A 72,089-nucleotide genomic window follows, 5' to 3' on the forward strand; every position below is an offset into this window, starting at 1 on the left:
AAAATTTAAGAATTAAATAATTTTTTTGTCTATAATACCGTAAATCTTATATTTAAGGAAATAAGATCATTTTTAATTTAGATTCTAACTTCTTAGCCTACTTTTGATGTAGTTCATGTATTAATATGTAGACAAGAATGTTGATATTAAGCGTTGTATATTGTTGTTACCAATAAAAAAATAAGTTGTAGTTTAAATTAAAAGTTCTTTTTTCATGGTAAGTATGTTGCTATAATTTGTAAAAAAATAACATAGCCATTGCAATTGATAGAGGTTGTTGAGGATCGAGTACAAGTTATTAGGTTAAGCATTTAATATGAAAAGTTATACATTGTTGTTTTGATTGATTTAATAATGTAATATGTTAAGTCAAAAAAACCTTATGTGATGTTTTATGAGATTTCAAAGTAGAAACATAATTTTCTTAGTCATAGAAAACAATGTTTGAAATGTTGTACTTACTCTATAGAGACATACAAATCAGAATAATTATAATTTAATCTTTTCTTGATTAAATTGTTTATAAAATCCATCACCTTAATAGTGAATAGAAAATAAATTAAAAGACATTTACAACACGAAAAAATACAACATGTTATTGTTAAAAATGTTATAACAATGTACTTTACACGTACATTCCTAAAAATGGTTTAATATGAAGTTATTATATTCGACAATAAAGTTAGAAACAGTAACTAAGTTGAGATAGTCAAACAAACAGAAATAGTAACAACAACCAATTTGATCCATTTTTAAATTAAATTACCGAGTTACCCTTCTGATGAACATAGTCCATGCTAAATTAATGATTTAGCCTTCGGATAAAAAATGGAAGTATCATGCTAAAAAATCATTTTAATATACGTGTCATATCAATATCTATTGTTGAATTTCTTTTCCGGCCCATTGTTTTTCTAGTTTCCTAAGTCGAATTACTCTTTTGCCCTTATGTTTCCTTACTTAAAGGTTTCTTGCATTTAACTTGTAATCAAATTAAAATGAATCACATAAATTTAGGAGTTTATTGACACATTCAAAAGGTAAATTCGAATCTTCCTTCTTTATTCTATCACAAATAAAATTACATTTTTGCCCTAAACCTTAAAATCATACTTAACATTTTAAAAACATCATCTAACAATGTACTTACTCTATATTATGTTTTAACTGGTTTCCATCAAAGTACACTATTTTTTTTCTGGATTAAAGGTACGTAATAACTTTTCCTATTTATTTGAAAAGTTTCATAAAAAATGTTAATCAATTTCATGTAAGTTGTGACAAAGCAAATCGAAATATATGAATACATATATTTGATACAGGAACAAAAAAATATAAAAAAGCAAAAGAAGGTACCGACATTTGAAAATAAGTGTAAGCCGCGGATTCAAGGATGAATCGTATATGTATGTGATAATTTGAATTTGATTTTTTTGTATTAATGGTTTCTAATAAAAATGGATTTTATATTAATAATTTGCTAATATAAATGTATTTATATTAATGATTGATATTTAATGCCTTAACTGAAATGATTTTTAGTAATATGTTTTTAAAGTTGACAATTTTTAAAATCTTTATAACTGGAAATTCAAAATTTAAAATACGGAAAGTTTTTATTAGAATTAAATATATTCTATTTCAATGGATCTAAGTTAATTTTGTTTAAAAATTGGAAAGTTTTTATTGGAATTAAATACATTCCATTTCGGAAGATGATGTCAACAATTTGATCTAAGTGTGGAAAACATATGATTTAAATACAGTCAATGAACCAAATTGTTTAAAATGATGTCATATGATTTTTGTTTTAATATATATATATTAAAAAATAACATAATTATTGATATGCTTATTTAAGGAGCCTTTTAAAAAGAAAAAAAAAACTAAACATGTTTGAATTTTGAAGCCAAAAACTATAATTAAGGGAGTTCAATTATTAACAATATTAATTAGGGTTAATGATGACATATATTCTTAAAAGATGTATTGAAGGAGATGCTTACTTCGTTTTCCAGATATTTGTGTGAAGCCAAAACAGAGTTGTGATAATTGGAGATGAAAGGAAAAAGCAACACGCAAATTCTAAGAATGCATGAGCAAAAAGGAACCACCTTATGGTGCTACATTCTGTTGTGAACACACAAAACATCAATTGAATCACAATCATTGACATGACAACGAAGAGGATTAGGGAATTATGGTTTAAGATAAAAAAATAGAGGAGAAAAATGGGCGGTTATTCATGTTTATGGTCAGATTTATGGCGCAACTGATACTTCATATTTAAATAGAATGATATGCTTCAATTGATAACATAATTGTTGATTTTAAAAATTCTATAATTAAATGTAATTATGCACGAATTGTGAAATATATTTTAGAAAGTATGAATAGATTCTATAATTAAAGATTCTATCATTAAATGTAATTGTGTTTGAAATGTAATTGTTAAATTTAAAGATTCTATAATTAAATGTTTGAATTCTATTTTGAAAAGATGATGTCATCAATTTGATCAAAGGGTGGAAATCATTAGATTGAGATACAATCAAAGACCCTGATTGCTTCATTGGTGAATTAAGGGTTCTCTTTTAATAATATTTAGAGATTAAAGATTTGATATTATATTATTTTTTAAGGTTGGGATAGATTCGAGAATAAAATGATGTAGAAAATGAATTTTGATGTTGGATACTTGGGTTAAAGACGCCCAACCAACTATCAACTCATATTATATTCCTTTAATTTTACTTAAAAGTCAAAATAGCCCAAGTAACAATGACGATTTATGACAGTTGGCAAGTCAAGATTTAAATGCTAGGAAAAATAGTTTTGAATTTCTATATTTAGTAAAATCTATAATAAAAAGTAGAAAACGTCATCGTTTATATTACACCCAGCAATCTAAACCAACTACAAATTTATTTTATTATCAATAAACTGTCATCAAATTAATTCGTCCTGCCAACAACTTTTGGCAATATAAACATTTTGGGGGATATGATATCTCTTATCTAAGTTCAAATTTGGTTATTGCCCTTTGTTGTAGCCATAAAGTTTTGTTTGTGGTGACTTTGGATTTGTTTGTGGTTATTTAGGACATGATACATAATGCATAATTTTATATTCTTATGTGAGATTAATTATGACCCTTATTAGAAGAGACTGTTCTTAAAAAAAAAAAAAAAACATTTGCAAACATCGTAATAGTATTATAGAAAACCTTTTATGGCTTCCTTGACAACCTCGTAAAACATTAAAACCTTCGATCCACATAACAAGAAGCTAAAAAAAGTTTCTAGAAACAAAAAGAATTCTAGTATATCTAATGGGGACCTCGATGCAGTATATTTAAACTAGAGGAGCCAAAGTTTAAATTAACAAAAGTACAAGGGGCATCAAAGTAAAAGACACATAATGACCCACAAGAAGAGTCTCACTGTTCAAGTATTATAAAACCATCCCTTTCTCCACACCCTAAACTCACAATCACAGACCACGCACGAATCATATACTTGTACATCATTCATAAAAAGTTGTACATATTTACGAACTAGAAAATTCCATTTCCACAATGCAGGCTGTTCTATTATAAGTAGTCCCTCCCTTCATCTCGTGAAGTGAACACGCAGTGGCTCCCATCAAATAAAAATGAAAACGCTTTCTTCTTCATTGGTTCTTAATCTTCTTATTCATGTGGGGTTACCTGTAATTACCATTATAGCCTTCTACTTCTTGAATATTATATGGATGAAACCGCAAAGACTAAGAAGAAAGCTCGAAAAGCAAGGAATCAGAGGGCCAAAACCGTCTTTTCCATATGGGAATGTGGGTGAGATGCAGAAGATTCAAGCGGCTGCAATCGCCATGAAAGCTTCAAGGTCAAGCGATGGAGATTTTGTAGGTGATGATTATACGTCTACTCTCTTCCCATACTTTGAACAATGGAGGAAACAATACGGTATGTTATGCCTTATCACCACTTATTTTAATTCTTTATAAACTTGAATATTTGCAAAATTTGGGATACAATTGTTCTCGTTTTTTGGATTATGATGTTTTCTTTGGATGTATGCAATTATAATGGTTTTTTAATCTAAAAAATAAAAACGAGATGAAGGTTACAATTGTTGATCATCCTGATTCTCATTGGCAATTTGGGAAAAGTTGGAACCGAATCTTTGTGGGTCTTTTATCTTGTTTATAGTTATTTTAATGTTGTCAATGGTATATTTAAATAATTATAATTTTACTTTTAAATAAATACATTTGTACGGATTGTTTTTTTTTAAATACGATTTCCATAAATATTAAATTTATTAAATAAAAGAGATTTTTTATATCCTAAGAATATATATTAGAAACCTTAATCGAAGATAACAACCCATACATACTTTTCACGATATAATTATTATGAACAAGATTTTAAATGAAGCTTGTTGGAAAAAAGATAAATAGAACATAAATTGGAAAAAAGATAAATAGAACATAAATGTCAAGACTCTACTTAATAAGCTTGAAATTGTTAATGCCAAACAAATTTTTTTTAAATGAATATCATATGATATAATAAAAGCTTGACAATAAGTTAATAACTTGTACGTCATTCTTTTGGAGAAATTAAAAGATTTGATAAAAAGGTATAATAATTAAACTAAAGTTTTAAATCTGTACCGACTTTTAAGAAACACAAAACAACAATTTTTAAAACATAAAAAAATCATAATATTCAAAAAAGTAAATTACAAACATTATAAAGACGAATGCATGATAAACTTGAAAACTATCTTGTCTATGAAGATTGTTCGTGTGGGACATATGACGCGTGTAGGGCAATATGCATGTCACTATATACATATAAATTATGTAATATATTTATTATTTAAATAAAGAAATACCAATATATTCTCTATTCTGGTCTGATTGGTTATATCTTCGCAAATCTTTGCAATTTCCTATTCTTTAAGATACAATGATTAATTATTTATTATTTAAAAATCACACTTTAACATAGGATAAGATTGAGACGTTAAGTCAACACACCGTCTTTAATTTTGTTCAAAAAGTTTGGTAAATAAATAAATAAATAAGCAATTGATCAAATTTCGCACAACTTTTGATAATATAATTTCTTTGAAAGAACTAAGACAACATTTTTTTTATTTGAATCTCAAATAACCATTCATAGGTATAGTAACACAACGTTATCTTTTATAATTCATCTTAATATCATATATGAACAAATATTTAATAGAACATATATTTCATCACCAACTTCGTTTTTTTTTTTTTTCTAAGAAAAGAAAATACTAGATTGGTACCCTTTGTATTTATCTTTTTCATGAAACCGATGTGTCAATGTTCCCCCAACGTCCTTTCTGATTCTTATATTCAAATCTAAATTAAAAATCAAGTGGGTCTAGAAACATCTTGTGTAAGTAATAATTAAGTGTTATAAATATTAATAGCTGTCGCATTGTATATTTACATTTATTGATACCAAAACACGTTTGTAGATTAAACAATTATATACATAAGAGCCCACTGCATTGTCGCTATCTTGTTTTAAGAAGGATGAATTAAATAGATTTAATATTACTATTGTAGTTTCCAAGGTACAAGTGAGCATAGCTAGGGTTAGGACTTAGGTACAAGTCCACTAAGCTGCGCATGCTATAATGCTTGAGAACGAGAGGTTCTTTGAATTCAAATACGTACCCATTAATTTTGATATTATGAGCTGGATGGAATCATTAGTAGTGTTATTGATATGTGATGTCGTTGTTTTCATTTTCTTTGTCCTTTTAAGACAAATATTGCACATTCTATGATTTCTATCCACGGAATGGGATGCAAATATTTATATGTATAAAGTGAAAGAATTCGTTAGTAAATTAACAGAGGTTTTGGAGTTAATATATATATATATATATATATATATATATATATATATATATATATATATATATACACACACACATACATACAGTAGCGGTGACAAGATCAAAATAAAGGGGTATCACACACTGATGGGTTTGGGTTTTCGGTTTTCCAATTCGGTTTCTGGTTTAAACCCAAATCCATTCGAAAATTTAATTTGTTGAAAATTGAGAAGCTTTTGTAACTTATATAACATATGATGTATAAGACCTATGTTTTTATGGCCGATGTTAAGGGCCAAGATTCCACATAGTGACCTCAAAGTTAAAACTTCAACCCTTTGCCACTTGGACAACTCAATATTCGTGTTTAATTTTCACATAAAACTTCAACCCTTTGCCACTTGGACAACTCAATATTCGTGTTTAATTTTCACATCATAATATAATAGGTATAATCCGTATAAAGCCATATAAACGGAGTTGTAGAAAAAAAAACAAATGTTTGAAAGAATATTTGAACTTGCAACCTTTGAAAACACCAATTAAAGCCTTAACCATCTTAACCAAGCTAAACATACTAATATTATGTATATATACACATATAAACTAAAAAAATTACATTACTAATTTTTTTTTTGAGGAGTATTGCAGGGTACCCCAGGCTCTATAGTGGATCCGCCCATGTATAATGACTATTTCATTATAAAAGAACTAAATTTATAACCTAATTTTTAAATAATTTTTGAAATGAAAATCAAATCTAAAATTGAGCATTGACATGAGAAATTAAATATTTTCATTTTTTTCTTCTTACTTATAGTCATACCCATGTAAAATGGTGATAAATATCATATTTTAATAAAAGTAATTATATTTTAAGACATTTATCATATAGGTTGGAAGATAAGGAGAAAAAAATTAATATATATATATATATATATATATATATATATATATATATATATATATATATTTATTGAAATCAGAAATATTTATAATGACCGGTTTGTGAACTAAATATTACATATTACTCCATTAATCAATAAAAAGATTTATATATAATATATGTGTATGCTGACTGGATCACATCACAAAAATCCATTCAACTCGTTACAAGAGGTGCATTGTTCCAATTTGGAAGTGAATTTCATTTTATTTTGAGTAAATTACATGAATGGTTCCTATGGTTTGGGGTAATTTTCATGTTTAGTCTCTAACTTATTTTTTTAATTTGGAACAGGGAGATCCCTGCTGTTTGTTTTTGTTACGCGTTTGGTCCCTACTATTTGTTTTTGTTACACGTTTGGTCCCTATCTTACCTAAAAAGATTATTATTTAAATAAGAAAAAATGGTGGGCAGGTAAAATAAGGTGAAGGAGGTGAGATTGGGGGTGTGTTAATTTAAATAAATCGAAAAATCAATGGCAAAATAGTATTTTTTAGATAAATCAGGGACCAAGCGAGTAACAAAAACAAACAGTAGGGACTTTTCGAATTAAAAAAATAAGTTAGGGACCAAACGTGCAAATTATCCTAAACCATAGGGACTATTCGTGTAATTTACTCTTTTATTTTTTACCCAAAAGAAAATAAAACCAAAACCCTCTTTTTTTCATCTTTTCCTGAATAACCCCACTGTGGGACCATCTTTTGGTGAAAATGCCCTCATGGCAAAACCCCTCTTTAAAAAATCTAAAAGAGCCCAAAAATCTCGGAATTTTATTTTTTATATATGATGGAACTGTTAATTTTTGTATCCACCAAACCATCATCTATAAGGTAACTAGTTATCCAAGTGTTATCAATTCCAAAGAATTCTAATTAGTTATAGTGACATTATTTATTTAACATAAAAGTTAATTACCAAAATAGCATAAATGAAAGGATGAATTGGCATATTTGTGATATCAAGTGTAAGTGTTTGAATGCAGGTTCAATATATACATACTCGACAGGGAATAAACAACACCTGTATATAAATGATCCAGAGCTTGTTAAAGAAATGAACCAGTCCATCACTCTTGGACTTGGTAAACCTTCTTACGTTACCAAAAGACTCTCTCCTCTCCTTGGCAATGGAATCCTCAGATCAAATGGCCATTTTTGGGTCCACCAAAGGAAAATTATTGCCCCTGAATTCTTCATGGATAAAGTCAAGGTACCTCCCTAGCTACTTTTCCCTACTCAATCTGTATCTGTATCTGTATCTGTTACCTGTTAACATATCTAGATGTGTGTTGATTGGTTAGGGTATGGTGGGGCTAATGTCGGAATCGGCTGAACCGCTTTTGAGGAAATGGGAAGCTTGCATCGAAGGTGAAGGTAGTGGAATAGCCGATATAAGAGTAGATGATGATCTGAGGGCTGTTTCTGCAGATGTGATTTCAAGGGCTTGTTTTGGAAGCTCTTATACAAAAGGCAAAGAGATTTTCTCCAAGCTTAGAACCCTTCAGAAAACTATCTCATCTAAAGGCATGCTCTTTGGCCTTCCTACTTATGGGTAAGCTAGCTAGCTAGCTGCAAAAACAGTAAAACTTTTTTTACATCAAACTGATGGATGAATATCGAATAACAAGTTATTATATGATACAGACTGAGGAAAGATGTAAAGAGCTTAGAAAAAGAGATAGATTCATTGATATGGGAAGCTGTATGCGAAAGAAAATGTCAACAAACACCATTGTTGAAGAAAGATCTTCTGCAAATGATCCTGGAAGAAGCCATGGATCATTTCGCCAGCAAAGACGAAAGCAAACATTTCATCGTCGATAACTGTAAGAATATTTACTTCGCCGGGCACGAATCGACGAGTGTCGCTGCATCATGGTGCTTGATGCTGCTCGCATTACACCCAGAATGGCAAACTCACATCTCCGACGAAATGTCCGAAGCTTGCCCTAATGGTGTTCTCGATGTTGATTCACTCCCTAAATTGAAATCGGTACAATTCATACTCCATAATTCTCAACAGGGTACCACTATTCATGCAGTGAGTACAAGTCATAATCTGATTGAATGCGCAGGTGACGATGGTGATTCAAGAAGCGATGCGGTTGTTCCCGCCGGCAGCGTTTGTGTCACGTGAGGCACTAGAAAGGACGCAGATAGGGCACGTGGACGTGCCTAAAGGAGTATGCATATGGAGTTTGATCCCGACCCTTCATCGTGACCCGGAAATATGGGGCCCGGATTCCCATGTATTTCGACCCGACAGGTTCATTAATGGTGTAACAAAAGCATGCAAAAGCCCACAAGCATATGTTCCTTTTGGGGTTGGGGCCCGGTCTTGTTTGGGCCGAAATTTTGCTATGGCCCAACTGAAAGTTGTCATTTCACTCATCACTTCCAAGTTCAAATTTTCGTTATCTCCAAACTATCAACATTCTCCTGCTTATAGAATGGTTGTACAACCTGGCCATGGTGTCAACATCATCGTTCACAAGTCGTAGCGGATTATATAACTCATTTTTAGCGGTTGTTTTATTTTTCTCTATCAAGTCTTGTTCCTGAATAGATAATGATATATGTGTTCATGAAGTGTTAGTATACATTAAGGTGTTAATAACTTAATATATATAATAATATATGTTTCTTTTACAAGACTTTATAAACCATATGAATAAGACAAACGACCGTTTTATCTTTACATTATAATCACGTATTATCTTCTTAACAGTTTTAACATAAGATAAGTTGGGAGGAATGAAGAAGTGCAAATAGGTAGTTGGTTGGCGTTTAAATACATTAAGTCGTGCTCTTCGTCTTAACACAGTAAATCATTATGTGTAGATTTAGTTGATATAAACAACCATGTATAGTTATTTGAATTAAGTGTTTAACACATGAATCCCTACTTGTATTCATTCAAACATATAATACATTTTGATTTAATTAATAATTAAGTCCATACATTATGTTACATAGCAATAGCATATCATATATCAAATCTTTCTAGCAATGGATTTCTTCAATGCAACTTGGATGAAGGTCATAGCCACAAACATTACAAGAAAACGCCCAAAACGACCCTTGTTTCTTGCAAAAATCACAAATGTAACGTTTTGCCATATCAAGTTTAAGAATGTGTTCGTGTTTACGGTCCATTACTTGTCGAGCCAATTCATCTCCTTCTTTCATTAAAGACGATTCTACCCCCAAGATCTTTGATTCGGTAAACGGAAAACCCTTAGCACCATATAACGAAACCAATTTTCGCCCATTTGTGGTAATTGTTTTCCCATTTGGTCCTAAAATTATCAAAGTTGGAATCCATTTGACTTCAAAGATTCTACAAAGATCTTGCCTTGTTTTATCGTTAAAAGGAATTGCTACCCATGGCATTTTGGTCAATCCGAGTTCAAACTCTTTAACATCTCTATCGGTTGAAATATATACAACTTCAAATTCTTGATCCTTATTTTTGACAATATCATTATACGCTTCAATGAGTTGTGTAGTGAAGTCACGACATGGTGGACACCAATTTGCACCAAAGTAAAGACCAATCGTCTTGCCCACAAGTTCCGATGAACATATCTACAAATAAGAACACAAAAAGCTTTAAACTTATCCAATCTTGGTAGCTAATTTTCTATAATAAAAAAACCAATAAATCCTAAACTCCTAACCTTTTCACCTTTACTATCAATCCCATTTGTAAAAAGATGTTCCAACTTCCCTTCTTGACGTTTTGCTTCATCTAAAGCTTTCAACTCTTCTTGTTTTTTCTTGGTGAACGGAAATGCATCGGGGCCATAGTCTTTTATGAGTCCAACGGAATCTTTTGCAAGCAATTTTGTGTCGATATTCAATGGGATAAACGATGGGATTTGATTAATTTTGTATAAATTACCAAGTTTCTTCTGTAAATTGACATCAAAAGGAACCACAAGCCATGGCATGGACTTCATGTGTTCTTTAAATCCATTTTCATCTCGGTCAAAGGATATGAAGATAATTTCGAGTTCATAGTCAACATCTTTTAGGGCGTTGTATGTTTGCAGAAGTTGTGGTATAAAAGCCTTACAAGGTCTACTCCAGTTTGCAGAGAACAATAAGCAAACTGATTTCTGTTTACATGATGATAAAGGTACCTAGAAAAGTAGAAGTCAATCAAAAGAGAGTATATTTTGGATCAAATTCAGCATAAAGATTACTTTTTGTTTTGTTGGAATTGATTCATAATCATACCTTGAGTTCACCTGATAAAAGATGGTAAATTCCTTCTTGTTCCAGGATAGTTTTGAAGTTATCAACGGATTCACAACCAGGTCCTCCCATGGCCAGCTTCAAGTGAAGAAACTTGACCCAAGTTTCTTGATGTAGGAGGAGATGGTCAAATTAGTCAACGTGGGAGATATTTTGCACCCTTCCTTTTCTTCCTGGCTTATGGTTCACGCTATTCAGCTTATTGGAATTTATACCCTATCATGCTTTTCATATTATCAGCATGGATTTTGAGCATATTCTGTTATGCTTCTTTAATACATCATTGTTATACAAACTTGAAGAAGTAAAATGATCAAATGACAAATTTGCCCTTGCAACACAAGATTTAAATAAATTGCATAGTTGAATCAGGCTATAGAAACTTTTATCGAAGAACATGCCAAAGATCCCTGCTTGGCAATTCATCGAGCACATAGAGCGCATATATAAACAGGAATTGTATAATAGGTGTTTCGATCATAAACGAGTACTTGAACGATCGTTCGTTCCTAATTATTAGATGCGATCAAAGTTGAGCAACAATAGTTATTAGGGTTAAGGAATTAATAGTAGAAGTTGGGTTATGGGCTACTGATAAGGTCCCCCTAGAGGCCCTACTTGCTTCTTCTTATCTTGTTGTTGCAGTGGACGTTAATTAATTGTTTGATCAGGAAAAGTGGCTATCTACGTACACTTTCCGATTGATTGTGACCGTTTTGATTAAAAGAAAATGAATATACGAAAGAAAAAATCTTTTTAACTCGCAGTTTTTTACTGAACTGACGGAGAGAGGGAGACATGGCGGTCGTTGGTTCAGTTCACGGTGGTTCTCTCCACCCCAAATTCCAAACCCTACCGCCGGCCAAAATATTCAACAGCCAAAAAAGGTCAACACTCCATCGCCGGCCACCAAGTCCCCCAATTTTCATATCCACAAATCTCTCAGACGTAAACCCAATTCACTTGCAAAACCTTTATAGCTCCTGCAACCACTCCTGCCACCGTTTCCCTAACATCTCCCCCGACGGACGTGTAGAGCCCGTCGACGTCGACAAACTCCGCATCGCTCTCTCTCATAGCTCTGTCGTTGTTTCCGTCTTCGCTAGACCAGAAACTGTCGCTTCGTTACCGGAAAATTTGAATACTGGGGGTGATTGGTACCGAAGAATGATTCCATTGACGCCATTTAGCGGGAAATTGGTGGGATTCGGCCGAGCTGTTTCTGATAATGGATTGACTGCTTCAATTTACGATGTCATGGTACAAACCCTAAATAAAGTGGTCGCTTATTCATCCAATTTTTAGCATAAAGTAGGTTCGATTACTTGTTGGCATTTGTTTTTTCCAATCGTTGGAGTTTATGTAATAGATCATGCTTGTATTCATGTAATCTTGAGATCGATCAAGATTCCATAAGAAAGTTTCTTGAATCCCGATATCTTGGATCCTTAATGGCTGTATGTTCATGTAATCTCTTGTCAGTTACTGTGTAGGTAATCCCTTCATTACAAGGTCGAGGAATCGGGCGTATGATTCTCCAAAGGATTATAAGGTCTGTGAAAATCCCAAATTCCATCAGCTACCCAATCTTTTAACAGCATTTTTCATTGGTTTTTGGTAATTTAAATCTATCATCCTAGAAAAATTGAAGTGCAGAACTACAGATTGGATGCTTATATAATAAAAGTGACAAATGGGAAATGTGCTATTTGAATCATGCTAATGCAAGGTCCATTTGGTTGCAGATTGCTTACAAATAAAGGCATATATGACATAGCAGCTCTATGTTCGGATCAAGAAATGTAAGTAAATCGAAACAAATTTTGATGGGCAGATAGGTAATAATGGATTGAAACCACTAACAAGAACGTGAATTGACTAAATTACCCTCAGGGGTTTCTTCAAGGCATGTGGATTTGGAGATGATATACTCGGATCAACAACAATGATGTACACCAGGAGTGGCAATCATATCATGGTTAAAACTGCTGGTAGGAAAGTACTAATGGTTCCACCACTTAGAAAACCCTAGCCATTTTTAATATTTCATACTTTTATATATTAAGAGAATCAACATGCTATTCGAGGGTAATTTTGTAAACCCCTGCTCAGATTGAAGCCGGGTAGATTTAATGTATACTATAAGCTCAAAAGCCACAAATGCTTTTCCGTTTGTTATGTAATACAAACCTACGATTTTTGCTCCATGGGTTTTAAGTTACATCTTAATTGTCTAAATGTTGAAAACTTGTAATTGGGTTGTAAACTTGCAATTGGGTTGTAATTGGGTTGTAAAGAGAGAGACTTTTCTAAAAGAAGAAATGACATATTAATCATACGAGATTTTGTATATTTATCTATTCAGTCCTTTAAGTAATCACCGTGTTTTATAGAGACATAAAGTAGATATCCACCTACTTTTTTGGTCGGTGCAACCTGATATAACATTTTTTATAAGCCACATCAACTTTATTTTATGTTTTTTATTCTAAACAGTTAAGCTCACTACAATGTTAACCAAATAATCAAAATTAAGATTTCCTATAACACAACTCACTTTGAAGATTCCGACTTCACAAACCTCGTCTCGTCACAGGGAAGAAACCAAACGGCGTCTTTCTTTACCTCGATGACGATCAGACCATTCAATGTATCTTTCTCGGTGCTAGGGTTTCCTGGACAAACAAATTCGAAAAAATTGAAGAACAAAACCTTCACAAAAAAAAAAAACTTTATGCTCATAGTTGAAAGTAAAAGATAAGCGAAGGAAATTGCAATCTTATATTTAGCATATTTACATATTTACAGAGCTTCGAAAGATATTGAGTCGAGATGTAAGGAACTGAAGCTTTACATGAACTCGGAGATGCTACCACGTTGGAGGTCTGTTCGGTTATCGCATTAGGTTGCCTTCGACACAATGGCGATAGATTCATATCTGAAAAAGAAGGTAAAATCCGATTTCGGGGCTTTTCTCAATTGAAACAGTATTATAACCGATTACGACGTGTTTGGAAGCATGGCTATAACCTCTACGGACCATCCAGTACTGGAAAGTCCATTTTGTCTTATGATGTTTGCGATGTCAACCTTTGAAAAGTAGCAGAGGATTCAGATCGGAAAATTCTTTTATTGCAAACTACAAACAAGTTAATTGTCATGGTTGAAGATCTGGATCGGTTTATGACTTCGATGGAGATTAGATCAATCCCAAAATCTTGAAGATGATCCTCATAAACTTACAAAAATCGAGGTAGTGTGACAGTTGTAGTATCTGAGCTTCAATTGAAGAAGAAGATGTGTGTGGGTTTTTTTCTCTGTTGGAGAGAGAGAGAGAGAGAGAGAGAGAGAGAGAGAGAGAGAGAGAGAGAGAGAGAGAGTGAATGGTTTTAACTGAAATGCAAAAATAAGCGAACAAGAAGGATGTTTTTCAATTGTTTGCTGATGTGGCTTATAAAATCCGTTATATATCATGTTGCAGTGACCAAAAAAGTAGGTTAACATCTACTTTATGCCCTTATAAAACACGGAAATTACTTTAGGGACTTAATGGTAAAATGTGAAAAATATTGTAGGACTAATGTGTCATTTCCTCTTTTTAAGAAAGATTAACAAGTTGGTAGAGTTTCCTTTGCGGGACTTGACTTTCATACTGTTGACCGATGCTAATAGTTAAATTATAGGGATTTTTTCGTAATTTTGTTTAATTCGTACGAAAATTAAGTCCCGAGTCTGTATACCCTCTTTGCGGACGGGACACCCTCTTTGCGGACGGGACAGACTGATGGTATGCCGACTTAGATAACGAAAATAATTTATTGAAATTTATACTACTTAGTTTGTAGAAAATACCACCAGCCGCCAAGAGGTATCGAGGACAGGTGACGTGCTGCAGAGGGAAGTTTTTTTTTAAATTTTTTTTTCTTAAAGGTAATAAGTTAGTAGCTCGCAAAAGTTGTGTGCTAAACACACCTTTAAGTAAAAGTTTTGTAAACATTTTATACAAAACCTTAAGAACACAACATTTACCATTTGATTTTTTTTCAAATACAAAAGGTTAGTGAAAATATGAGATACGAAAAGTAAAAAATTTTGGAAAAATAAAGATCAATACCATTAAGTTTTCATCGATCTAATATGCCAACACTAAAAAGTTATTAAATGGTTTAACCATTGTGGAAACCACCGCCTTCGGAATCACATAAACACTCTATCGTCTCCTCCTCCTTTTCTAGTTCTCACCATCTTTCATTTTATCTTTATTGCTCCAAAAGATTTTTGAGGGACTCTTTCTCTTCTCTGCCGATTTCACGTTTCTTTTGAAGGCCTTCTAATCGTTCGTTTTTTTCTCCCAAATTAATTTCACGTCTCTTTCTACAAAAAAATTTCTGCACCTTCTATTGGTCTTCGTTGATGAGGTGTTGATATCGTCGGTTGCCACCAGCATCATTCGAGGTTAAATAGATCATTTGTATTAAGACAAAGTAAAAGTATATATGCCTAGATAATGCTTAATACTTCATAAGGTCATTGAAATATAGGACTTGAGATGTAACGTCCCAGAAATTTGAGAATCGATTTACTCTATGCAAGGGTAATGCTGCGAAAGCTGTAGTTCACTCGCAGATGATTTCGGGGATATACAGTTTGTCAAAAATGGATCCGTATGATTTACAGACAAAGCTCGAGAGGTCATTTGTCGAGATTACGACTGTCGTAGGGCTAAGGTATCCTCTTGATTGTTAATATGTAATTTTATTTACATAAGTATTGAGTCGTGACGGGTTGATAAACCCAATATAGTATTCGGATTGATAAACCCAATATAATGTGTGAACTCGTAACATGATGTTCTTATGAGAGGATTGAGAAGAGATAGATAAAACGGTTTTCATAGTGAAACTCTCGATTAAATAAAGAGGGTTGTTAACCCAAGTTTACAGGATTGTCCCACTGTAATATTAGACTATTGGCTTACAAAGTTAAGTCATTTGGTAATGTTTTTAATGAGCTCATTGTTTTGCTAACAAATGGATACCAAATTCTTTTAGTGATAAGGCAAAGGTCACTATAGTAAATATGAATAAATAAGATCTTAAGTGTATAAGACAAGTTTTGAGGAACTTGGTATTTGTCCACGTTGGACCAATATTTGAGCTAAGGAATAACGCGAGGTTAGAAGCCAGATCGAAAGTTAGTCTTCAGTAACTGTCAAGTAAGTACATGTGGATTTTTCCTATTTTGGGATACATGACATATTAGTAATGTTTTATGTGAAAATGATTTGTGAAAGATTCTAGTTTGAAAAGAAATGTGTTTTAGCTAGCAAATATATGTTTTTGAATAAATGAACTCTTTTATGAATATTGGTTAGCTAGCTACAGATTGGTATATTGATTATCTAAAAGGTGTTTTCATTTTATATGAGTAGAGTATTGTATCTGAATGTTAATTCTTACGTAAAGGTCAACGTATATGAACGATAGTTCTCGGATAAACCCAAATGTTAGTTCTTGGGTAAACCTGAATGATAGTGCATGGGTAAACCCAAATGATAGTTCTTGGGTAAACCCGCATGATAGTTCTCGGGTAAACTCATATTATAGTTCTTAGGGAAAGGTCATCGTATGAGTCGTTTTATGCGACTAAGCTCAATTTGGAGCCTTTATAGTCACTACGTGTGACCAACCCAAAGAAGAGTCTAGTGATCTGTCACTTCATGCGATCAACCCAATGAAGGTTTTATAGTTCATTACTTCATATGATTAACCCAATGAAGGATATGCATATTTTTGTCACTTTGCGTGACTACCCTAATTATGGGGCGGTCCTTATGTACATCAGATTCAACATATAACTAAAACTTGGGAAGGCTTGAGAAGAATTGTATTGAATATAGACATGCAAAATATGATTTACTTCTATTTATATCATGTCAAGTTGTAACACCCAGTTTTTCTAACAGGTGTTATTTCACGAAATATAGATATTATAAGTTGAGCAAATCAGATAAAGCCTTGAGTTGCTTTATTTTTAGAAATTATATTTAGTAAAAGATAATTAAATAATGTTATAGAGCTCGTTGAGAGGATTTTGTGGATATAAAGATCATCAAAAACCAAGTCCATATGAGGAAGTTATGATCGTTTGAAGATTTGATAAAAGTACGTTGCTATATTGAGAAAGTCAACAGTCAAACCTTTGACCCTCACGATGTGAGGGATGTTTCCTCACGACGTGAGCAGCATGAATCGAGGAAAACATGTGGCAAAAGAGCAAGACACGTGGCAGAAACCGGTCTAAACACTTCTCACGACGTGAAAGGTATATGTTCTCGATGTGAGCATCCCCAAAGTATAAATATGAGTGTTTTGAGTCATTTTGGAGTATTTTGGCGTACGTGATGAGAGATGCTGCTCGGGAGCCATTCTCAGGAGTCTATACTGGAGATGTTATGCTGGCGTACGGGTGATATAAAGTTGATTTGCGAGATATAATGAGGTATCTTTTACCCGATAAATTGTATTTATGATATTTGATTATTATTAGATATACTAGACCCATATAAGGGTTATGGGTATTCGTGATATTGAGTTGTTATGATCCTATTGGTGAGATTATTGAGAAAATTTTATGATTAATTTAATGTTTGGTTGACAAGGGTTATAAACCCTATTGCTTGAGAAATACCCGATATGAGAGATTTAGCCATGGGCTTACGGGTTTAGCCTATTATGATAATATTATGATATTTGGTTATTGTTGTTATAAGAGGTCACGGGGTATAATTATTAGTGAGTCTGGGCAGGTTCTGAGGAACCTGTTATTTGATTAATAGGTGTTACTATGTGACAAGCTGATAGATAGTGGAAGAGCAAAGTTGAGACTGGAATAAGTCTATCGACTAACCAGGTGAGTATAACTGCTCTAACATCAATTGTTGTGATAATTATGATAATTATTATAGGGTTGATTATTATTGATAATACTTAATTGTTGATTGAGATATTGAGAAATAGATAATTATTGAGATATTAAATTATGTTAATAGATTGATATTCGATTGATGAATATACTATAATTGAAAGAAAGAACTTATTTGATAGATTGGTAATGGATCGAGAATTAAATATGAGGGAGATATTAATTATTGATAAGATAGGTATTTGAGAGATAGATCATTACTAAGAGATAGATTCCTTGATGAAATGATTATATTGGATATGCGACAATTATGTGAAATTTATATAATTTAAATGAATTGTATGATTTTATGCTTTAGCCAATTTATTTGATTATGTTATAGTAGTTGTTATTCACTAAACCGTGAGGCTTAAGTTTTTATGATAATCTATTTTGCAGTTAGATTTATTGTGACGTCAGGCTCGATCCTATGCTTGCTGCTAACACGATCCTTGTGATAACTTCGTGTATACTAGAGTGCCAATGTACACCAATATTATTTGTAAAACTTTTAAATGATTTATTTTTTGATAAATGTGGGTGTACCTTGGTAGAATTTTTTTTGGGTGTTACACAAGTTATGATTTTATCAAATTATTTGGATAATGATTTGTGTCTAAACCCATGCAGCTCACGAGACAATGATCGTCTTACATATTTGTTTAAATACCATGTATTCTAGGTTATGAGATACGACTTGAGAGTTGAGTTTGGACTAATAGCAGAGAGGTTGTGGATATATGTTAGGTGTAGCTTCCCTGTCGTAAGCAACCTTGCCGCTTTACTGTGGTTTATTGTATCGATTGTATTACCCGAAGAAATATTTTTACAAATGTATTTGTAAATGAAATGAGAAAAATTTGGGACCATATTTTATAAATGAGACTCATTGACATAAAATGCTTTATAAACCATAGTATTTTAATAAGTAAAAGATTGGGTATTACATGAGACATGCTATGGAATCATATACCTCATGATGCACAATCACGCATTTGCCTTCCCGCGATCATCTGAGGTACCTGAAACATAACCCAAAGCTTAGTGAGTTCCCCCAAAACTACCAACATACATACAAATAACACATAAACCAAAACAACATACCATGGGCCCAATCAACCATCGGGTTAGAATACCCCAGGCCCCTTAACCATCGGGTTGGAATGCCAATATACTTTAGGTCCAGTCTACCACCGGGTTGGAATACCCCAGACCCCTCAACCATCGGGTTGCATTGCCAACATACTATGGGTCCAATCATCCTCGGGATGGAATACCCTCAGGCCCTTTTAACCATTGCGTTGGAATGCCCTGTCCTGTTGGCTTACGCACAAAGCAGTGAATCCTCAGCCACCGACCAAACATGTGTACATATAACAGATAATCATATAACAGTCTATAGCCATTCAAACAGATCTTAAAAGCACTAAGCATATCATTAACCTATATATCAGGATACCGATCTAACCGATCACTACATCACAAATGCATACATAACAGGATATCAAATCCAAAGGGTCGGCCTTGGTGCATTCGACCTGTAAGTACAATGAGGAAAACTCACCTCACATAGTTGAATCCCACTGAAAGTCTCTGACTGCTGGTTCACTAAAATCCTCGCACCATCACAACATACTAATCATCCAATTAATACTTGGATTACAATCCAAGCTAATAATCCATTATTAGGGTAAATGGTCACTTTACCCTTTCCTTACTTGGGCCAATACCCAGGCCCAAATCTTGATCCAAAAGGACCAATCACTAAATAACAATCCAAGGCCCATAATTGGCCCAATTTTCCAAATTGGGCCCAATTCTTACTTGAGCCTTACCCTAGAGTCTAATCCTTCACTTGTACCAAAATATCAACACTCAGATGAGCCATAGAGGACCTAAGCATCCAAGCCCAAAAAGGTGGCCCAAACTTAAAGCCTAAAATCGCAAAGGCCACATACTGAGTACACAAGGCGTACCCAGCTATATGTTAAGCGTACTCGCATTGAGGCTTGTACACTGCATGTATAGGCTTGTACGCTCAACGTACTCCCTTGATAAGCCATTATTCCCATTAGGCTCATAATACTTTAAGATAAATCCCCAAAACATAGATTTGGTTTCCTTGAGTTGGAATAACACGTAAAGTTGTTAACTTTAGGTTCGTGCATGTCTATATGAAGCTATTAAGCTTAGAAATGACTTCATAAATGGCTTAATGCATGCATGATGACTAATATCCCATAAAGTTGGCACCTTTATGCAAAGGAAGTTTCTAACAAGTTTAGATCTAAAGAAATGATCCCTTCAAATCATCCTAAACAATCAATCCATACAAAAGGGACCAAAAGTGTGCCAAATCAACCCATAAAGAAAACTAGACATTGAAAACTCAAGATTTGAACTTGATACCTTAGGAAGCTTGCAATGTGATGAAGGGTTCTGGATCTCATATCTCCCACCAAGCTATGGACTTCACTCTCTTCTAGGTTCTTCAAAGATGGACGAAATCAACACAAATTTCTCTTCAAGAGCTCAAAGATGAAAAAATGGAGGTTAAGGGGACGCTTAGGGTTTTCTGGAGGTTTAGGGACAAAAAATGAGGCAAACTCTAAAGGTTAAGGATGAATATATAGGGTGAAACACCCCATTTTAGGGTTTCTAGAAGTCATACGTACACCCAATGTAGGTAAACGTACACACAACATATGCATACGGTGTCCGGAACCTTCTCAAGCTAGTATGCTAAGCGTACCAAGTGGTACGCCCCTCGTATTGGCTTCAAGGGATAAACTGAAACTTTGCATTAATGAAGGGAAAAAAAGAAACATACCAAGATCAGGGTGTTACAATTCTCCCCCACTTGAATCATACTTCGTCCTCGAAGTCCGTTGTGGTGAACAACTCGGGGTAATGCTCACGCATCTTAGCCTCCGGCTCCCAGGTCCTCTCAGAACCCCTTCAGTGCTGCCATCGTACCTTTACCAAGGGTATTTCCTTGTTATGTTATACCTTCATCTTCCTTTCCAAGATAGCCACCGGTCTCTCAACATAGTTCAGGCGCTCATCAACCTGAATATCATCCAAGGAAATCACCACATCCTCATCCAATACGCACCTTCGCAACTGCTAAATGTGGAAAATACTGTAAATCTGTCTGAGCTCCTCGGGAAGGTCTAATCTGTAAGAAACCTTGCCAAACCCTGGCAACCACTCGAAATGGCCCAATATATCGAGGACCCAATTTTCCTCTCTTCCTAAAGTGTATCACACATTTTCAAGGTAAGACCTTCAGTAATACCATGTCGCCCACTTGAAACTCCAACTATGATCGGTGCTGGTCTTCATAGATCTTCTACCGACTCTGAGCAGTCTGCAATCTATGTCTGATCTACCGAATCATCTTCGTGGTAAGGACTACTTTGATCTATCCCATAACCCTATGACTAACTTTTCCCCAACAAACCGGGGAACGACATCTCCGCCCATACAAGAGCTCAAAAGGCAGAGCACCAATGTTGGAGTGATAACTGTTGTTGTAAGAAAACTACACAAGGGGTAGGTAGTAGTCCCAGATCCCACCAAAATCGATGACATAGGCCCGTAACATATCCTCGAGGGTCTATATCGCCTGCTCACTTTGGTCATCGGCCTGCAGGTGAATAGCAGTGCTGAAGTGCAACCTCGTACCCATTTCCTCACGGAACTTCTGCCAGAAATGGGAGATGAACCGAACATCACGGTCTGAAACAATGGAGATCGGAACTCCGTGGCAAGCAATGATCTCGCGAATATACACCTCAGCTAACTTCTCAGCCGAAGAACTCTCCCAAATTGCCAAAAAGTGGGAAATCTTAGTCGATCGATCCACGATGACCCAAATAGCATCAAAACCCTTTGTCGTCTTTGGCAAATTGGTGATGAAGTCCATCGAAATCTGTTCCTATTTCCACATGGGAATCTATAGAGGATGCAACTAGTCATGCGGCCTCTAATGCTTATCCTTGACCATCCTGCATGTTATGCATCTCTCCACATACCAGGCTATCCCCCTCTTCATACATGGCCACCAGTAGCTCAATCTCAGATCCCCATACATCTTGGTGGCCCCCGGATGGATATAAAAACAAGACTTATGAGCCTCTTCCAACATAATCTGTCAGACCCCAATAGACATTGGAACCCAGACCCGACTACATCAGGTCAATAATCTACGACTATCCGAAACAAATATGGCAATCTCACCTCTGATCCTCTCTTTCTTAAAATTCTCTTCTTGAACAACCTCGGCATGAGCATCCCTAATCAATCCAAAAAGTGGGAAATCCGCTGATATCCGCATACACGATACCCCATCTGATGACCCAGTAGACTTGCGTCTTAAAGCGTCCACCACTACATTCGCTTTACCCAGATGGTAAAGGATCTCTTGGTCGTAATCCTTAACTACGTCCAACCACCTGATTTGCCTCATGTCCATGTTCGGCTGATCCATAATATGTTAGATTAGTGTCTAAGTCCATAACTATATTTGATATGTACTTGACCCGAGAGTAGCATGGTCCATTTTGGTTGCATATCATCAAGACAATTTGATATGATGGACTTTTGAGAAGAGGTTATTTATGATTTGTTAATATATTATAAGTTGTAATATATTAATATGAAATCATATTATTTAATTAGTATTGATCAAGAATTAGTTTGGAATTAATTTTGTGATCAAAAGAGACTAATTAAATAAATGGGGATTGATTTGGTAAATCATTCATTCTTATAAAGTGGGCTTATGATCCGTAGTTCTTTATGTTGGGCTAAACCCATGTGGTAACCCATGGATACTCCATGTAGGTTAAAACCCAAGGAGACTAAGGAATGTGGAAAGTCATGCACATTAGGGTTTGCATGGTGTAACCCTAGTTTTGCAACACTATATAAGAAGCCCCTTGGATGTGAAATTGGTGCTAGATAGACTAGAGGTTCTTGAAGAGCCATAGAGTTGATTTCTTGTGTGAACTATACTCTCTCAAAAGTTACCCTTTGTCCTAGGTGTTGTGATTCCATTTGAGGCATTCACACTATTGGTGCTAAGCTCTTAAAGGTTCAAGGCTTTCAACTACAACAAAAGGTATGTTATCTAACTAGAACTTTGTAGTATATGTACTCCATTATATGCTAGTTAGGATGATGCTTTGGAATATTGAAAGTTTGCATGTATACTAGAGAAAACATAGATCCAAAGTATTTAGGGTTGCATGTACATCTTAGGAGTGTTGGAATGCTCAAACCCTTTTAGTGGTATCAGAGCCTAGGGTTGTTTTCAATTATACTTGATGCTACTTGTTGTTTAAGCTTAAAAAATCAAATTTTTGCTGTTCTGGACAGTGGACTCGCCGAGTCCAAGCATAATTTTGACCAACTCACTGAGTTTGTTCTTGCACTCGACGAGTTGAAGCTCCAGAATGTAGATTTTCGAGGTTTTTAGCTAGAATTGGACTAGGATCATTACCCTAAGCTGTATTTAAACTTATAAACTTTTTTTTGATGTGGTAATGATCTCGCTTATCCAATTTATAAGATAATTGTCAAAGTTTCGTGTTTTGTATTTGTTTATATGATTATGCTAATTACATGAAATTGGTTTGATATGAATTATCTTGTTCATATGAGTTCAATCTAGATCATGGACATTATTTGACATGTTTGTTAGTTTATTTGATGATATTTATGGCCTTTAATGACCTGCATAACTTGTCCTCAAGTTATGGAAAATGAAAAGTTATTCTTTTAAAAGACTTCATTAAACTCATAGGTTATGGTCTTGAAGAGTTTTTTCCATAAATGTTTTTTATGAACTCCATAACTTGTCCTCAAGTTATGGATTTTCAAGAGTCTTTTCATTAAAGTCTATATTAAACTCATATGTTATGGATTCCAAAAGTATTTGAATAGTTCAAAACTTGCCCTCAAGTTTTGGAATTTGCAAATGTAGAGTCTTCTTTTGACACATTTAGTTCCAATTTCTAGAATTTTAAAAGTTTAAAATTCAACTCTTATATTATTATAATATTATAGGTTTAATATATATATATATATATATATATATATATATATATATATATATATATATATATATATATATATATATATAAGAGTAAAGTCAGTCTTACAGTTAGTAAGCCTCATTCACGAAGCCGGTCTTTAAGGGGGTATAAGGTTACTGATGGGTTTTATACAAACAATCCTATGTGTACATGCAACCCAACATTGGATCTATGTTTTCACTATTAGATACACAACATTATGAACACATAATAAAACCCTAAAGATGATTTCTATTTTCGAAATTTACTAAGAAGGTTAGATTACATACCTCTTGTTGTTATATTGTAATAACAACTTGAATCTTCAAACCCTAAGTCTAGAAAGCAAGAACCACAAGTGTAGTGCCTCTAATGGCTCACAAACACCAAGAGCAATTGGAGAGGATATAGAGAAAGAAGGAGAGGTATAAAATTCGTCTCTAAGAAGCCTTGGGAAGGTATGGACGAATTCATGAACCAAAGGGGTGTTTATATAGGTGTAGAGATAGGGTTTCAGTCCTTATCCTTATCTAGTTGCTTGTCCACCAAGCAAACCATAAGATAAGCCTTGAATCCTTATCATGGACGAATTCTAAGGCCTTATCACCTTAAATTCGTCCAACCTATCCTTAGGATAATCCTTACCCTATTTGTAACTATCACATAATTACAATTCAGCCCCTCTAGTTTAATTAATTACATTTGATCACAAAATTAATTCTTAATTAATTATTGACCAATATTAATTAAACAAATATGATTTCTCCTATAATATATTATTCTTATAACATATTAATAAATCATAATAACCTCTATCTCTCAATTATTTCTCCAGTCAAGTTGTTTGGTGAAGGCAACCCAAAAGGACCATGCACAATCGGGTCAAGTACTTACCAATTATTGTTACAGGCTTAGACACTAATCCAACAGTTACTGCCTATAAAATGACAGTTTAATGAGTGTCCACTCTCACCCACCGCTTCCTTGACTGGTGGAGGGTCGTTAGTCGAACGGGTTTGACAGAACATTTTAATTTTCATTATAAGTATAATGATAATTATAAAGTAACTAAACTTTCATTAAATTCTTAATCTTGGTTACTTTAGGAAAATGTGAATTTGGTGCTAACCCATGAAATTGCACTTTACACTTTGTTAAGTCATTAATGGAGCGTGTGTGGTTAACTGGCACACTAATCTGGACTGACAATGCGTGGAAAAGGTATCTTGATGTTAATCATAGATCAATGGAGCGTGTGTGGTTAACCGGCATACTGATTAGGTGGTTGTAACATTTGGTGTACCAAGCTAATTTGCATGGTTATTCACACCTTGTTTGTGATCCTCGGCATCCCAGTTACAAACTTGAAGGGCACAATCGATATTTAAACATGTCATTGAAAGGTTTAATGAATCTCAAAGAATGTAGGAATTTTAATTCACTTAAAACCTAAAATTCTTTTTCGTTTTTCGTGGTGGAAATTGTTAAATCATCATTTACCTACCTTCAAATAGTTTACAATTGGATTACGACATCCCTCTTCCGAATTGTAAATTATTGTGTTGGGTCCTAGCCTTAATATTTCATTTGGGTGTTATATTAAGGGCTTAAATCAACTAACTTGAATTTCTCCCATGTAAATGTCTAGTTCAGACAACTATGGTCTTCCCAAATCTCTTGGAACAAGCTTTCCTCTTAAAGATGATGTTCCACAATATTATGCTTTACTTCCTCCACATCCTTTAATTATTCTCCCTAACCCACAAATTCAAAGACTTGAAAATTTCAAGGTCACTCAAGTATTACTTGCAATGAAACATCAAGATGGAAGACCTATGTGTACTCATGTCTTGGAGATGAAGTCACATATTACTAGGCTGAGAGTATTGGGTGTCGTTGTCTCGAGGAAGTTGGCGGTTGACTGGGTTCTTCAGTCACTTCCCGAGTCATATAGTAAGTTCATTAAATACTACTATGTGTTAGACCACGACATGACCCTTATTGATCTTACGTATTTGCTTGATTCTGCTGAATAAGCAATGATTTGATGCACTAAAAAAGCAAATTTGATTGAAAGATCTACTCCCCAAACTTCCATGGACATTGACGATGGAAACCTTAGAAGTCCAGAAAATTCCAAGGGAAAGAGAAAGGCTAAGTCTGAGATTGTCCCGAGTATCATTCCCAAAGATTCTATATGTTTCTGTTGCTAAGAGAAGGGGCATTAGTTGTGAAGCTGTCCTGACTACCTGAAAGATCTGAGAAAAGGTAGAATCGAAAAGTTTGACTCTGCTTCAGGTAAGTATACTGTCTAACTCTATTAAGCTCCTAATTGATGATTCTTAATACATGATGTGACTAGGTTGCATTTTGATGTTTTGTAGGATCATGCAAAAGGAAGGAAGCCTAATTAAAGAGTATGTTGAATCTAGTCGCGAAGATGGATTTTAATCATATGGTTCGAAGATCGGATTTTTGAGACGCTGCTTAGGAGTTATGATAGATTGCTAGGAAATATGTAATAACATAGTTTTCATTTGTAATTGTGTTGTAAGGAAAAGTTTTTTCCGCATTTTATAAATAAATAAAATTTTGATTTTTATTTTATTACATCTCCTTACAATGGCATTTATGAAAAATTGATGTTTTGTATGTTTCTATGTTAGCAATATGAATTTGATTCTTTCGTTTGTGGTAGTGTCGAGAATTTGCCCAATAAGGAAGGATTCTCATCACCTAAGTTTCAGTTGGATAGAAACTTGGAATCATGCAACTCGTGTTATGTGATGAATGAAAACCTTTGTCTTTGGGAAATTAAGACTAATTTCTTGTTCACATTTATATGTGACTCAAGTGAAGGACTAGGGGATCGGGTACACTGGGTGTGCGTTGGTCAGGTCCACCACAAAGAGTGATAAGACTATTCACCATGATTTACTAAAGTTTAGTAAATATAGTTATACTTACAAGATTAAGTATAATTGTGAAACATTGGAAAAGTTTCAATGTATGGCAGAACAAATGAGAATAATCAAATTGGGCAGAAAGATAAAAGTTTCTCCAATCTAAAAAGATGGGAGAGTACTTTAGTATCGTGTTTATGTGTAACAACCATAAAATTCGAGCTAAATTAAAACATTTTAATTCATTCAAAACCATTAAGTTCATACATCTTGTTTTCAAAATAGTTTAAACATCAGAGTATTCCCCAAAACCATATCACATAAATCATAAAACATGAGGAGCGGTACGATCACGCCTTGGCCTTGCCACGATCTCCTAAAGTACCTGAAACAAAACACTGAACTGTAAGCCCGGAAGTTTAGTGAGTTACCCCAAAAATACCAATCACATACAACCATAATCATTACATATTGTATCACAATACAGAACAACTATGCCTCTCAAGTCTGCAGCGTGACTGGTCCGCCCTCAACAGGCCTTCAGTTCTCCTGATCCACTCTCTGAGTCTACAGTATGACTGGACCGCCCGCACCGGACCTTCAGTCTATCTGGATCTATCTGAGCCTTCGGTATGACTGGACCGCCATACGGGCCTACAATCTATCCGGACTGCTCGTATGGTATGTTGGCCTTCAGCACAAAACAGGACCGCCTCAACCCAACATCAAGCAAATAACCATGTGTACATATAACAGGAAATCACATAACAATCCATGGGCAAACAAATCGATCTAGCATATCATAAAGCATAGCATCATCCTATATACCAGGATACCGACCTAAACTAGGTCACTAACATAGCATCATCCTATATACCAGGATACCGACCTAAACCAGGTTACTGACATAATATTGTCCCAATTACCAGGACGCCGACCTAACAGATCAATAAGCACATCAACAATACAAGTACAGATATCATATATAACTATCTCACAGATCATCGATCATAGCAATCTCTCATGACCAAGGCATCGACCTAACCAGGTCACTAACATACCAATCCTAACGGATCACATGAGCATAACAACATACTCTCTATTCTGATACCATCCTAATAGATCACAACCACATGTAGCATACTGTAACCAAGATAACAACTAAAAGGGCTGACCTTGGTGCCTTAGACCCTATTGATATAGTTAGGATAACTCACCTGAAATTCCTGACTGAAAAGATAAGACCAAGCTGCTCCGGCCTCTAGCATGATCGCCGCCACTGAACCCTACCAAAGAACCAATTCCATGAATACCAATATTACCAAAGTACCCTTGGAAGTCAAATTGGTCAAAGTCCTCAGCCAAACTCAACCTTTCTGGTTGACTCTACTCGCCGAGTCACCCTGTCGACTCGCCGAGTTCCTTTACCCATAAAACTCTCATGACACAACTTAACTCGCTGGGTCGCCCCAAGACTTGCCGAGTCCAACGATCTCTGAGTCCCATCCTGTCCAACTCACTGAGTCGCCAACCCAAAACTGTAAGCCCAAAGCTTAGTGAGTTCTCCCAAAACTACCAGCACACATACAAATAACACATAAACCAAGACAGCATATTATGCTTCCAATCAACCATCGGGTTGAAATACCACAGATCTTTCAACCATCGAGTTGGAATGCAAAGATACTTTGGGTCCAGTCAACCATCAAGTTGGAATGCCAACATACTATGTGTCCAATCATCCTCGGGATGGAATACCCTCAAGCCCATTCAACCATCTGGTTGGAATCCCATGGCATGGCTTATGCACAAAGTAGTGAAGCCCATTCAACCAAATATGTGCACATATAACATATAATCATATAACAGTCTACAACCAATCAAACAGATCTACAGATCACTAAACATATCATTATCCTATATATCAGGATATCGATCTAACCGATCACCACATCACAAAAGCATACATAGCAGGATATCAAATCCAAATGATCGGTCTTGGTGCCTTCGACCCACAAGTACAGTAAAAAAAACTCACCTCACACAACTGAATCTCACTAAAAGTCTCCGACTGCTGGCTCACTAAAATCTTTACACTATCACAACATAATAATCATATAATTAATACTTGGATTACAATCCAAGATAATAATCCATTATTAGGGTAAATGACCACTTTACCCTTTCCTTAGTTGGGCCAAGACCAATGCCCAAATCTTGATCTAAAAGGCCCAATCACTAAATAACCATCCAAGGCCCATAATTGGCCCAATTTGGAAAATTGGGCCCAAGTCCTACTTAGGCCTTACCCTAGAGTCCAATCCTTCACTTGGCCCAAAACATCAACACTCAGATGGCCCAAAGAGGACCCAAGCATCCAAGCCCAAAAAGGTGGCCCAAACTTGAAGCCCAAAATCGCAAAGCCCACAAATTAAGTATGCGGGGCGTACCCAGCTGTACGTTAAGCGTACTTGCATTGAGACTTGTACACTGCTTGTACTGGCTTTTATGCCTGACTTACTTCCCTGTTAAGCCATTGTTCCCATTAAGCTCTTAATACTTTAAGATAAAGCCCTAAAATGTAGATCTGACTTCCGTGAGCTGGAATAACATGTAAAGTTGCTAACTTTACGTTCATGCATGTCTAAATAAAGCTATTAAACTTAGAAATGACTTAATAAATGGCTTAATGATTGCATGATGACTAATACCCCATAAAGTTTGCACCTTTATGCCAAGAAAGCTTCTAACAAGTTCCGATCTAAAGAAATGATCCCTTCAAATTGTCCCAAACCATCAATTCATACAAAGGACCAAAAGTATGCCAAATCAACCCATAAAGAAAACTAGACAGTGACAAGTTAAGATTTGAACTTGATACCTTAGGAAGCTTGCAATGTGATGAAGGGTTTTGGATCTTAAGTCTCCCACTAAGCTATGAACTTCACTCTCTTCTAGGTTCTTCAAAGATGGACCAAATCAACAAACATTTCTCTTTAAGAGCTCAAAGATATAAAAATGGAGGCTAAGGGGACGTTAGGGTTTTCTGGAGGTTTAGGGACAAGAAATGAGACCAACCCTAAAGGTTAATGATGAAAATATATAGGGTGCAACACCCCCATTTTAGGGTTTCTAGAAGTCATGCGTACGCCCAACGTACGCACCCAGTGTCCTGATCCTTCTCAAGCTAGTACGCTAAGCGTACCAAGTGGTACGCCCCGCGTACCGGCTTCAAGGGCTAAATTGAAACTTTGCAATAATGAAGGGCAAAAGTGAAACGTACCAAGATCAAGGTGTTGCATTATGATTATGGATGAATTCTAAAAGAATTCAAGTACAAAGGAATTCAAGTGTCCAAGATAAGACGTTACTTAGCTACTATGGTGAGTACATAGTGATGTTTTCCCAAACACTGGAACACGTCTTGATTATTGTTTTGCATGAATGCTTGAGTTACTATATACTTAGTTGATTGCTTGAATGATGTAGCGATGTATGAAATCCTCAATGATGTAGTGGGGTATAAAATCCCTAACAGAGCATGTTCATTGATTGGAATTGTCTATACATTATGAGGCACTCCTGGATTCCCTTTGCGAAGTGATGCCCTATGTCTATGTGCGAATCCCAAATTATAAGATTAAAACGGATCCAAGAGGTCCATGACTCGCCATATTGTGGGGCTAGGGGTATAAAACCCCCATGAGTGATGCTAAGGGTATGAACTCCCAATTGTGTGTTCTAGTTAGAACTTTTGTGTAAATGGTATTGTTGAGTGGATTGTTTTGTGTAAAACCTATTAAAGAGATTTATCATGGTTAGCACCAAATCAAGACAAATTTTCCAAGTGAGGATATTGACTTTCTTTGGAACTCATCTATTCCACCTCATCGACACATTATCCACTGCAAGATTAGAACCATCAACATTGTTCCTACTTCCTAGTAGCTTTGATCAGGAATCCACGACCACTTATCCGGATTATGAGAAAAAGTGATCATGTTCAAAAAAAGAAAAAAGGCCGACACGTTCAAAAAAAAAAAAAAATGTGACAACTGACAAGAAGAGTATTGGTTGTCATACAAATTAAATGTAAATGTTGAAAAATAGGTCCCTCTCTGTAAACCTTTTTGACTCTTGAACATATTCCTGTCTTCTGTAAATGCATTTGGTGATGCTTTTTCTGATTCTTCCAACACAAAATGACCAATCCCAAGACTTTCTTGACATTAAAGTAAAGTAGCCGTCTAAAATGGGGCAAAGTAGCTTTACTTTAATCCATCTTTTAGACAGAAACAATCAAATTTCACTTGCCTCCTCATCTCAAAGACTCTGAACATGGGAAAAATTTGGGTAGAAATATGCTTGATTTCTGCTAGGGGACTCACAAGAACTTCAGCACTATGGAAGCTCCAATGGTTTGCAGTTGGGTGGATTGATCCCGACAACAAGTATTGCACCAAAGTAGATGCTTCCGGGAATGCAAATCCCACATGGAAAACCAAGTTTTCTGCTTTGATTGATAACTCGGATTCAAGATTCGAAGATTTGGCCCTGAATGTTGAAGTTTATAGCAGAGATCCTGTGTTTCTGAAAGAAAAACTTCAAGGGACTGCAAGTGTTGGGTTGAAAGAGTTTCTTGATAAGCATAAGAACAATTCTGATGAATTGAGGCGTGTTGAAGAAGTCGGAAGTTTTCAATTGAGGAAGAAGAATTCGAATAAACCGCAAGGATTTGTTGATGTTTCAATTCGAATTTCACAAGAGATTGACGGGGGTAGTAACTATGAAGGTAAGTTTGTAGATTACATCAATATGTTGAGGGTATTTTGGTAATTTAATTATGATCATCGATTTGCACAGGCGATGAGGTGGGTATCAAGCTTAGGGTTCGTGACGATGGCGTGAACTTGCCATCGCGAATCGGGGAAAACCATCTGCAGACCCAGTTGCCGCCAGGACCAAGCTACCACCAACCACCACCGCCGAATTATCCTTCAGCGGGAGGATTCAACCTTCAACCACCACGTATGCCCTCGCTAGGACCAAGCTACCACCACCACCAACAACCGCCACTGCCGCCGTCGCAGCCTTATAATGCTGGCTATATGCCACAATCGTCTATAGATAACTTACCAGCAAGTTACATCAATATGCCATCGTCATCGGGAGCAAGACCTGGACCAAGGGTTGGACCTGGTTTTGGGATGGGGTTGGGTGCAGGAGCGTTGGCAGCTGGTGCAGTCATTTTTGGGGACGATTTCGTTTCAGGGTTTGATCTTCCTACCGGTTTCACAATATCAACTGATCCTCCTTTCTAACGAAAGTATTTCCATCATGTTATCCTCTTCATGTAATCAATTGGACGTATTTACTAAAAAATCTCAGATTCGTGTTTATATATACATGAATGCGGTTAACATCATATTGCTTGTCCTAATAGAGTAATTTGATGAGTTCTTAAAGAACTCGATTGGGGAAATTAATTCGGTTGAAATCCGGGTTTGAAGGAACAGGCTAGACCAAATTTTCGTTTTTTCACTTTTGGAACCCAAGTTTTAAAAAAATTGCATTTAACCACGATAGAATCAAGTGACCAGTGATGGTTGAAGTGCCTTCAAAGATTCAAGCTTTTGGTTTTGACTTTTGAGTAAAGGTTCGTATACAAGTTTGCTAAAAACCAATATATATTTTATATTTAATTTTAGGGAAAATACATGTAATAATAAAAAAATGAGAGGTATTTTCAAAATATAGACACAAAAATGGATATTTTTTGATATAGACATGCATTCCACGGAATGGTAAAATCGTAAATAAATAAGTGTATTTACAAAAAAAAAAACTCAATAACCATTCCGCAGAGCTACCTCCGAGGAATAGATTTTTTTTTTCCACATCGATTCTTCGGGGTTTATATTTATTCTCCAACTAATTATTTCAAGAAAAGATTATCATACTATCATAATCTTTTCTTAAAAATAATTAGTTGTGGAATTAATATAAACCACCGAAGAATCGATGTGAAAGAAAAAAAAAATTAAAGATCCATTTACGGTTTTGCCATTCCGCGGAGCTACAGTAGATTCCGCGGAGCTCCGCAGAACTACCTCCACGTAATGCATGTCTATATCTGAAAATCCAATTTTTCGTGTCTATATTTTGAAAATACCCCCCATTTTTTAACTATTGCCGGTATTTTCCCTTAATTTTATCCTTTTAAAAATAGGGAAATTTCCAAAAAAAATCCTAAAATTTCGGGCCAGTTTATGATTTAGTCCTAAATTAAATTTCATTAATGAAAAAGGACAGGAAACCGGCTATTGTAATCACTTTTACCTATTTTTACCTTTTCAGCAGGTTACTGCTGAGGTGGAGTGCCAAGTGTATTTCTAGGCTTTGGTGGCATCTGAGGTGGCATCTTCTTCCTATACAAAGTAAAAAGATCAGATTTTTTTTTGGGAAAAGAGGCGGAGGGGCACTCGAACCCTTGACCTCCCATTCACATTAAACCTGGTATCCTCCCTTTATCATCTCTAGCTTACTTAAAACCATAATTTATAAATGAACCAGCTAAATAAGGAGTTGAAATCGAAGGATTTGGATGAGGTGAAACAAATGAAAATGGAATCTCACGATGGTTGTGAAGTGATCGAGCTTGGGAATATGTTCACCATACAAGTTTCTGACCACCCACAAGAAACATCGAGCTTCATCTTCTTCTTTAAAGACCAGTGGTTCCCTGTGGTGGAACTGTTATTTGGAACAATACGTTACCAATAAAACAAAATCGTCTGATCTATGTATGATTCGAACTCGAATTGATTGAAGTCTCCTTCGATTTAAATGAGTTACGAAGAATTTTCTGTACTTCATTCTTCTCTCCCTTAAACGACGCCACTATGCTAATGTTTCCAATCTTAATATCCCCCATGATATCGACAGATCATCTCGCCATTCCAAACGTTCGCGTTTGGGAATCTTGAGATTTTTCTGATTTGAGTGATGGAGGAAAGAAATGGGGAAATGAAAAAAATCTGTTAGGTTTTATGGTGAAGTAGATTAGATAATCATATGTGATTCCTATGTTGACTGAATAGAATCTCCATGAGTAGAAGATGTAAGGTTGTGGGTTTGGTTGAGAGATAAATGATAACAAGAAGTTGCAAGTTCGTCTGTCTATACATATGGAGGAAGACGAAGGTTATAAGGATTAATAAGTAAATTTAAAGAAAATATAACAATAGCTACTTCTAGTTCACATGGTAAGTTGTTTGTTTTATAAGCGGGAGGTCAAGGGTTCGAGGCCCCTTACCCCTTTTTTTCCCCAAAAAAATATGATTTTTTAGTTTGTATAGGAAGGGCATGCCAACTCAGATGCCACCTCAACTAAGAAGTACACTTTGCACTCCACCTAAGAAGTTACTTGCTGAAAACGGTAAAAGGGATAAATTTGAATCACAAACACACCCGATTTCAGAATTTACATATAAAAAAAAAAGATGAATGGACAGAAGAACATGAATCTGAAAGATTTATTCTAAAAAAAAGTTGTTCTTGAGCAAAGAAAATGAAACCAAGAACCACAAACACACCCGATTTCAAAATTTACAAAAAATACACCTTAAACAACCACAAACATGAAGTCAAGAACCACAAAGAACATGAAAGATATACCCCTTTTCGTCTCTGTATCTAAGTCAAAATTTATTTCCCTTCATCCTTTCTTCATTCATACAAACACACCCCAATCTCAGTTTTGATTCAAATTTAGGGTTTCGATCGGGCTCTCATCTATTTTTATATTTCTTGGATAACTGGTTTGGCCCTCCTTTTCTAATCGATCACAATCCTTCACTCTATTCGAATTTGATGTTGCAGATCTATCATTTCTGGAACTGAAGCTTTATCAAGAAAACAATGTGTGTATGTGTGTGTTGTGTTCTTGGCTCACAAGAAGCCTTTGTTCCTCTGCCACCAGAATTTCCAAATCCCCTTTGATCTGTTACCGATTTGACAGGGGAATGAACATAAAATATAGAGTTTAACCTTATTGCACCATCGATGGTGAGGGGATGATCACAGTGACGAAGATATAAGTGTTTCTTGGAAGAAAAACTTAAGAAACAACCATCGTCTTCCGCATCCATTACAATCTTCTGGTAATCCAACGACAAGGAAATCTCCCACGATGTCCCATTCCACCGTCATCCCAAAAAGGAAGGAAACCAATGACAACCTGCAAGTATTTCGAGGGTTGGTGAGGGATAATTTCGTGGCTACAAACCCTTTTATTAGTTCTTCGATTGTGAGATCGGGTGAGGAAGAAGATAGGGTCAGGAAAACGAGAGGATATTGGGTGTTATTTATTTCCAGATTTTTAGATATGAAAGAGAAGATGAAGTTCAACCACTAGAGATTGATCGAGTGTCCAAATTGTGTGTGTTCTTGAGAGAGAGGGAGAGAGAGAGAGAGAGAGAGAGAGAGAGAGAGGGATTTTATTTTTTATTTTTAATTATTTAAATACAAAAATAAATAAAGAAAATAGAAAAAAGAAATGAAAAGGGTAAAATCGACTTTTCAAATGTACCAAGGACCAAAAACCCAGAAAAACTTCGATTTTGGACCTTCCATGCAAGGTGGAAACTTTTTGTATCCTATCCAAAGTTTTCGGAATACCACAAGGACCAATCTTGCAGTTTTGTCCCATTTTAAGTACGAAAAAATAAAATCTTATGACCATATACACCTATGATATGTACATCACAAAGGGACTAATATGTGAGCCGCGAGTTCTGCCTAATTCAAAATGATTGGACGAAGTTGTGAAATATTTATTATGTTGAATTCCAAAATAATTGTGATGTGAGTGCTATTCATGTAGACATAAGAGGCAAATTCTAGAATATTGGATGTCACTATGGATGCCGTATGCCAGATATACATAAGTAACAAATTATGTAACATTTGATGCCGTTATAGATGTACCAAAAGGCCATGAGATTGATGACTAACATATTTGGTTGAAATTTCACTCTAATAATGTAAATTATCTAACAATAATCATATTTCAAATCAACTTTGCAAGCACATGAATCCAATTTTTTTAAAGAAATAAAAAAATATGATTAAAAAAGATTAAAAGAGAAAAACATGTTGCATTTTTTTAAGAAAAAATTTATCCGTCAATTTCAAATTGATCAAAAAGGAAAACAAATTTTTTTATTTTTATTTTTCTTTCATTCCGACTCGATAAACTTACATTTTCATTTTTCTCCTCCATCTCCTCTGACGCCCTGTGGGTTCCTTTTGACTATATCGAAAGAAATGGAAGCTTTGTTATGCAGGAAGCATGGTGACCCAACAACCTAACCGGATTCATCGGAAAACACCGCTCTCACTGTCTCAACATCTCACCCTATTCCCAAACTCACTTCTCCAGCTTCAATCGGAGTTCGAATCAAGTCCACCAGCTTGAATTATGCCAACTACCTTCCAGTCCTCGGTAAGTATCAAGAAAAATTTGCCTTGCCTTTTGTTCCTAGATCTCATTACTCCGGTGTTGTCGAATCCATCGGTCCTAAAGTCACCAAGTTCAAAGTCGGCGATCTTGTTTGTTCCTTCGTCGGTGTCGGCTCTTTCGCCCAATTTATCATTGCCGAAGAGAAGGATTTGTGAGTAATCGTTTCATATTTCTGGATACGAAGCTTGATTATTCCCTGAATTTTTCACTAAACATTTCCCTCAATTGAAGGTTTGGAGTTCCTGGTGGGTGTGATATGGTGGCTGCCGGCACACTTCGAGTTGCGTACGGAACATCTTATGTGGCACTGGTTCATAGGGCCAATCTCACGTACACATTTCATATATTCTTTCAATTCACATCTATTATATGAAACGTATCTACAAGATTACGCGATATCGTTGCTCAATTTCAAACAATCCAAGAATTCAAAATTTGATATCCTTTCCATAATCATTGTTGAAAGTTATGTATAAATCATGTGCTTCTGTTCGTACATTATGTTTTCTTCAGGCTTTTTGCAGCATCACGTTTGTAACAACCCGATATTTCAAGTAAACATAATATAATACCAGTCAAAATTTAACTTTTCTAAAATCTTATTTGGGCTGAATAAAGTGGTAGAAATCGTATCAAGGTTTTCGAAAATATAAAGAATACTAAAATCCGAGTTATAACGAAGAAGTTATGACCAATCAAAGATCTGCGACAAAGCCGGTAAAACACTGTTAATTGTAAAACGCGAAATTTCAATAAAATACTTTTTAGCCTTAGGTATCTAAATGAAAGTCGTAGTAGATATCATTAAACCGTAAACATATATAAAAAAGAACGTCCAAATCTGATTTCGCATGAGAAAGTTATGATTTTTCTGAGTTTCGGATATAGCAGTAGACAACTAAAAACTCGAAATAGAGATCGAGCGACTTTTAGCCAACGCAACCTAAACGAGAATCGAAGCTCTCGTCAATAGAAGTACAATGGTACAAAGACAGACGAAAATGGACGTCAGATGAAGAAGTTATGGAATTTTAACGGAATTTTCTAGTCCCGGCCTGTTAAAAATATAATATTAAAAGTAAATTCAAAATTAGCTACAAAGTCTAAACGAAAGTTGTAGAGCATAATCTCACCTACGTGTGGATATAAAGAACGTAAAAAACGGAGCTCATATGCGTAATATACAAATTTCTGAAGTTCGGGGCACAAATTTCGACACTGTGTCAGAGTTCATGACGTGAACATAGGGTTCACGACGTGAACTCAGAGATGTGACACCTTCCAGAGCAAGTGGCTGATGACAAACGCCATGACCTGAGCGGGACCAAGGTCACAACGTGAACCCTAAATTCCCACCCTATATCCGTGTCAAGCATCCCGAGACTACCCTGAAGCCCCGGTAACACCTCTAACACACGACGCAAGTCCCGAAGTTTCCGAGAAACTTGTTTCTTTCCATTCGAAGTGTTGTCCGAGTTAAACATCATCTTCTTCAAACCGTCACTTTTACCAAGTGAGTTCATACCCCTACAAACACACTTTAAATGTTTTTTAAATGATTTTTAAACACTTTTAGGGGGAATACAAGTAATCACACGACGAAAATCGGGTGAAAACATCAACCTTTTGCTATACTTTTCATTATATAATCAATCACATGTGATTTATAACTATAGAACCAATGATGTTATTTTTATTTACTAAAAGGTTTTTCAACATATTACTCGTGAACTCGTTGTTAGCAAATCATATGTGAGACAACGGCTTTGTTTAGTCTTAAACGAAAGTCCCCCACTTATAGCCAGAGTCTCCTAGAGGGAGAGCGTGAGTTTGTGTATAGATCTATACGGGACTGACAATCTCGTGCCCTAATTGTTAGCTGCGGTTGGAACGCAAGTTCTGGGGTGAAAAATGTCATTAACTATCTGGATATCGGTCATATTAGTATGGTTATAAGAACTCACACGCGGAAACAATGACTCATGCACGTAGTAATACACAACTCAATCAAGCTCAAGGAGTAATAACTATATGATTACTTCGTATTTACATCGGGTTTATATATGAATTTTATCCGATAGACAGTGGAATGTGTGACTTCCGCCTCATTTCCTGTCCTTGTTTGGTTGTGGATTTAGGGCAGAATCAACCAATCGACTGCAGGTTCAGATTTTAGTTATATATAACTTGTAGGAACTAAGTAATAATGATTGGGATTATCATGAACACATTCAGATTTCAGGATAAATACATCTTCAACTAGTTTTAATTGATAATAAAACTACAAGTTATCAAACTAAGTATGACATATTTACTTACACTTATGGTGTCGGAGTATTTAGACTACATCTCAGCTTTCAAGAAAATATAGGACTTTCCGGGTTAAACACTATCACTTTACAAGTAAACAGTTTTACAAACTCGTTCTTAGGGAAAATGTAGGATTTCCCGGATCTAGTACATTCATTCACAACAAATCATATCTCATTTTATAGAAAATATCGGATTTTTTGGAAAACATATACAATAAGTTTACATATTGATGTGATCACCTAGTGGTATGTTTGGGTTATATACAATGAAGATTCGATAGACAGTGGGATGTGTGATTTCCTCCTCATTTCCTATCCTTGTTTGGTTGTGGGCTTAGGGCAGATCCACCCATTCAACTGTCCGTTTGATCTTTGATTATATATATAAATCGTATGCACTAAGTAATCATGGTAGGAATTAGTATTGGGCACCTTTTGTATGCAAATTCAAAGCATCACACATCACTCTTTAAGCGCAAGAAACATACAAAGTTAGTATTAAGGTATAAGGCTACATCTCATATTATTAAGAAAATATAGGATTTTTCTGTAGTAATACACGAATACTTTCAAGGATCAAAGGACTCACTTTCTAAAACAATGTACTTATGAGCTCACCAACTTAGATGTTGATACACTTTCCAAATCACTTGCATTCTCAGGAAACTAGTAAACATGTACTCGTACAAGTTTCGAGAAGACGGAGCACAGTAGGTTCAAGTCTTTGTTTTGTTATCTACTTTTGAAATCTATCAATCTATGTTATGTATACAATGTAAACACTTTATTATCAATACAATGTTTTGTTGTTGCTTTGATTACTATTTTACATTTGTTGTGATACTGTACATGACGTCATCCGCCCCTGAATGTTTATGCCATTCAGGTTTGGGGTGTGAAAGATTGGTATCAGAGCATTGTTTATAGTGAACTAAGTATATCAACCTATAAAAGATATACAATTATAAATACAATGGGGCCATAGTTCTCTAACTAAAAGTATACTTATAAATATAACAATATTATCAAGAAGTATACATAAATACATAAATATATACTAGAACAAGTATCACAAGTAGAACAAAATAAAAGTATTTAGATGTTGGACACAACAGTTAAACCTGAGCAGTTATGTAATCATATCTGGGGTAAATATAGCCTGATCAACTATATTTATTTGAGATACAATGAACATGTGTTTGGGAGTGATAGTGGTGTTGCAATGAGCCTAAAACTTACCAAACCCTATATACAAAGAATTTATAGAACGAAACATAAAGTAAAATACTATAGGAGTATTTTAGGATGTTATTCAATAACAAGTCTAAAAGGGTACCGTAACAAGAAACTTAAGAAGCAAACACAAAACAAAAATACTATAGGAGTATTTTGGATAACTATAAATAACTTATGTGAAAATTTAAAGACCCTTACCGATAGGTGTATAATTGTTGAGTGTATACTTCCAAAGGTTATATATAATAAAGATCTTATAGACTTAGAATGTGTGGTTTCGCTTTACTCCATTTTCCTTGTTTGGATGTGGATTTAGAGTAGTATCACGTATTCGAATGTCTCTTAGATCCGAGTTATATATAATTTGCATACACTATGTGCTTATAGAAGGACCTAGTGAGGATCACAATTTGATAATTGTTACTAGAAATAGTGTAATTAGTCTCATGGATTCTTTAGACATCCCTAATCTCACACGAACAACATAGTTAGATATAACCACTCCATTACATCGGTCAACAAATAGGCCAAGGAAGATCAAAAAGAGATTCATAAGGAGAATTCCGAGAAATAAACAGACGAGGATCAAAGAAATAGAGAAATCATCAAGGACCTTTAACCTATCAAGAGCAGATGTGAGAAGCTCGCTCAAACATTCAGATTCAAACTCTCCACTATGAAGTAATGGAGATCGATGTCAAAACTCGAAGCATGACATAACGGAGATTCAACTTGCCTAATAAGATCAAGGACATCATATATATACCAAGAGATAAAAAAAATCATTACCCCCAAGAATAGGACAGAGAACAGAGGAAACCACTTGTGAGGCATGCGAAGTGGTAAGTGTGACTAGGGATTACAATGGGTACGGGTATACCGGGTTTCGTTTTCCCCATCCCCATACCCGACCCTATCCCCATCGGGGATTAAAAATCTATCCCCATCCCCATCCCCAACGGGGATCAGGGATCCCTAATGGGTAATCGGGGATTTTTACCCGTTACAAAGTTTTGAACTTTTATGAAAAAAAAAATCATAATTATATATTAACCAACAAAACAAAAACTAATACAATTCATATAGAGCACTATAATCACTAAATGTCTTCAAAAACAAACAATAACATTCAAGCTTACAAATAAAACCATTTTTTTTTGCAAAAAAAGACATAAAATGTCTTTACAAAATTATACGTTTGATTGTTAAAAAACCTTACTTTGTCTACTAAACTTTTGGTTATCCATTATTAAAAAAAGCATAAATAATATTATATATATATATATATATATATATATATATATATATATATATATATATATATATATATATATATATATATATATATATATATATATATATATATATATATATCGGGTACCCATCGGGGCCGGTTCCGGGTACAAGTATGGGTACCCGATAAGTAGAACCATCCCCATACCCATCCCCGCTTTTTGCATTCCGGTAATACCCATCCCCGTACCCGTCCCCGGTCAACTCGGGGATTTACCCAGTCAACTCGGGGATTTACCCAGTCAACTCGGGTTAGGGTTTAGGGTACCCATCGGGTACGGTTTTTTTGCTATCTCTAAGTGTGACATCCCCATTTTCACGGCCATAAAAGACCGATTTTGTTTATGCTTTATGAAAATCAGAGTACCTCTTTTAATAAAAATGTTGCGGAATTTGTTCCTAGAAAAACACGATAAATACGTTATCAAATCATTTCCGAAGAAACGTATTTTATTTATTTTAAAATGTTTGGGATGTCATCGTCAATACAGGAACATAAGCATAAACAGAACTTACATTCATTTACACTAGTGATCTATATCTCCTTAATCTTTTAGTGTAATGTGACTTCATATCAACACCTGTGATATAAATAAATTGAGTGGGTCAGGTTGGGAAACCTGGTGAGTACATAGGGTTTTCAACCCACAATAATATAATTATTATGTTTAAACAATCAAACAATCAACCAAATTACCTATCCCCAGTATCTTCTTTACTCTTAAGGATCTACCCTAAGAATCAACTATTCCTCGTTCATTTATTCATAAGGATCATCCTAAGGAATCGGCACGAAGTCCATCGTTGCCTTGGTTTACACAACAGGCACCAAGTCTGCATAGTCGCCAGGGTTTAGGCATCAAGTCTGCATGATCGCCAAGGTTTAGGCATCAAGTCTGCATGATCGCCAAGGTTTAGAGTACACCGGGTGAACACATCGTTCACAACACCTACAGGTTACGAGACTACTAGTGTTCCATTTAACTGTTTAGAATAGTCCGTGGTTGTCATCCATACTCTGCTGGATGACGGGGCCATCATTTGGGAAGTAGGCTTCTCACATCGTCCACCTCTCACCCTCACCTCATGGTCTATTTCACCTTCTCACCTCATCATCCAACTCATATTTCATCTATCCATGTTTTACCCAACATATTTGTAGATATAAAATACATATACAGTTTAAATCATTTAAAACATGTATAAAATCGTTCATCCAACATATACAACAAGTACTCAGATAATATGAATACATAGCATGTTATTTATATTAAATACTTCATATCTATGTGTATGATGAAAGTAATTATGCACTCACTTGTTAAGGTGGTGACTCGGTACTCGGACAGCATTTCGTTACTCTTAAAGAATTTCCTTCGACAAAACCTAGTATCATTACCACTAGGGTTTAGTTCAATATTCATCGAGACTAATTAATAGTCTAGCCATTATTACTATTATATAAGCGTTAAGCAACACTCTTATATAATTCATAAAAATAGCCCAAATAATTATTTTAAGGTCCTAATAACATTACTATAATTAAATAGAAGCTATATTAAAAATAGCATAGGCATAGCTCACTTACAACGAGTTTTATAGAAAACCGGGTTTTGCTTGAAGCAACGTTTCTGAACCGAAAGACCCCTTTATACTCGGGACTCCGGGAGCCTCGAGGCTTCCTTCAGGTGCTAAGGGGTTCCCAAGGGTTTAGGGGGGTTTAGGGCTAGAGAGAGAACCTAGAGAGAGAAAGAAAAGGTTGAAATGGTGTGGAAATGAAGGCTGCCTCGACCCCCTTATATAGCTGTGAGGCCTCAGAGTACGCTGGGCGTACTTCGGACCTACGTTGGGTGTAAGGGTTCAGTCGTATAACACATGGCGCGAAGGGGTTGGTTCATCGTGGACGTCTCGGAACCGCAGAGGGTAGCTGTACGCGAGGCGTACCCGAGCTCGAACGTTGGGCGTATGCGAAGGCGGCGTGTCTCCATTCGAAGCAACCCCTGTGATCAACATTGGACGGCTGTGATTCGGCCACGCCATCATTCTCGCACTAGGTTTCGCAAATCCGAGTCTAAACTTTAAAAATTCGTAACTCTCATGAGCTCCGTTTTCGACGTTCTTTATATCCACGCGTAGGCGGGAACGTATTATACAACTTTTGTTTAGACTCCGTCGGCTAATTTTGATTCTATATAAAAGTTATATTTTTAACAGGCCAAGACTAGATTGGTCCGTTAAAAATTCATAACCCCTTCATCCGACGTCCGTTTTCGTCTGTCTTTTTATCGTTACGCTACTATTAACGAGATCTTCGATTCTTGGTTAGGTTCTGTCGGCTAGAAACCGCTCGATCTAATATTCGAATTCTGGGCTGTACACTGCTAAGCCGAAACTTCGAAAAATCATAATTTCCTCTTACGAAGTCAGATTTGGGCGTTCTTTTTGTGGACACTCTCAGTTTAACGAACACTACGACTTTTGTTTATATCACTAAGGGTAAATATCGCTCTATCATAAATTCAATATTTACGCTTCCCGGTGCCGTGCCGATTCCGTCGCGAAACTTCGACACGTCATAACTTCTTCATTATAACTCGGATTTCGGCATTCTTTATACGTACGGAACTCTTGTAACATATATTATGACTTGGTTGAGATTAATCATTCTAAATAATCTTCAATCAAAAACTCATTTTCGATGCTCATTGTCCCTAAATTGACTAGCCCGGATCTGCGGACGTTACAGTAGAGAACCTGAAATGTCATACTAATAACTAATAATCGATATAACCTAGTGAGTTGGTAATTACACTAGTCACACCATGTGTTAGTCTTAACGTTTTTTCCGTCGTGACAAATATCAGTGAATCGAGTCACAGAATTTCAATAGAGAATGTTTACTATTAAAAATTCATGAGTTTATTTTAAATAAACCTCTTTTATGAATTATTTACAAAACACTTTCGGATCATGATGCATACAAAGTTTAGATAAATTTTTTTTATGATGTTTTGAATTGCAAATTCTAAAATTCTAAATATCTTTTGAGTTGTTGTCATTATGTTTAGTGAATACAAAGTGCATTGTAATTTCTATTTTATTTTTAACATATTTAGTTAATAGCAATGTGTAACGCCCGTACATCCGGGCTAGTCAATTTAGAGACGATAGGTGTCAAAAATAAATTTTTTATGAAAGATTATTTAGAATGAATAATCTTAACTAAGTTATAGTATATGTTACAAGGTTTCCGTGCATATAAAGAACGCCGAAATCCGAGTTATAACGAAGAAGTTATGACATGTTGAAGTTTCGCGACAGAACCGGCACGACGCAGAATGACGTAAAAAGTGAATTTACGTTAGAGTGATATTTATCCTTAACAATCTAAACGAACGTCGTAGAGTTCGTTAAACCATGAGCGTGCATAAAAAGAACGTCCAAATCTGACTTCGTATGAGGAAGTTATGATTTTTCTAAGTTTCGACTTAGCGGTATGCAACCCGAATACTCGATTTGAGATCGAGCGGTTTTTAGCCAAAACAATCTAAATGAGAATAGAAGATCTCGTTAATTGTAGTGAAAAGATGAAAAGATAGGCGAAAATGGACGTCGGATAAAGAAGTTATGATTTTATAACGGAGTTTTCCTGTTCCGACCTACTAAAAATAAATAATAAAAATAAATTCAAAATTAGCCGACGAAGTCTAAACGAAAGTTGTAGATCGTGGTCTCAACTACGCGATGATATAAAGAACGTCGAAAACGGAGCTCGTATGAGGAAGATATGAATTTTTGAAGTTTATTAAATAATTAAAGTATTTAAATTAAAAAAAATTCGGATATTATCCAAATGGGAGGAGTCACCGGGCTTATCCACATTACGCCCAGCGTAATGTAGATTTATGCCCAGCGTAAATGAGCTTCCAGCCCCCTATAAAAGGGTGTCGAGGGCAACCGACTTCTTTGCTCATTTCTTCCCATTTTCTCGCGTTTTTGCATCGTTTTTCGTGCAAAAATTATCCCGAAGCCCCGGTATCATTCCCGAGCCCCGAAGCAAGTCCCGATGCCCCGAAGATCCCGAGAAGTGAAATTCCTGAGCCGAAGCTCTGCCCGCGAGGAGTCCGATTTTTGTGAAGATCTTCCAGATCTACCGAAGAATACTACTTCTACAAGCCGTAGTGCTGTCCGATTATCTTCTGATCAGGTGAGTGTGTAGTTACTTTCTTCTAACACATAAATATTAAGTATTTGCTATAAAATACGTGGTATGTGTATATTATAAAGTTGTTTATATGTGTGGGTGTATAGTCCCTTTCATAAACACGGGTATAATACAAGTATTGTTTGAATGTATTAAGTATATGTTTGGGTGAGTGTGTGGTTACTTTCTTTTAACACATAAATATGAAGTGTTTGTTATAAAATATGTGCTATGTGTTTATATATTGTTGTTTATTTGAGATGAGTGTGGGATGGATGTTTTATATAGTTTTTAAATGAGTTAAACTGTATATGTATTTTATATCTATAAATATGTTGGGTAGAACATGGGTAGATGAGATAGTTGGTATGTGATAAAACGATGAGGTATGAAAGATGATTAAGAATGATATTGGCAGATGCACCAATTAGAGAATATCATAATACTAGCAGATGCATTTAAGAATAATATCGGTAGATGCACCAAGTAGTGAATGTCGTAATCCTGGCAGATGCGCTTATAGGATAATGTGGGCAGATGCGCCTAAAAGAGAATGTCATAAACCTGGCAGTCGCATCTCATAGTGTATGATGTAATCCTGGCAGAGGCGCTTAAAGGATAATGTTGGCAGATGCGCCTTATGTGGCAATGGAAGTTTGTGCTAATTCCTTAGGTCAATCCTTAGGAATGAATGAATGACGGGTAGTTGAATTCCTAGGGTAAAATCCTAAGAAATAAAGAAGATAATAGGGATGGGTAATTGAGTTGATTGTTTGATGGTTGAATATAATAATTATATTATTGCGGGTTGAAAACCCTATATGTTCACCAGGCCCCCAAGCCTGACCCACTCAGTTTTCTTTGCATTACAGGTAATGGCATAAGAGTATATGTTGGTGGACTTGACGAGAGATTTTGGATTATAGGCCAGTAGTTATGAATAACTGTTGTAAGGTCCATTTTGTTCTGTTTATGCTTCTGGTCTGTATTAAACATGACATCCCGAGATTTTGTTATATAATGAAAATACATTTCTTTAAAGAAATGCTTTGATAATTTTTATCATATTTTGTTTTGGGAACAAATTCCGCAACTGTTTTCTTTAAAAGATTACTCTGATTTTATAAAACAAAGCATAAACAAATCGGTTTTTTCTGGCCGTGAAAATGGGGATGTCACAGTTGGTATCAGAGCATTAGTTTAAGCGAACTAGGAATTTGTAGGGAATTTCTAGACTTAAACTTAGAATGCTAAGTAATAATCGTGAGGAGTATGTCTAAAATATGTTAGGTAGTACACCTAAATTGACACAAGCACTAGTTTATTTTAGGAATGATGCTTAAAATGCTTTTATGTGCTAATTGTTTTGTGTGACAGCTAAATCGATGCTATTATTTGTTCGGATCTATGGTCTGTTGCCGACCGGATCTGGAAACCTTATGTGTTTAGGATTCTAAGCGTATGGCTACGATATTAGAACTAGCATGTAAACGTTTCGGAGTGATAAGGAGATTTATACGTCTATCGTAATTAAAAACTTTCTTATCTTAAAAAAAAATTATCGCTTGGTACACCGAATGTCTGTTTGGATGTACAAGGGGTCATGGTGAAGACTCGTAGAGAAATTGAGTAAATGGAGGAAATGAAGAAGGCTTATGATAGTGGATGACACCTATCAGAAGATATCGTAAGAGTGGTATCTTGCCTTTAGAGTATGTCTTATGAAATAAAAGTACGTTTAGAGGAGTACGATACGTCTAAAGTACACCTTCGATTGGCAGGATGATGGAACGATTGGTGAAATTCTTGAAGTTGTTTTATCGTCTGATATTTTCATCACTAATAGAGTTGAAGTAGAGTTGATGATTGAAGATTGAGCAATGAAGAAATCCTAGTAGAGTCTAGGGAAATTGTTTATGATTACTTGGACACATTCGTATGTGTTAAGCTGTTTTGTGATTTTCTTGTATGGTGACTTGGTCGACTGCGGGACAATACTTGGGACGAGTATGAGTAAGTGTGAAAGATAGTAGATGCATATACTACCGGAAGCACATGACTCGCACTTGGATCAGGGAAAGTCACAAGGTTACCAAGAAGCTAGTGATTGATTCCACTTTATTCTGGTATGTCATTACCATTGTTTCGGTAATGACTAGTAATATGGTTCTTGTTCCGACCCTAGTGGTCATATTTAAATTTGAGTTCGACTACGAGGAGTATGTTACGTGGTCTAAAGGACCAAGTTCGATGTAACATCTGACTTAAGTCCAAAGGTTGAAGTTAATGCGATTGATAGTGTCGCGCTCGTTGTTAAAAGAAGTTTGTAGGTAGAAATGCTACATGCTGAAATGTGATTATATCACATTAGAATATAAAGAAAGGTATACTCCATCTTGGAATTTAACTTCATTAAAGACCGAGTCTAAGCGTCGCATCGTGCGATGAGAGGTCAATAGAGCACGACCCATCGGTTTGTTACAATAGATAAATAAAAGTAATTATCCTGAGAAGAAGAAGGAGTCCACAATAAGGACTTATTTGGTAACTTGAAGGTTACGATTGAAAGTACAACATAGTACGATAAGCAGATGCAAGATTGGGCATCTTCTGCGATCAAGAAAGCCATAGAGTTAAATACTCTTTCGAGGAAAAATAGAAGTTACGGTTATTTCCTAGGATGAATAAATAAAGTGTGGAATCATTATGCAATTCCTATTTCGTTGATGATTCCGGGACGTAATCATCCTAAGGGGGAGATAATTGTAACGCCCGTAGATCCAGGCTAGTCAATTTAGAGACGATAGGCGTCAAAAATGAATTTTTGATGAAAGATTATTTAGAATGAATAATCTTAACTAAGTTATAGTATATGTTACAAGGTTTCCGTGCATATAAAGAACGCCGAAATCCGAGTTATAACGAAGAAGTTATGACCTGTCGAAGTTTCGCGACAGAACCGACACGACGCATAATGACGTAAAAAGTGAATTTACGTTAGAGTGATATTTAGCCTTAGCAATCTAAACGAACGTCGTAGAGTTTGTTAAACCATGAGAGTGCATAAAAAGAACGTCCAAATCTGACTTCGTATGAGGAAGTTATGATTTTTCTAAGTTTCGACTTAGCGGTATGCAGCCCGAATACTCGATTTGAGATCGAGCGGTTTTTAGCCAAAACAATCTAAATGAGAATCGAATATCTTGTTAATTTTAGTGAAAAGATGAAAAGATAGGCGAAAATGGACGTCGGATAAAGAAGTTATGATTTTATAACGGAGTTTTCCTGTTCCAACCTACTAAAAATAAATAATAAAAATAAATTCAAAATTAGCCGACGAAGTCTAAACGAAAGTTGTAGATCGTGGTCTCAACTACGCGGGGATATAAAGAACGTTGAAAACGGAGCTCGTATGAGGAAGATATGAATTTTTGAAGTTTATTAAATAATTAAAGTATTTAAATTAAAAAAAAAATTCGGATATTATCCAAATGGGGGGAGTCACCGGGCTTATCCACATTACGCCCAGCGTAATGTAGATTTATGCCCAGCGTAAATGAGCTTCCAGCCCCCTATAAAAGGGTGTCGAGGGCAACCGACTTCTTTGCTCATTTCTTCCCATTTTCTCACGTTTTTGCATCGTTTTTCGTGCAAGAATTATCCCGAAGCCCCGATATCATTCCCGAGCCCCGAAGCAAGTCCCGAGGCCCTGAAGATCCCGAGAAGTGAAATTCCCGAGCCGAAGCTCTGCCCGCGAGGAGTCCGGTTTTTGTGAAGATCTTTCAGATCTACCGAAGAATACTACTTCTACAAGCCGTAGTGTTGTCCGATCATCTTCTGATCAGGTGAGTGTGTAGTTACTTTCTTCTAACACATAAATATTAAGTATTTGCTATAAAATACATGCTATGTGTATATTATAAAGTTGTTTATATGTGTGGGTGTATAGTCCCTTTCATAAACACGGGTATAATACAAGTATTGTTTGAATGTATTAAGTATATGTTTGGGTGAGTGTGTGGTTACTTTCTTTTAACACATAAATATGAAGTATTTGTTATAAAATATGTGCTATGTGTTTATATATTGTTGTTTATTTGAGATGAGTGTGGGATGGATGTTTTATATAGTTTTTAAATGAGTTAAACTGTATATGTATTTTATATCTATAAATATGTTGGGTAGAACATGGGTAGATGAGATAGTTGGTATGTGATAAAACGATGAGGTATGAAAGATGATTAAGAATGATATTGGCAGATGCACCAATTAGAGAATATCATAATACTAGCAGATGCGTTTAAGAATAATATCGGTAGATGCACCAAGTAGTGAATGTCGTAATCCTGGCAGATGCGCTTATAGGATAATCCTGGAAGATGCGCTTATAGGATAATGTCGTTAGATGCGCCTAAAAGAGAATGTCATAAACCTGGCAGTCGCGCCTCATAGTGTATGATGTAATCCTGGCAGAGACGCCTAAAGGATAATGTTGGCAGATGCGCCTTATGTAGCAATGGAAGTTTGTGCTAATTCCTTAGGTCAATCCTTAGGAATGAATGAATGACGGGTAGTTGAATTCCTAGGGTAAAATGCTAAGAAATAAAGAAGATAATAGGGATGGGTAATTGAGTTGATTGTTTGATGGTTGAATATAATAATTATATTATTGTGGGTTGAAAACCCTATATGCTCACCAGGCCCCCAAGCCTGACCCACTCAATTTTCTTTGCATTACAGGTAATGGCACAAGAGTATAAGTTGGTGGACTTGACGAGAGATTTTGGATTATAGGCCAGTAGTTATGAATAAGTGTTGTAAGGTCTATTTTGTTCTGTTTATGTTTTTGGTCTGTATTGAACATGACATCCCGAGATTTTGTTATATAATGAAAATACATTTCTTTAAAGAAATGCTTTGATAATTTTTATCATATTTTGTTTTGGGAACAAATTTCGCAACTGTTTTCTTTACAAGATTACTCTGATTTTATAAAACAAAGCATAAACAAATTGGTCTTTTCTGGCCGTGAAAATGGGGATGTCAGACAATGTGCGTATGGGTTTTATTATTTAAAAAGCCAAAGCTTTTATTTTGAACATTTTTCCCTAATTTGTCCATGTCCTTGAAAGGTCATATCTCTGTCATGACTCATGAGAAATCCTTTTTGGTTGATATTAGTGAACAATGTTTCTTATTTAACACTATCAATCTTGAAAATATCATAGTTATGAAAAATTATAAAGATAGAAATTATAAGATATTAGGAGATTTGTAAAAAAGTACAAGTGAAAAAAAGTTAATTCAAAAATACCAAAATTTGACATGGGATAAAATCAATAAGAAAAAGACATGTGTCAAAATGATTATTATTTATTTAGGTTGGTTTTTTTACTGTGTCGACTTTTTATAACTTTATATGCATTTTTTATATATTTTGACAACTTACGTATTTCCTTTACCAAATTCAAACATTCCAAAATTGGATTCCGATCGTAACCTACCAATTTAATCGTCATTAATTTCATATATAATTTCACTCAATTTAAATTTGTATTTCCCCTATATAAATTTTGTTAATGATTTCGATTTTTTCACTTCAAAAATATTTTAAACATTTATTTCTTATGCGTTCATTTATCAAATTTAAATTTGTATTTCCCTTGTATCCATAAAAGATTTTATTTTAATAACTCAGTTTACTTTATCAAATTTAAGCTTTCCAAAATCGGATTCAATCGTAACCTACCTATTTAATCGTCATTAATTTCATTTATAATTCCACCTAATTTGAATTTTTATTTTCCATAAATGATTTTTTTCAATGATCGTGATTTTTTCTCTCCAAAAATATTTAATGTATTTATTTTTTGATGATGTTCTCCAATTATAATTATTATTACTTTCCTCGTATAAAGTAATAAAGCTTACCAGTATATATATATATATATATATATATATATATATATATATATATATATATATATATATATATATATATATATATATATATATATATATATATATATATATATATTTCGATTTTATAAGCAACATTAACACTAAAATAATGTGATTAATTTTTTATTATATAACATACCAACCTATTTTGTTTTTATCTTTATATAGTAATTTTAAATTTATAAATTTACACAACAAATATACATATTTCGAATCTTATAAAATAGAATTCCCTTTATTATATAACATAGTATTATACCTTATAAAATAGAATTCCCTCCAAAATAATTTTGGTCAATAATTTCATCCATAAATTCACTCATTCTAAATTTGTATTTCCCTTATATAAAATTTTTTAATGATCCCAATTTTTTCCCTCCAAAAATATTTCAAGGAATATTTTTTTAGACAGTGTTCCCACATTATAATTTTTACTTTCCTCATATAAAATAATAAACTTACCAATATGCCTCTCTCTTTCTCTCTCCCTCTCTCTCTCTCTCTCTATATATATATATATATATATATATATATATATATATATATATATATATATATATATATATATATATATATATACGGAAAGATCAAATGAGAACACCTAAAAGGTTGAGAACGCGAGAACAACTATATTCATTTGCGATGTCATGTATTCATTTGTGGAGAAATGATAATTTTTTACGCACAATCAACATTAATATATTTTTCCTCTTCAATTGAAATTAAAGGCGTAAAAATTTATCATTTCTCTAAAATGAATATATGGAATCGCAAATGAATATACTTTGTTCTCGCGTTCTCAACCTTTTTGGTGTTCTCATTTGATCCTACTCTTTTATATATATATATATATATATATATATATATATATATATATATATATATATATATATATATACCATCTTATAAAGAGTATATGTTTGCAGGCCACTCTAAATTTTAAGACAATTGTCTTAAAACAAGGAACAAAATCCCAACCATTGATTTGTGTATTGATATGTGTTGGAATGCATTTTGACCTTTGAATGTGAAGCAAATTCACACAGATCGCCAGATCGGCAAGTGTATCATCATTTGATTAGGGCTAGTCAATTTAGAGACGATAAGCGTCAAAAATGACTTTTTGATGAAAGATTATTTAGAATGAGTAATCCTAACTAAGTTATAGTATATGTGACAAGGATTTCGTACATATAAAGAACGCCGAAATCCGAGTTATAACTAAAAAGTTATGACCTGTCGAAGTTTCGCAACAGAACCGGCACGACGCCGAATGACGTAAAATACGAATTTAAGATAGAAAAATATCTAGCCTTAGTAATCTAAACGAAATTTGAAGATTTCGTTAACTTTCGTTAAACTGAGAGCATGCATAAAAAAACGCCCAAATCTGACTTCGTATGAGGAAGTTATGATTTTCTGAAGTTTCGACTTAGCAGTATGCAGCCCGAATACACGATTTTTTTAGATCGAGCGGTTTTTAGCCGAAACAATCTAAACGAGAATCAAAGATCTTGTTAATAGTAGTGAAACGATAAAAAGATAGGCGAAAACGGACGTCGGATGAAGAAGTTATGAATTTATAACGGAGTTTTCCTGTTCCGGTCTACTAAAAATAATATATAAGTAATATATTTATAATATATTAAAAATAAAGTCAAAATTAGCCAACGGAGTCTAAACGAGAGTTGTAGATCATAATCTCACCTACGCATCGATATAAAGTACGTCGAAAACGGAGTTTGTATGCGAAAGTTATGAATTTCTGAAGTTCGGGGCGCAAAACCCCAAAACTGTCAGATACCACGATGTGGCAAGCAGTGCCACGACATGGCAAGTCTTCTGACACCTCGTGGAGTCCCCCAAACGCAACTTGCGATGACGCATGCAGTGACAACCAAGCCCACGACGTGGAAAAAGGTGCTAAGATGTGGCAAGGGCAAATTTTGCCCTATAAATAGATTTGAAGGGCCAGTCGAGTTTAGTTGCTCATTCTCTCATATCTCACCTGTATTGCATTGATTTACGTGCAAAGAAATACCCCCAAATCCCCGGTATCAACCCCGAGACCCGAAGCAAGTCCCGAAGCCCGAAGATCCTGAGAAGAAAAAACTTTCCGAGCCGAAACTCTGTTCGCGAGAAACCCGGTGTGTGAAGAAATCCCGGTTTCACCGAATAGTTCTACTTGAAGAGCCGTAGTGCTGTCCGAGCATAGTCTAATCAAGTGAGTGTGTGGTTACTTTCTTCTAACACATAAATATAAAGTATTAGCTATGAAATACGTGCTATGTGTTGTATACATTATTTGTTTATTTGAGATTGGCTTGGAATTGATGTTTTTATACGGTTGTTAAATGATTTAAACTGTATATGCATTTTATATTTACAAATGTGTCAGGTAGAACATGAGTAGATGAAATAGGGACAACTATGAGACGTAGTGCCTATTGAGTAAAGCCTTGGTGACGATGCGACTTCGTGCCTATTGAGTAAGCTTTGGTGACGATGCGACTTCGTGCCTATTTGATAAACCTTGGTGACGATGTGACTTCGTGCCTATTGAGTAAACCCTAGCGACTATGTGACTTAGTGCCTATTGATAAAACTTGGTGACGATGTGACTTCGTGCCTATTGTATAAACCGTGGTGACTATGGAGTTAGCGCCTTGGTGACTATGGAGTTAGCGCCTATTGTATAAAACTTGGTGACTATGGAGTTAGCGCCTGATAGCTATGGATTTAGTACTTGATAGATAAACTTTGGCAGCAATGGACTTCGTGCCGATTCCTTAGCTAAATCCTTATGAACGAATTGATAAAGGATAGTTGATTCTTAGAGTAAAACCTTAAGAAATAAAGAGGATAATGGGGATGGGTATTTGGGTTGATTGTTTGATAATTGAATATAATAAATGTATTATTGTGGGTTGAAAACCCTATATGGTCACCAGGCTCCCAAGCCTAACCCACTCAGTTTTGTTTGCATTACAGGTAATGGCACAAGGGTATAAGTTGGTGGACTTGACGATAGATTTTGGATTATAGATCAGTAGTTATAAATAACTGTTGTAAGGTCTATTTTATATTGTTTATGCTTTTGGTCTGTATCGGAACATGACATCCCGATGTTTTATAATTAATAAAAAGTACAGTATCTTTAAGAAATGTTTTGATAAATTTTATTTTATCATATTTTATTTTGGGAACAAATTCCGCAACCATTTTCTTTAAACGATTACTCAGATTTATGAAACAAAGCATAAACAAATCGGTATTTTTTGGCCGTGACCTTCCATACCTATCTTCCCTCGGACTTTCTCCATTTTCAAAATTCAAAACAAAAAAAAATCACTCCTTTTCGTCTTCCCTCGAATCCTAAAGCTATCCACCAACCTCCCTATCACCACCACCATCATCGCTTCTCATCCTTCTTCCCCTTTATCCCTCCTTTTCTACTCATACAACACCAAATTCCGATGTCGTCACCACCATCGCACCACCTTCACAGAATCGCACATGCCTCTTATGGTCACCTACGTCTATCACTATAGTTTCATTTCCTCTCTCCCTCTCACCTCTCTCTCTCTCTCTCTCTCTCTCTCTCTTTATTTGAAACCCTAACATAGATGTATCAAAAGAATACTCATGTCCGTGAAGAAGAATGCTCAGATACTTCGTCACAAAAACTTGACCATACATCGAGTGAAGAAAGCTCAAATCTGTTACCACGAATGTCTGGCCTAACGCCACTCTTCTTCTTTTTCGCTTTAAACTAGCCACAGTCGAACTTGCTGAACATTTTCCACTGCGGACCATCAGAAAAGACTAATTATGAAAATCATGGCCACCTACATCTACCCCCTACTCTGTCTATATAGCGATCATCATCCAGGTTCATGTTCTTCATCATTAGTCCAATTTTCTGTCGTATTTATGAAATAATTTGATTTGTTTTGTGAAATTGCTAGTAGATCTTGAATATATGTGGGTATTGATGATTTTCTGCTGGAGAAAAGAAAGCAGGGGTGAGATCGATGAAGATTTTTTCATATGTAAGTTTTAGTTTGAAGGTTACAATGTATGAGTTATTTGTTTCATTTATTGTCAGAAAACAAAATATCACACTGAAAAAAGCTCAACAATCAAACAGAGTTGAGGGCCCTGAGCTTATCAAGTTATGTGGTTGTTCGTGTTTATTTGTTTATGAGGATCTTACAAAGGGTTTTTTGTTTAATTTCTATTTTCATTGACGAGGTATACGATGAGGTGATTGTATATAACCATTGTAAGTAAGCTCTTTGTTTGTTTTCTATAATGTCTGCTTTGAGATGAGTAGCTTGAAATAAGATATTTTTGGTTCTGTTTTTAGCATTTGTAAAGAACAGGAATATACGTCTCCATTTGTTGAATAGCAAGATATAAACAATGGGACGACATGGGAAGCCACTTGCTCGAAACAAAGATAATATTGTAGTAATATAAAATATAGGTAATATTGTAGTTAATACATCTTTGTTTCTGAATTTTCATATCGTGCAATGTATTTAATAGTAACTGTATCAATTTATTTTTGTTGTATGTGTTGAATTTGTACAAAATAACTTATTTTGTTAATATAATTTTTATCTGTTTGTTTTCATATCTAAAATGTAGTTGTCACTTAAAATAGCTAATATAATATAGGTAATATTGTAGTAGCTTAAAACTTCAAAATAAACCGAGTAAAAATAATTTTTTTTGTTGATTTGTATTCTAAATAAAATACAATATATTGACATTAAATATCGTATAAATTAAAAAAAAAACAAAAAGAAAAAATTGAATAGTTAGCTGAAGTCTGAACTATCAAAAATATTTAAAACATTACCTATAAATTGTAATTTAATTATTATATCTATGGGATAATGACTTGAAAGGGTAACGAACTTTCGATTTTTATCACATTTAGTCACTAAACTTTTTTTCGTTATCTATTTGCCATTGAACTATTGAAAATGTTCACATTTTACCCTTATGACCGGCTGTTACCGGTCATAAGGGTAAAATGTGAACAGTTTCAATAGTTTAGTGACAAATAGATAGCGAAAAAAAGTTTAGTGACTAAATGTGAACAAAATCGAAAGTTCGTTTCCCTCTAAAAAGTTCAATGACTAAATGTGAACAAACTTCCTATTGTATTATGTTTTAGCAAAATTATTTATTTTTGTTTAATTGTAGCAACATTTGTTGATGAAGAAATCTATGAAATAAAAAAACAAAATGCAACATCCAGATTTCCAGGTATCATAATTTAAGTATTTTTCTTTTGAGTTAAGAAGAGAGACTCGACGAGTTGACACCTCAACTCGTCGAGTAAGGTCGCAACTGATGACTCGGATTAATGAATGGACTCAACAAGTCGGTGAGGCGAATCGACGAGTCTGCGCTGTTGGCAGAAACCCTAAATCTTTGGGCCCGAGCCATATGTATAGGCACTTATGGCCTTCAATTGCGACTACCTTTCCCATAAGTGAGAACCCTAGCGAGCTTGAGTGTGTAGAGTGAGAGGAAGAGTTATCTTGAGCTTTTTGGTGTGATAGATCTGGACCCTTCTAGGTTCAGAGAGCCAAGAATATGAAGCTTTCGTAGAGTAAACCTTGGGGTTCGAAGTTAGGAAGCATTTATGGGATTTTTATGCTAGATATAGTTACTTTCATCTTACACATAGATATTAAGTAATTTATATAAATTACGTGCTATGTGTGCATATTATTTGAATACTTGCTATCTATGCTGGATGAACGATTTTATACATGTTTTAAAAGATTTAAACGATATATTTATTTTATATCTGCAAATATGTTGCGGATGAAACATGGGTAGATGAAATAGTTGGTGTGTGATTAAATAAAATGATGAGAGATATGTGATGATAGAAAGGTGATGATAATTAGGTATATAGATGATGATGAATATGTGATGTAGGATGAAAGGGGATACCATAACCTTAACCAACAATGTGGCGATGTAGTCATCTACCAGAATATAGATGGCGACCACAGACTATTCTAGACAACCCAGTGGAAACACCAGCAGGCCCATAACCTGTAGGTGATGAATTACGATTTCAGGCGATGTTGTAACTACGTATTAATGCGATGATACTCTAACCCCTTACTATGAATTACGAGTTCAGACGATGTTGTTGTTGGATAAGGTGTCTAAGTCCATAACTATTTCCGGTATGTACTTGACCCGACCCGGCATGGTCCATTTGGGTTGCATGGCATCATGCAATTGGATAGACTAAATGAGAGAAATAACACTTGGAGATTATTAATATATTATAAGTTCTAATATATTAATAATATTATTTGATTAGTTTGATCAAGAATTAATTTAGAATTAATTATGTGATCAAAAGATAACTAATTAAATATATGGGTTGATTATGTAAATCATCCATATCTTGTATAGTGGGCTAAAAGGCTCCATGGACTATCAAGTTGGGTTCCACCCATAGGATGCTCCATGGATGCTCCATGGGAGTTACAAACCCATGGGTCATGGAAATGAAGAGTCATGACACATTAGGGTGTAACCCTAGATGTGTCAACACTATATAAGAAACATGTTCTCCACCTAAAATCGGCTACACTAAGAAACAAGAGGGCTTGGCCGATTTCGAGAAGTGTGTGTTCTCTCATAAGTTCTTCCAAGAGCATTTGGTGTTGTGTGAAGCATTTGAGGCATCACACTTGGGGTGCTAGGCTCACAAGGTTTCAAGGAACACAAACAACAACAAGGTAAGTTATTCTATCTATACTTTAAGTTAAAATTGTTCCCCATGTATGCTAGATAGGAATATAACCTTGGAATTCAACTTTGCATGATAATTAGACAAACATAGATCCAAGGTTATTAGGGTTGCATGTACACTTAGGAAGTGTTAGAATGCTCAAAACCCATCAGTGGTATCAGAGACTAGGCTTGTTTGCTCTTATTTGTGCTTAAAAGTTGAAAAAAGTCGAAAATCTTGCTGTCTGCGAGTGGACTTGTCGAGTCTATAGGGGGGACTCGTCGAGTTCATGAGTATCTTCAACCAACTCGGCAAGTGAGTTCATGCACTCGGCGAGTAGGGTCGACTGATTGCAGAATTTCGATTTAGTTGCTGGGAATGAATTAGAAACATTACCCTAAACTGTTTTGGTAATTGAAAACTTGTTTTTGGTGGTGTAATGTCTTTGCTAATTCATTTACAACAACTAGTTATCAAAATTACAAAGTTTTAAATGTAATTTTTGATTGTGTTCATATTCATGTTCTTGTTCTTATGATGTTTTAGATGATCATATGAATTATTTGTAACCTATGTGGTAGATTAATTCTTGATCATAATGTGTTTTAATGGAGTCCATAACTTGTCCTCAAGTTATGGAAACCAAGAGACACACTTGAATTAAAACCATTAAAACAAACACAAGAGTTAGAAAAATGAAGAGTCTTCATTTTATTACTCTATTAAACTCATAAGTTACAAGAAATGAAAAGTTTTGAAAGTTACAAAACTTGCCCTCAAGTTTTGGAACAAGAAAAGTTAAGTTAAAACTTTAAGTTCCAACCCCTAGAATTTTAAAAGTTAAAATTCAACCCTTATACTTATATTATGATGATTTAATAATTATATATATATATATATATATATATATATATATATATATATATATATATATATATATATATATAAGAATAAAGTCGTCTTACCGCTAGTACGCCTCATTCACGAAGCCGGTCTATAAGGTGGGTATAAGGTTGTTGCCTATAAAATGGTGACTTAATGGGTGTCTACTCTCACCCACCGCTTGCTTGACTGGTGGAGGGTCGTTAGCCGAACGGGTAAGACAAGGACTTATAAACTCTCATTCAAAGTATGATGAATATTATAAAGTAACTAAAATGTTTTATTAAATTCCCAATCTTAGTTACTTTAGGAAAATGTGAATAAGGTGCTAATCCATGAAATTACACTTTACACTTTGTCTAAGTCGTTGGTGGAGCGTGTGTGGTTAACCGGCACACTAACTTGGACTTAACAAGGTAGGTAAAGGGTGACTTAAGGTTTATTATAGTATCGGTGGAGCGTGTGTGGTTTACCGGCACATCGATTGAGTGATAAACTTTAAGGGTACCAGGTGATTTGCATGGTTACTTCACACCTCGTTTTGTGATCCTCGGTATCCCAGTCACAAAACTTGGAGGGCACTCTCGAGATTGAAACATGCCTTTGAAAAGTTCATTGAATCTCAAAGAATCTAGGAATTTCTAAAAACCCAATAAAACCTAATATCTAATATTTCGGTTTTCGTGGTGGAAATTGGTGAATCGTCATTCACCTACCTTTCAAATATAGTATAGCTTAGATTACGGCATACCTCTTCTAAGTTATATTATATTGTGATTGGATCCTAGCCTTAATATTACATTTGGGTGTTTTATTAAGGACTCTCTTAAATCTATACTAAACTTGTTCTTCTCTTTCAGATGTCTTCAAATAATGCTTCTGGCTCGAATCCTAATGGCTCCTTTACTCTTATGAGTTTGTGTGGGAAAGTCACCTTTGATGGATCCAACTTCAATGAATGGATCAGAAACATCAGGATGATTACCCGCTACGAGGACAAAGAATATGTCCTTGACAAGGAGCTTAAGGAAATTGATGAGTCCACTGCAACTCCCCAGGAGATCGCTGACTTTCATACTCATGAAAGAGATGCAACCAAGGTGGCTTGCATCATGTTGGCCACAATGACAGCAGAACTCCAAAAGTCCTATGAGGATTTCTACCCTTATGAAATGCACCAAGATTTGATGGAAAGATACCATCAAAGTGCACGACAAGAGAGGTATGAAATCATCTACTCCATGATAACAACCATGATGAAGGACGAAGATTCCGTCACGAGCCACATGCAGAAAATGCAAAGGTATGTGGATCGTTTGCTGAAGCTTAATGTGAACTTCCCTGAGGAGCTTGCAATAGATATCATTTTGCACTCCTTACCATCGTGCTATGATCAATTCCGCATGACATATCACATGAACAAGGAAGAGGTCACCCTCAGCAAACTTCAGGGACTTCTCAAGACCGCAGAAACAGGTCTTAAGGGGAAGTCGGTTGCTATCACTCCTACTCCAAACTCAACTCCGGTTTTGGCAATCGGGCAAAGTCGAGGGAGGAAGAGAAAGAGATCTTCGAGGGTACCAAGGCTCGGACCCTTGATGGCTCTTCTTCAAGTGGAACCAAGAAAGGTTTCATTACTCCTTCTTCTGACCCAAAAGAGGCTGAATGCTTCTATTGCCATGAAAAAGCTCATTGGAAGCGAAACTGCCCAAAGTACCAGCAGGATGTGAAGGATGGGAAAGTCAAACCCAACCATGAAGGTATTTACACTATCATTTCTAATAACTCACCCCATTCTAAATCTTGGGTCATTGATACCGGTTGTGGTATTCATATTTGTTGTGACTTGCAGGGACTAAGAAGAAGTGAGAATGTGGAGCAAGGAAGAATAAACTTGATCATGGGGAATAGGAAAGCTTCACCTGTCACCAAGATTGGAGTTTATACTTTATCGCTAAGTAGTGGGTTTAGTTTAGATTTGAATAAGTGTTGTTACTCGCCAGGAATGGCAAGAAATATTATTTCCTTTCATGCTTTGTACAAACAAGGGTTTACCTTTTCGTTTAATAATGAAGTTGGTTCTATTGATGCTTTCTTTAATAATGTTCTTTATTTTAAAGCATTACCTTGTGATGGTGTGTATGAAGCTGTGTCTGTTGTAGATAACTTAGGAAATAATGTTTTGTGTATTGATTCTACTAATAATAATAAATTGGATAAAGCATCATTATGGCATTGTCGTCTTGGACATATAAGCAAGAAACGCATAGGCCAACTCCAAAAAGATGGAGTCTTGGAGTCGTTTGACCTAAAGTCAAATGATAGTTGCGAATCGTGCTTACTTGGAAAAATGACAAAGTCACCCTTCACAGGCTCGTGTGAAAGGGGTGAAGGCTTGTTGGACCTTATACACGCGGATGTGTGTGGACCATTCAAACATGCCACAAGGGATGCTAATCGTTATTATTTGACTTTTACTGATGATTACAGTAGATATGGATATGTCTACTTAATCAAGCATAAGTCAGAGACTTTCGAGAAGTTTAAGGAATTTAAACAGGAAGTCGAGAATCAATTGGGCAGGAACATTAAGATGCTTCGATCCGATCGGGGTGGTGAGTATCTTAGTTCAGAGTTCCTCGACTATCTAAGGGAATGTGAGATTGTCTCACAATTGACACCTCCCAGGACACCGCAGTTGAATGGTGTGGCTGAGAGGCGTAATCGAACCTTGTTGGACATGGTTCGTTCCATGATGAGTCGAGCTTCGCTACCAATCTCATTATGGGGTATGCCTTAGAGACTGCCGCCCATATCCTTAATCTAGTCCCTACAAAGAAAGTTGCCAAAACTCCTCACGAGATGTGGACTGGTAAAGTACCTAAACTAGACCACATCAAGATTTGGGGTTGCGAGGCTTTCGTGAGACGCGAGACTCATGATAAGCTCGAACCCCGAAGCGAGAGGTGTATTTTCATCGGCTACCCACAACAATCCTTTGGTTACCTCTTCTACAGACCTAGTGACAATGTGGTCTTTGTAGCAAGAAGAGGAGTCTTTCGAGAAAGAGAGTTTATAAGCCAAGGAGACAGTGGGAGGCAAATTGATCTTGAAGAAATTCAAGAGTCAAGTGGTGAAGGAACTTCAAACTCTAGCCCTCAACTTGAGGAGGAAACTCCTGTTGAGCCAATTGACGAATCTGTACCTCTGAGGCGTTCCACGAGAGTTAGGAGTGCACCTGAGCATTACTATGGTTTCCATATTACTGCAGAAGGTGAGACACTTATTAGTGATGGAACACTAGTAAGTCAAGATGACCCTAACAGCTACGAGGAAGCCATGGCAGGCCCCGAGTCTGCTAAATGGAAAGAGGCTATGGATAGCGAGATACAATCCATGTATGACAATCAAGTTTGGAACTTGGTTGAGAATGTACCAGGTCGAAAGACTGTAGGGTGCAAATGGGTCTTCAAGAAGAAGACCGACATGGATGGTAAAGTACACACTTATAAGGCTAGACTGGTTGCAAAGGGCTTCTCTCAAATTCCTGGAGTGGATTATGATGAGACCTTTTCTCCGGTAGCCAAGATTAAGTCTATTCGGGTTCTGTTAGCCATAGCCGCATTTCATGACTATGAAATTTGGCAAATGGATGTCAAAACCGCTTTCCTTAATGGAAAGTTGGCTGAAGATGTTTACATGAGTCAGCCAGAGGGTTTTGTCAGCAACGAGTACCCTAATAGAGTGTGTAAGCTTGAGAAGTCCATTTATGGATTAAAGCAAGCACCTCGCAGATGGAATCTTTGCTTTGATGAAAAGGTCAAGGAATTTGGCTTTTCTAGGAGTGAAGATGAATCTTGTGTGTATGTCAAGGCTAGTGGGAGTATAGTTAGCTTTTTGGTATTGTATGTGGATGACATACTACTCATAGGAAACGACATTCCAACCCTGCAGGAAGTAAAGTCCTGGCTTGGAAAGTGTTTCGCTATGAAGGACCTTGGTGAAGCTGCCTATATTTTAGGGATAAGGATCTTGAGAGATCGGAGTAAAAGACTAATTGGACTTAGTCAAAGTACCTACTTGGATAAGGTGCTGAAGAGATTCAGAATGCAAGACTCCAAGAAAGGAGAGTTGCCCATCCAGAGTAACGTCAAACTGAGTAAGACACAAAGCCCTAGCACTGAGGCTGAGATAGCACAAATGAGTCGAGTACCTTATGCTTCGGCTGTAGGATCGATCATGTATGCTATGACGTGTACTCGACCTGATGTAGCTTTTGCCCTGAGCATGGTTTGCAGGTTTCAGGGAACCCTGGCAAGGCACATTGGACTGCGGTAAAGAATATTCTCAAGTACCTACGAAGGACTAAGGACTGGGTCCTTACCCTCGGTGGGAGTGATGAGTTGAGAGTTGTAGGGTATAGTGATGCTAGCTTCCAGACTGATAGGGATAACTTCCGCTCTCAGTCGGGCTGGGTCTTTACCCTAAATGGAGGAGCAATTTCTTGGAAGAGTTCCAAGCAAGAGACAGTGGCAGATTCTACTTGTGAATCAGAGTATATTGCAGCTAGCGAGGCGGCAAAGGAGGCGTTATGGCTGAGGAACTTCATTGGAGACCTTGGAGTTGTATCAGCTATTAAAGAGCCAATGGAAATTTTCTTTGATAGTGAAAGTGCTGTTGCCTTAGCCAAGGAACCAAGGGATCACGGGAGATCCAGACACATCGACAGAAAATACCATTTCATCAGACATCGGATCGAAAAAGGACTCCTCGTGGCAAAGAGGGTATCATCAGATGAGAATCCAGCAGATCCCCTCACGAAGGGACTGACTCGGGTTAAGCATCTCCAGCATGCTCGGAGCATAGGGCTGAAGGATGATATTAGATTTAGTAGTTAGATAACCTCGAAATTTGTAAAGTGTAATTGACATTTGATGATGAATAAAAGGTGTTTTATTTATGAGTAAAGTGTTACTATCTCTTGTCGATTGTTTACTATATTTCTTTTGCATGTTTTGACTTCCAGAATAATTTTTGTTTGGTATAACATATTATTCAAACCTCCACAGTTGGTCATATGTCGGAAGTAGATATGAATCAAGATTGTCATGTTTGGTTGTAGAGGTCTTGGACAAGGCTACAGCAATCATGAGTGCTCAAAAATTCTGAGCATTGGACTCAACCCACGCTCACTGGAATCACTTCATGGAATTCTATCTCGAGTGATCATGAGACGGTAATATCATATAAGTCTTTAAACCCAGAGATATGATTTGTTACTTACAAGTTGGTTATGCATTGATTGTACGAAAAATGCATTGGTAACTCGATGTTATAAATCGCGCTCTTGTGTGTAATTCAATGAGTAGTAGAACAAACATATGAGTCGAAGTTTATCTGTTCCTTCTTGGATTAGAAGCTGATATCTGGGCCCCTCGATGATTTTGTTTTGACCTATGTACCGGGCCCGATCAGAACTAAATTGATGTGTTCAATGAAGTTCTTTGTCAAACAAATCGGAAATCGGGAAAAAACTGTTGGACAATAAGTAAGACATTGTTCCGTGTATTTGTCCGACTGATATCTAGAACAGAGGATTATATGATCACTTATCTTAAATGGCGTACCATCATCTTCTCAGTTTCGAGAAACCTTGTAAAGAGCTACGATTGCCGATCGGTTCCTGAAGTCATACTTGCAGTAATAGTTATTAGACTTATCCAAGTGGGAGACTGTTGGATAAGGTGTCTAAGTCCATAACTATTTCTGGTATGTACTTGACCCGACCCGACATGGTCCATTTGGGTTGCATGGCATCATGCAATTGGATAGACTAAATGAGAGAAATAACACTTGGAGATTATTAATATATTATAAGTTCTAATATATTAATAATATTATTTGATTAGTTTGATCAAGAATTAATTTATAATTAAGTATGTGATCAAAAGATAACTAATTAAATATATGGGTTGATTATATAAATCATCCATATCTTGTATAGTGGGCTAAAAGGCTCCATGGACTATCAAGTTGGGTTCCACCCATAGGATGCTCCATGGGAGTTACAAACCTATGGGTCATGGAAATGAAGAGTCATGACACATTAGGGTGTAACCCTAGATGTGTCAACACTATATAAGAAACATGTTCTCCACCTAAAATCGGCTACACTAAGAAACAAGAGGGCTTGGCCTATTTTGAGAAGTGTGTGTTCTCTCATAAGTTCTTCCAAGAGCATTTGGTGTTGTGTGAAGCATTTGAGGCATCACACTTGGGGTGCTAGGCTCACAAGGTTTCAAGGAACACAAACAACAACAAGGTAAGTTATTCTATCTATACTTTAAGTTAAAATTGTTCCCCGTGTATGCTAGATAGGAATATAACCTTGGAATTCAACTTTGCATGATAATTAGACAAACATAGATCCAAGGTTATTAGGGTTGCATGTACACTTAGGAAGTGTTAGAATGCTCAAAACCCATCAGTTGTAACTACATATTCATGGGATGTCACAAATTTCGCATGCCAAACCAATGGTCATAATTCACATCAGTGAGAATGGTTCATTTTTTTGTAAAACCAAAATCAGATTGGAAATTTTGATTTTTATTTTGGAAAATATCAAACCATTGGTTTTGTATTTCGGTTTTGGTTTTTTGTTTTTTTAAATATATTTTATGGGTTTTTTTTTATTTTTTTTTCATATATTTTTTTTTATTTCATAGATTTCTTCATCAACAAATATTGCTACAATTTAACAAAAATAAATAAATTGCTAAAACATAATACAAGAAGAAGTTTGTTCACATTTAGTCATTTAACTTTTTGGAGAGAAACGAACTTTCGATTTTGTTCATATTTAGTTACTAAAATTTTTTTCGTTATCTATTTGTCATTGAACTATTGAAACTGTTCACATTTTACCCTTATGACCGGCAACAGCCGGTCATAAGGGTAAAATGTGAACAGTTTCAATAGTTCAATGGCAAATGGATAACGAAAAAAATTTAGTGACTAAATGTGACAAAAGTCGAAAGTTCGTTACCCTTTCAAGTCATTATCCCTATATTGATAACCGGATTTTAGATAGTATTGTTGATTAAAGAAAAAAAAACTTTGAAGAATGTGATTTTAATGGAAACTCATATTATCATCTTTTTCTAAGGATGATAATGCACATTTAATGCTCTTTTGCCTTCCTCGATCATTTAGATAGTGATGTAAATTTGCCATAAATAAGACAATTTGGCCCTTGAACAAGTTTTGGAAATGAGGACATTATACAGAGTTGCTGATGGTTTGAGGTTGTTGATGGATCATTGTAACAAATGTTTCTAGCTTTGGTATTTGTTTTCACTCATGTTAAACCGGGGTATTACATGGTTGTTTTATATAATATTTTATTTTTATTTCCAGTCATACATCAAAAATAACAACTAAATGAAATTGATTTAGTTTACTAAATCAGTTGTATTTTTAAGTTTTCACTTTTATAAATACAAGTATCAACATTAACATAAAAAAGACACAATAATTATTTTGATTTAATTGCTACGAAATTATAGTTGCAAATGCATCAGATACATAAATACCATATGTTTATTACATGTTTGGTCCCTTTGGTTTGCTGAAATTAACTTATTTAGCCCGTAAGATTAATTTCATGATTGAAGGTCCTGAAAACTACACATTTGTGTATTACATGTTTGGTCCCTCTGGTTTGCTCAAATTAACACATTTAGCCAACAAGATTAATTTCATCATTGATGGTCCATAAAACTACACTTTTATAACATTTTTGGGCCCCTTATTCCATTGACGTTAAAGGGAACCCTTCATGCACCAAGCATGTAATTTACTCTTAATAGTAATATGAATGTAACCTTTCAATCTCCATATGAACAAAAAAAAATATAGACTTAAACGTTAAGGGTTCGTTTGATAGTTAATAACTGAGTTAGAAGTTAGAAGTTTAAACTGAGTCAGATTTAACAATGGATACCAAACACTTGGAGTCAATCCAAAGTTATTTTTTGTAGTCCGGATCAAAAGAAAAGGAGTGGAACCAAATCATGAAAATGGAAATGAAACTAATCATGGAAATGAAACTAAACGTAATCATGAAATGATTTTATCATTCATAAAAAAATAATGTACACTTATATTTAACCCAAAATGCAATATAATTTTATTTCTAACACAATATAGTTAGGAGAAAGCAAATTCATCGTCCTTTTCAAAAAAACAGAAGATGTATCGATATGTTTTTTTCATAATCATTTTATGAACCCCAAAAAATAATGGTAAAATAAAAGCCAGAACAATAGATAACACCAGATATGAAACTATTATACCCCTGCATGTACGTACCTAACTAGAAACTATTCAACAAACGTAACTATCCAACTGAAAACAATCCGACGAAAGGCTGAAACGAACAATCTCATTTTCGCTGCATGAAAACTATCTAGCGCTGCAGCATCGTGCGGGTACGCCATTAGTGTGTATATATATATATATATATATATATATATATATATATATATATATATATATATAAGAAATATTAACACTAAAACAAAGTGATGAATTCAGGTGACAATTCATCTTCTTGAAGAAAAAAAAAAGCTAAAAGTTTTGTCCCTAATATTTTACCCGTCAATCGTTCTTCAAATTAACTAATGTAATTATCTATGATTTTGAATGTATTTATATGTGATGAAGAATATCGTTCAACTAATAAAACAAGAAAATGTTGTGTACAAAGATGTTCTTAATGATTATAAATATTTATCGATTTCAATGTATCATCTATACATTTTAACAATATCAATAACCATAACTTTTTTTTTAATAATTATTATGTAATATCTGTAGACATTTGTATGTTTTTTATATGTTTCTCGCGTTTAACACGGATTATAATCTAGTGTAAATTATATAACGATAATCATATTTCAAATCAACTTTGCAAGCACATGAATCCAGTTGTTTTAAAGAAGTAAAAAAAATATGACTAAAAAAGATTAATAGAGAAAAACATGTTCTTGCATTTTTTAAGAAAAAATTCATCCACCAATTTCAAATTGATCAAAAAAGGAAAACAAAATTTTTTATTTTTATTTTTCTTTCATTCCGACTCGATAAACTTACATTATCATTTTTCTCCTCCATCTCCTCATCCTGATGCCCTGTGGTTTCCTTTTGACTATATCGAAAGAAATGGAAGCTTCGTTATGCAGGAAGCTCGGTGACCCAACAACCCAACCGGATTCATCGGAAAACAACGCTCTCACTGTCTCAACATCTCACCCTATTCCTAAACTCACTTCTCCAACTTCAATCAGAGTTCGAATCAAGTCCACCGGCTTGAATTATGCCAACCACCTTCAGGTCCTCAATAAGTATCAAGAAAAATTCGCCTTGCCTTTCGAACCTGGATCCGATTACTCCGGTATTGTCGAATCCATCGGTCCTAAAGTCACCAAGTTCAAAGTCGGCGATCCTGTTTGTTCCTTTGCCGGTGTCGGTTCTTTCGCCCAATTTATCATTGCCGAAGAGAAGGATTTGTGAGTAATCGTTTCATTTTTCTGGATACGAAGCTTGATTATGCGCTGAATTTTTCACTAAACATTTCTCTCAATTGAAGGTTGGAGTTCCTGATGGATGTGATCTGGTGGCTATCGGCGCACTTCTAGTTGCATAGGGAACATCTCATGTGGCATTGGTTCATAGGGCCAATCTCAAGTCTGGTCAGGTAATCATTCACTATCAGTTTATATTGTCAATTTCTTCAAAAAAAAACATTTTCTCTTTTGATTTATGTTACCATTGATCATACTAAGCATCTGATTTACAAATAATCATGTGAAAACTCGAAATTTTTTCAATGATTTGCAGGTGCAGCTGGGGGTGTTGGTCTTTCAGCTGTTCAAATAGGAAAAGTCTATGGTGCCATTGCCATTACTGTTGCTAGGTGTGTAATTCGCTATACTGCTTTTAGTTTTACATCGATTGTGAAAATGCTTTTGTTTGAAATCTCAAAGGAACTGAGAAAGTGGAGTTCTTGAAGTCAATGGGTGTGGATCATGTTGTTGACTTGAGTAAAGGAGGTGTTATTGAAAGTGTAAAGTCGTTCTTGAAAACCAAAAAGCTTAAAGGGGTTGATGTTGTGTATGATCCTGTTGGAGGCAAGCTTATGAAAGAAAGCATGAAGTTGTTGAATTGGGGAGCACAAATTTTGGTAATAGGGTTTGCAAGTGGTGAAGTCCCTGTTATTCCTGCTAATATTGCTCTTGTTAAGGTAAACAACTTTATTAACTTTTTGGTATTAAATGAAAGACCCACAAAATGAACTTTTGTATTATTTTTTCTTTCAGAATTGGACAATTCATGGACTCTATTGGGGGAGCTATAAGGTACATCATCCAAGTGTACTTGAAGACTCTTTAAAGGAGCTGCTATCTTGGTTGGCAAGAGGCTAATTTACATTTGTAATTCATACAAACTCCAAGAGGTAACAAGCGTTCAATTTTGATTATTGCTCAAATGCCTAATATACCCTTCACGAATATACTTGAATAACATGACTTTTGGTTCTAATTAAGACCATCCATATGACTTAACTTTGGTTTTACCATAGAGAAACATTGAAATTAACATGAAAAACTTGTTGCAGGCGAACCTTAAATTTTCGGATATTAAGGACAGAAAAGTAATTGGGAAGGTGATGATTACTTTTAATGACCCCAAAAGCATAACCACTAAGCTCTGGACCAAAACTTATGCAAATTCTGTAGAAAGTAGCCCTTACAAAACCATAGTATCTGCAATGCTGTTTTAGCATAAATAATGTTTCCTTGTTAAATGAAATGTAATGTTAGTAATAATGTTGACTGATTGTATTAGGATTCATGGAGAAAGGATCAGTTTATGATAATTGGTTTTTGTTGGATATATGCTGAACAAGGTTTTGTTGCTTTATTTTTAGTTCCTGTTTTGGGGTTCTCATAGCTGATAAATTTTGTATGATATCTTTATCAACACAAAAAGATTCTAATGTGAAATTCTTGAATTCGGTGTCATGATCACTCCTAAGATGCTTCACTTGTTGTCTAGAGACAACTCAATATGTTTTATGAATGAAATAATTTCATCAGATGTGTCCTCTTTTTTCTTAGAAACATAACTCATGTAAGTAAAACTTGGGAATTCATCAACTATAACCGATGAGTATCTTTTTTCCTACAAGGCTTTGGGTTTTGAACATGAATTGGTCCACGTGATGTTGGGGGAGATGAGAGTTGATGGAAGAACATTTTTTTTTAATCTAAAAGAGGTTTTGTGTTGCTTTCATTTTCACAAGATTAACAAACTTTGTTTATAACAAACTTTATTTTTAGAATTCCTCTAACAAGCTCATCATTTGACAACTTTGAGGTTGTCTTAAAGTTTAGATGAGACAGACGCTTATGTCGTAACCATTTCAAAATAGATCGAGTCTTTGAAAGAAAACAGATCTTCATTTCTTTGTTTCCCGTGAACATATCAAAATATAGATATCTTGAATCTTTTTAGCACTCAAAACTACTTTCCTTTCAGTGTTAATGATGTCGTCTTATGATCATGTTATAAAACAAAGCTTTAAAATTTATATCCCATTTATTCCACTCAGCTAAAAGACAATAGGCAGTGTACTTAGTCATGCAATAGTAGAGTAGAGTAACTAAGAGTCGTACACATGGAACTGAATTCTAGTTAAGAAAATAATACTAATAGTCGAACTATTTTTCAGGTTTAGAAAAATTTACTTAAAGTAATCTACTAAAAACACTTTAAACTAAAGCAAAGAACTAGAAAACGAGTTTTGATCAAGATTTAAAAGATATTTTCGTTTAGCTTCGAATCCCCCATTTCCTATAGTTAATTTCAAGCAATGGATTATTTATGTTGGTTATCAAATTAAAAGTTATTAGTTATCATGATCAGACTAATTAGTGTATGTCAATTTATGAACATTAACCTCAATGATCATGCAAGCTAAGTACACCAAATTGATTTTAAGATAGATTTGGACTATGAATGAATATATATATATATATATATATATATATATATATATATATATATATATATATATATATATATATATATATATATATATATATATAAGGATTATCTATCTATGATCAAGATAAACAATCAAACATATATTATGATGTAACTAGGTATAAGACCCATGTATTACATGGGTTCATTTAAAAGAAAATAAATTAAATATGACAATTCTAAACATTTGAATTTTGAAAAAGTTTGAATTTATAAGAAAAATAAAAAAAATATTGAATTATTAAAATTAAAATTTTTTCTCTTTTAAATTTGAACAAATAATTTAGGTAAATAAACAAAGGAAACTAATGAAGTTTTAATTTAAAAATGTTGAAATTAGAAGGAAAGTTAATTATTAAAATTGATATGCATTTATTATTATATTTATTGCAATTATTATATTTAAATGTTATATGAAGTTTAATTAAATGGAAAAAACCACAAAATGCCATGTGGAAAAATTTTAATTGAAAATAACCACAAAATAACATATGACCAAATGAATGAGAGTGTGACATTTGGTAAAATTATTTTCATTTATTAGAGTAGATGCGATTCCTTTATCAAATTTAAATTTGTATTTCCCTTATATCCATAAAATATATTATTTTAATAACTCAGTTTCCTTTATCAAATTTAAACTTTCCAAAATCGGATTCAATAGTAACCTACCTATTTAATCGTCATTAATTTCATTCATAATTCTACCTAATTTGAATTTGTATTTTCCATATATGATTTTTTTAATGA

At 35.0% G+C, this 72,089-nt stretch overlaps 5 protein-coding genes, 1 long non-coding RNA gene and 1 pseudogene across 8 annotated transcripts; 5 read left to right on the forward strand and 2 right to left on the reverse strand.

The window, feature by feature from the left end:
- The first annotated feature begins 3,608 nt into the window (after nt 1-3,608).
- Nucleotides 3,609-9,485, forward strand: LOC145010723 (cytochrome P450 714A1-like). Its single transcript, XM_078969242.1, has 5 exons — nt 3,609-3,964; nt 7,817-8,043; nt 8,135-8,385; nt 8,478-8,826; nt 8,909-9,485. Exons 1-5 carry the CDS (start codon nt 3,655-3,657, stop codon nt 9,332-9,334), a joined length of 1,563 nt encoding a protein of 520 aa, XP_078825368.1. The 5' UTR covers nt 3,609-3,654; the 3' UTR covers nt 9,335-9,485.
- Nucleotides 9,486-9,703: 218 nt separating this feature from the next.
- LOC145009256 (protein kinase C-like zinc finger protein) lies at nt 9,704-11,458 on the reverse strand. Its single transcript, XM_078967949.1, has 3 exons — nt 11,076-11,458; nt 10,514-10,978; nt 9,704-10,421 (listed from the first exon to the last, which is right to left on the reverse strand). The coding sequence occupies exons 1-3, from the start codon at nt 11,163-11,165 to the stop codon at nt 9,837-9,839; spliced, it is 1,140 nt and encodes a 379-aa protein (XP_078824075.1). The 5' UTR covers nt 11,166-11,458; the 3' UTR covers nt 9,704-9,836.
- Nucleotides 11,459-11,758: 300 nt separating this feature from the next.
- LOC145009258 (Acyl-CoA N-acyltransferases (NAT) superfamily protein) lies at nt 11,759-13,300 on the forward strand. Its single transcript, XM_078967950.1, has 4 exons — nt 11,759-12,353; nt 12,587-12,645; nt 12,839-12,895; nt 12,987-13,300. The coding sequence occupies exons 1-4, from the start codon at nt 11,892-11,894 to the stop codon at nt 13,123-13,125; spliced, it is 717 nt and encodes a 238-aa protein (XP_078824076.1). The 5' UTR covers nt 11,759-11,891; the 3' UTR covers nt 13,126-13,300.
- Nucleotides 13,301-27,255: 13,955 nt separating this feature from the next.
- On the reverse strand, nt 27,256-31,118 carry LOC145012163 (uncharacterized). 2 transcript variants are annotated; one of them, XR_013664400.1, is made up of 2 exons: nt 30,323-31,118; nt 27,256-27,424 (listed from the first exon to the last, which is right to left on the reverse strand). It is a non-coding gene; the product is annotated as an uncharacterized LOC145012163 (long non-coding RNA). The 2 variants fall into 2 exon arrangements; XR_013664399.1 differs by lacking the exon at nt 30,323-31,118 and adding an exon at nt 29,921-30,210.
- Nucleotides 31,119-31,244: 126 nt separating this feature from the next.
- On the forward strand, nt 31,245-32,464 carry LOC145012162 (Calcium-dependent lipid-binding (CaLB domain) family protein). Its single transcript, XM_078970942.1, has 2 exons — nt 31,245-31,831; nt 31,903-32,464. Exons 1-2 carry the CDS (start codon nt 31,378-31,380, stop codon nt 32,358-32,360), a joined length of 912 nt encoding a protein of 303 aa, XP_078827068.1. The 5' UTR covers nt 31,245-31,377; the 3' UTR covers nt 32,361-32,464.
- A 35,911-nt stretch (nt 32,465-68,375) lies between these two features.
- LOC145009187 (uncharacterized) lies at nt 68,376-70,187 on the forward strand (annotated as a pseudogene). The gene is made up of 6 exons (XR_013663765.1): nt 68,376-68,800; nt 68,881-68,988; nt 69,132-69,207; nt 69,278-69,534; nt 69,611-69,747; nt 69,910-70,187. The product of XR_013663765.1 is annotated as an uncharacterized LOC145009187 (transcript).
- On the forward strand, nt 68,454-68,804 carry LOC145009394 (uncharacterized). The gene has a single exon (XM_078968101.1). It carries the CDS (start codon nt 68,454-68,456, stop codon nt 68,802-68,804), a length of 351 nt encoding a protein of 116 aa, XP_078824227.1.
- Nucleotides 70,188-72,089: the final 1,902 nt, after the last annotated feature.

This window comes from Lactuca saligna, chromosome 8, assembly GCF_052625555.1.
Source record: "Lactuca saligna cultivar CGN05327 chromosome 8, ASM5262555v1, whole genome shotgun sequence".
NCBI lineage: Eukaryota > Viridiplantae > Streptophyta > Magnoliopsida > Asterales > Asteraceae > Lactuca > Lactuca saligna.

Excerpts from the sequence above, each read along its gene's own strand:
- LOC145010723 (XM_078969242.1), top strand. The coding sequence starts at position 3,655 with ATGAAAACGCTTTCTTCTTCATTGGTTCTTAATCTTCTTATTCATGTG. Across the intron at positions 3,965-7,816 it reads ACAATGGAGGAAACAATACG|GTTCAATATATACATACTCG; the intron begins GTATGTTATGCC and ends GTTTGAATGCAG. Across the intron at positions 8,044-8,134 it reads TCTTCATGGATAAAGTCAAG|GGTATGGTGGGGCTAATGTC; the intron begins GTACCTCCCTAG and ends TTGATTGGTTAG.
- LOC145009256 (XM_078967949.1), bottom strand. The coding sequence starts at position 11,165 with ATGGGAGGACCTGGTTGTGAATCCGTTGATAACTTCAAAACTATCCTG. Across the intron at positions 10,979-11,075 it reads TTTTATCAGGTGAACTCAAG|GTACCTTTATCATCATGTAA; the intron begins GTATGATTATGA and ends CTACTTTTCTAG. Across the intron at positions 10,422-10,513 it reads TTGATAGTAAAGGTGAAAAG|ATATGTTCATCGGAACTTGT; the intron begins GTTAGGAGTTTA and ends TCTTATTTGTAG.
- LOC145009258 (XM_078967950.1), top strand. The coding sequence starts at position 11,892 with ATGGCGGTCGTTGGTTCAGTTCACGGTGGTTCTCTCCACCCCAAATTC. Across the intron at positions 12,354-12,586 it reads CTTCAATTTACGATGTCATG|GTAATCCCTTCATTACAAGG; the intron begins GTACAAACCCTA and ends GTTACTGTGTAG. Across the intron at positions 12,646-12,838 it reads ATTCTCCAAAGGATTATAAG|ATTGCTTACAAATAAAGGCA; the intron begins GTCTGTGAAAAT and ends ATTTGGTTGCAG.
- LOC145012162 (XM_078970942.1), top strand. The coding sequence starts at position 31,378 with ATGGGAAAAATTTGGGTAGAAATATGCTTGATTTCTGCTAGGGGACTC. Across the intron at positions 31,832-31,902 it reads CGGGGGTAGTAACTATGAAG|GCGATGAGGTGGGTATCAAG; the intron begins GTAAGTTTGTAG and ends CGATTTGCACAG.
- LOC145009394 (XM_078968101.1), top strand. The coding sequence starts at position 68,454 with ATGGAAGCTTCGTTATGCAGGAAGCTCGGTGACCCAACAACCCAACCG.